Below are 72089 nucleotides of genomic sequence, written 5' to 3' on the forward strand. Positions count from 1 at the left end.
CTCCAGCCAGACCCTCCGGAAAAAGTTCTCTTTAGTAACATTTAATATCCCATCATTGACCATTGTTACTAATTACCAGCGATGGCACGTTATTGACCTATTGACTAAAATCACGTTATCCCATCAAACCATCCCCCCCATAAACTTATCAAGCTTTCGCCCCCACTGTTTCCCTCGGAAGGCTGTTCCAGAACTTCACCCCTCTGATGGTTAGAAACCTTCGTCTAATTTCAAGCCTAAACTTCCCGACGGCCAGTTTATATCCATTTGTTCTCGTGTCCACATTAGTACTGAGCTGAAATAATTCCTCTCCCTCTCTGGTATTTATCCCTCTGATATATTTAAAGAGAGCAATCATATCCCCTCTCGGCCTTCTTTTGGTTAAGGTAAACAAACCGAGCTCCTCAAGTCTCCTTTCATACGACAGGTTTTCCATTCCTCGGATCATCCTAGTGGCCCTCCTCTGTACCCGTTCCAGTTTGAATTCATCCTTTTTAAACATGGGAGACCAGAACTGCACACAGTACTCCACATGAGGTCTCACCAGTGCCTTGTATAACGGAACCAGCACCTCCTTATCCCTACTAGAAATACCTCGCCTAATGCATCTCAAGACCGCATTAGCTTTTTTCACGGCCACGTCACATTGCCGACTCATAGTCATCCTGCGATCAACCAGGACTCCGAGGTCCTTCTCCTCTTCTGTTACTTCCAACTGATGCGTCCCCAGCTTATAACTAGGGGCTGGTCCACACTTAGTCCGGACTTCGGACTAAGGTACGCAAATTCAGCTACGTTAATAACGTAGCTGAATTCGAAGTACCTTACTCCGGACTTACCGCGGTCCAGACGCGGCCGGAAGTCTCCCCCCGTCGACGCCGCGTACTCCTCTCGGCGAGCTGGAGTACCGGCGCCGACTGTGAGCACTTCCGGGATCGATCCCAGAACATCGATGGCGTGCCGCCGGACCAGCCGGTAAGTGAAGACTAGGCCTAACATTCTTGTTAGTCATCCCTAAATGCATAACCTTACACTTCTCACTATTAAATTTCATCCTATTACTATTACTCCAGTTTACCAGGTCATCCAAATCTCCCTGCAGGATATCCCGATCCTTCTCCGAATTGGCAATACCTCCCAACTTTATGTCATCCGCAAACTTTATCAGCACACTCCTACATTCGGTTTCGAGGTCAGTAATAAATAGATTAAATTAAATCGGACCCAAAACCGAACCTTGAGGAACTCCACTGGTAACCTCCCTCCAACCTGACAGTTCACCTTTCAGTACAACCCGCTGCAGTCTCCCCTTTAACCAGTTCTTTATCCACCTCTGGATTTTCATAACGATCCCCATCTTTTCCAATTTAACCAAGAATTCCTCATGCAGTACCGTATCAAACGCTTTGCTGAAATCGAGGTATATTAGATCCACCGCATTTCCTTTATCTAAAAAATCTGTTAATTTCTCAAAGAAGGAGATCAGGTTGGTTTGGCACAATCTACCTTTCGTAAAACCATGTTGTAATTTGTCCGAATTGCCATTGACCTCAAGGTCCTTAACTACTTTCTCCTTCAAAATTTTTTCCAAGACCTTGCATATTACAGATGTTAAACTAACAGGCCTGTAGTTACCCGGGTCACTTTTTTTCCCCTTCTTGAAAATAGGAACCTCATTAGCTATTCTCCAGTCAAACGGTACCACCCCATAGTTTACTGATTCATTAAAAATTATTGCTAACAGGCTTGCAATTTCTTGCGCCAGTTCCTTTAATATTCTCGGATGAAGATCATCCAGTCCACCAGATTTAGTCCCATTAAGCTGTTCGAGTTTGGCTTCTACCTCGGCTACGGTAATGTCAACCCCCCCTCCTTTATTCCCATCCGTCACGCTGCCACTATTCCTAAGCCCTTCATTAGCCTCATTAATGACCGATGCAAAATATTAGTTTAGACATTGTGCCATGCCTAGATTATCCTTAATCTCCACTCCATCTACAGTCTTAAGCGGTTCCACTTCTTCTTTCTTTGTTTTCTTCCTATTTATATGGCTATAAAACCTCTTACTATTGGTTTTAATTCCCCTCGCAAGGTCTAACTCTACACGGCTTTTGGCCTTTCTCACTCCATCTCTACATGCTCTGACCCCAATAAGGTAGGTTTCTTTGCTGATCCCTCCCATTTTCCACTCCTAGTACACTTTCTGTTTTTTCTTAATCACCCCTCTGAGATGCTCGCTCATCCAGCTCGGTCTAAATCTCCTGCCCACAAACCGTTTTCCCTTTCTCAGGATACAGGCCTCCGACAGCTCCTGCAACTTCAATTTGAAATAATCCCAGGCGCCTTCCACCTTTAGATCCATAAATATGTTAGTCCAATCCACTTCCCTAACTAGTCGCCTTAATTTATTAAAGTTAGCCCTTTTGAAATCGTAAACCTTAGTCTCCGATTTAATTCTGTTAATCCTTCCATTTAGTTTAAACCAAATAAGCTCATGATCACTCGAGCCAAGGTTGTCCCCTAAAACCATTTCCTCAGCGAGGTCCTCACTACTCACCAAAACCAAATCTAAAATGGCATCCCCCCTCATCGGTTCAGCAATTACTTGATGAAGGAATTCATCAGCTATCACGTCTAGGAAAATCTGAGCCCTATTATTGTTACTAGCATTTGTTCCCCAATCTATATCCGGGAAGTTAAAGTCTCCCATGATTACACAGTTCCTATTAGTATTTACTTCCCTAAAAACATTAAAGAGTTCTCTGTCCATATCCAGGCTAGATCCCGGTGGTCTATAGCACACCCCAAGCACTATCCCAGGGGAGGCTCTAGTAGTTCTTTTACCCAGTGTGAGTATTGCCCAGACAGATTCCGTCTTATCCATTCCATCACTTATTATTTCTTTACAGTTTACCTCATTATTCACATACAGTGCTACTCCCCCACCTTCGCCTTTGTTCCGGTCTTTCCTAAACAGCACATACCCTTCCATACCTGTACTCCAGTCATGACTACTGTTCCACCACGTTTTGGTTATTCCTACGATATCCGGTTTCATTTCTCGGACCAGGAGCTCCAATTTCTCCATTTTGTTACCTAGGCTTCTCGCATTGGTGTATTAACATCTTAATTTATGCCGTTTGGCCTCTCTCACATTCATTGTCCAATTTGGTATAGACACCATACCGCCAATATGATCTATTCATCTAGTATCCATCCTCCCCCTCCTCCTTATGTCCAATCTCTTCCCCCTGGCTATATCCGTTCTTATCTCATTGTCCTCCCTCTCAATGTTATAATCTGGTGTGGAGACTAACTGGACATCTCCCAACCATCTCCCCCAAATTCCTAGTTTAAAGCTCTTTTGATGAGATGAGCCAGCCTCCCTCCCAGAAGTCTATTTCCTTCCCTACTTAGGTGAAGTCCGTCCCGTGAGAACAGTTTTCTGTCCCCAAAAGCCTCCCAGTGGCCATACATCCCAAAGCCCTCTTTATAGCACCACTCCCTTAGTCAACTATTTATCGTCACTGTCAAGGCTGGATCCCCACTTTGAACTTTAGGGTACAAATGTAGGGGCCTGCATGAAAACTTCTAAGCTTAACTACCAGCTAAGCTCTGGTTCCGCTGCCACCATCAATTTTCCCTCCCTGGGAAGCCTTGAAAAACTTTCACCAATTCCCTGGTGAATACAGATCCAAACCCCTTGGATTTTAAAACAAGGAGAAATTAACCGTTCCCCCTCCTTCCTCCCACCAACTCCTGGTGAATACAGTTCCAACCCCCCTGGGATCTACAACAGGGAGAAATTAACCATCCCCCCTCCTTCCTCCCACCAACTCCTGGTGAATCAAGATCCAAACCCCTTGGATCTTAAAACAAGGAAAAATCAATCAGGTTCTAAAAAGAAAGCTTTTAATAAAAGAAAAAGGTAAAAATCATCTCTGTAAAATCAGTATGGAAATTAACCTTACAGGGTAATCAAACTTAAAGAGCTCAGAGGACTCCCCTCTAGTCTCAGGTTCAAAGTACAGCAAACAAAGATAAACACTCTAGTAAAAGGTACATTTACAAGTTGAGAAAACAAAGGAAAACTAACATGCCTTGCCTGGCTATTTACTTACAAGTTTGAAATAGGAGAGACTTGTTTAGAAAGATGTGGAGAACCTGGATTGATGTCTGGTCCCTCTCAGTCCCAAGAACGAACACACTCCCAAACAAAGAACACAAACAACAACCTTCCCCCCCCCAAGATTTGAAAGTATTTTGTCCCCTTATTGGTCCTTTAGGTCAGATGCCAGCCAGGTTACCTGAGCTTCTTAACCCTTTACAGGGAAAAGGATTTTGGAGTCTCTGGCCAGGAGGGATTTATAGTACTGTACACAGGACAGCTGTTACCCTTCCCTTTATAGTTATGACAGTCACAATCCTGTCACCCCTTTGCTGCCCTTCTCTAGGAACAGGCAGAATCTCACTGAAGATGATCTGAGCCTCAATTTCCTTAAGCGTCTTCCCCAGCCTGGCATAATCTCCCTTGATTCTCTCCAGCGAGAACCTAGCCGTGTCATTTGTTCCTACGTGAAGGATGATCAAGGGGTTCTTACCTGTTCCTTTTAGGATCCTTTTCAACCGCAGGTCAACATCCCGTATCTTAGCGCCCTGTAGACAGCACACCCTTCTGTTCTCTGGGTCCATCCTGGTCACAGGCCTGTCTAACCTCCTCAGTAAGGACTCCCCAATCACGTAAACCTGCCTTTGCCTGGTGACAGTGTGATCTACTAATCTATCCCCTGTTCCCTCTAGTTGCAACCCCTGTCCATTCCTATTTTCCCTTATAATCCCCCTTATGTCATCCTGTATCCTCCCGGGGCCCAGATTTGGTGCTGTCTCCATCAACCCCTCCCCTCTTTCTATGGGACTAGCTGCTCTTCTCTTCTTCCTCACCCTCCCATCTTCAGTTACCACCTGCTGCACCCCTTCCTCGTTTTCCAAACACCCAAACCTGTTCCTGAGCTCTATTTCTCCTTCACTGGCCCTCCTTTTCCTTGGCCTGCTTCTCACAGTCACATGCTTCCACTGCCCTTGTTCTCCCCCCGGCATTGCATACACCTCAAATATATTTCTTTGGCTGTTATTGTAGCTCTTTGTGATCCTTCTGTGAAGTTTCCTTTTCAATCCATGCTGAGCATAAGAATCACATAGGCTTGTGTTGAGAATCCATTTATCTCTCTGGAGAATCCAGGTATCTCTCTGCAGCAGTGACAAAGCAGGTGGCTCTCCCGAGGGAGACTAGAATAGGAAACTGTATCTGAGTTGCATTCAAGCTGCTGGCTCAACAGCTGGCATTACCCAGTAGTGACTGTTGTGGGAGTTAAAATATAAATGCAGGATCAAATACCAGAATACTATAATAATATGCAAATTAAAAACTATGGGAGAATAATTTCACAGTGTAAGAAAATGGCAGTTAACTTTAAAATTGTGATAACTTTAAAGCCATATGCTCTACTCAAATCTATACACTACACAGCTTTAATTAGAACTGGACTTTCAGACCCCAAATCCCCGGAAATCCTCTTCTTTACAAAGGTAAGGTATTTCCCTTATGTGATTAGTTTGATTCTTCACAATTGGGGCAAGTCAGTGAGATTCATTTTTGTCTGTAGTACCACATGCATTTTTTTATGCCCTGCATACGACTCATGTAGAGTCCAACAGTGTAACTGAAATGCCTCTCATACTGCCTGCTACCAGAAAGAGTGAGGAGGGCATTGATCACAGGCATGCTCCCCATGTTACCTGACACATGAGGCTATATGGGGAGAGCCATGAACAAATGGATCCAAGTCACTGGATACCCTCCCTGACTCATGACACTGGAGAAAAAGGGTTATAGGGGGAGGGATACAGATGAGAAATGAAATGCCTGTGTGTGCAATTCCTTTAAGTAGCCAGATGAAAAAGGAAGTAGAGGAGAGATTAGAGATACAGTGTCATATGGTTATGGAGAGCCACATCATAAAGCTTGATGCCTTGATGTTGCTTTGCAGTGTTTTCACTGTGATATTGCATCAACACATGAATACATTAGGTCATGTCGGGATGACATGCTGCAATTATTTTGTAGCTCTGTGTAACTTCGTTCATTGACTTCATCTTCTCTTCAACTCTTCAAGTTTGAATACCGCTGGGTCAGATGTTTAAAGCACTGAATGCCTATTACTATGCCCTAAAACCCAGCACTTAGGTGTGCAAGTTGATTTTTAGACGCCCTAGAAAGAGCTTGATGTGAAATGAATCTCCATTAAGCTTGAGAATGAATGCATGTTGCATTGGTGCGGATAGCCAGACACATCACAAAATAGGTGGGGATCAGGCAAAACTAAAAATATATTTTGAATGGAATTTTAAAAACACTATGTATACACGGGCCAGTCTAGATGAACACAATTCTTTAATAAGAAAAACTGAACCTGGCAATGTTTAGTATAATACAGCTGGAATGACTGAATTCCCCCGTATTAGCTTTAAATGTATCCCATGGTGATTTAACTTGCAGAAAGAAAACTATTACAATGCACATGAAGCAAGATCCCATTGAATCAAATTGACCCACAGGAACATTACAGAGGTAGCACAGTTAGAAACTGAGAGACATCTACAGAACTACAAAAAAGAGTAGTGAAGGATACTGGAGCCATACTTTAAATATGATGAAAATAACTCATGCATAATTTTTCAGGCCGCAGATTCAGGATTCAGTTTTATCTCTTGTGATGTTGAGCCATGCTAGGGAAGGAGCAACTGAGTAGCATGTCTGAACCAACAGAAGTGCTCCCAGAAGTGCCCCTTGCTACTCGTAGTTCACACAGCACAGGCATCTCACCCACAAAGCATGCAAAAATTTGATACCCCCTTTGCCATCTCCCACACACACCCCATTATGCCCAGACACATTCCCTCTGGAGCTACTGTCACTGCAGGTAGCACTAACTAGCCTCAGCAACCTTCCCCCCAATGTACCCACCACCATCACCCTTACTCAAAATAGATATAGGAGGAAGATTACACCTCTCCTCGTTGAGCTAGGCTGGGCAAAAAAGGTTCTTTGCTTGCACTCTTCCTTTAGCACAGATATAATTGGGAGGCACAAATTAGCCAGCAAAGAACATAAAATTGTCCTAGAAATCCTAAGAAATTAAGGTCAAGATTTTTGAACAATGGAGCCTATGTTTAGGATCCTTTGTTATTCCTAGGGAAATTTTGTGCCAAAAAATTAAAAATTCTGTGCACACAGTTTTAAAATTCTACAAAATTCTACATATTTTATTTGTCAAAATAACACAATATAATCATGCCAGTTAAAATTATTTTGGTAATTTATTTTAAAATACATGTCAGCAAATATGTCTATAGCAATACAGACAAAAAAAATCCAGTAATTTCTTTTGACTAATGGATTCCTTACAAGGCATATTCATATGAAACTTTGAGTAATTCATTTAAATTACAATACAGAACTGCATTTCCTGCACCTGTCAGAAGCATTGCAAAGGCTAGGGGGAGTCAGGGGTAACATAGGAGCTGAGGGAGAGGGAAGGAGCCTGGAGGATTGTGGGGTGTGGGTGGGAGAAGTATAGAACAGGTATTTTTGGGGGAGTGGGATTTTTAGGGAGTTGGGGAGCCTTCCCCATGCAGATCCTGGCTGACCTCAAGCCTCTCCCATTCAGTCAGGCATATCTGCCCCATCCCTGCACCCCCCATCCCCGTGGGTCTCTGCAGCCCTCCACTCCCATCCCCATGTGGTTGTGCACCCCCACTCCCATTCAGTCCCTGGCTCAACGCTGTCACCCCACTAGCTCCTGAGCCACTCTAGTCTGTCCCCCAGCTCATCTGTGACCCACTGAGCAGCCCTATGTGCCCCACTCTGTCCTAACCTGGCTCTGCAGACAGGATGCTGTGGTGAACTTCTACTCCTGGGGGAATTCTAGACCACTGTGCACACAGAATTTTTTTCCGCTTGCAGAAAATACATTCTGCCCCAGAAGTGCTGCAATTCTGCCTTTTGCACACCAGAGGCCGCTGTGGCACCAGAACAGCCAGCTGCCAGCTGTTCTGGCACCATGGTGGCCTCTGTTGGGTGAAAGGTGGAACTGCAGCACTTCTGGGGCAGAATGTATTTTCTGTGACAGGAAAAAAAATCTGTGGAACACATGAATTCTGCACATGTGCAGTGGTGCAGAATTCCCCCAGGAGTACTTTGCTGATATTTAGGCACCTAAATAAGAAGCCTGACTTTCCAAGATGCTAAGCACCCAGCAGCAGCTTTTGAAGTCATTGGGAACCTTCATGGGCAATGGGGAACCCCTTGGATCGGATTGCAGGATGTACATATAAATTTTGGTGAAAGCAGATATTGGGGTTTGCTGCTGAGATTCTTATAACAGAGAAGAAAATGTCTTTAATGAAGAAGTGCAATTTTTTTTTAGTGACAAAACACATTACAATTCAGGTAGAAGTGGAAGTATTTTATAAAGGTTAGGGCATTCGTTTAGGATATGGAAACTGTGACGGTGCCACCCATAAGACTTTATGGAAATATGCTTATGAATGTATATATATATTCATAACTTCAAATACAAAAATGATACATGCATACAAATAGGATTAATAGATTCAGTAGATCATAACCTTTACAGAGATGTTACCTCGTATATGTAGCATAAAACACATAACATAAACATAAAACATATAACATAACTAGAGTGTGTTTTATGCTACATATACGAGGTAACATATCTCTATAAAGCTTATATATATATATATAGGTATAACATAACTAGAATGTGTTTTATTATACATATACGACGTAACATATCTCTGTAAAGCTTATGATCTACTGAATCTATTAATCCTATTTGTATGCATGTATCATTTTTGTATTCTAAGTTATGAATATTGGCTGCATACTTGTTTGATTCTAAGTAGGCTGTAGTGAAGCAGTTGGTCAGATTCCCGAGAAAATACTATTTTCAGTAAGTGCCCCATCAAGAAACACTTAAGCCAACAATGAACTTGGAGACACCAATCCACATCTGGATTTTCCCAGGAATGCGACTTGGCTGGTAAGGAATTCAGTCATGCATGGACTTGCCCAGGTGACTCCAAAACTCCATTCTGGAGCTGGACTTTGCATAGGAGAGAGGAGGGGGTCTCCACCCACAAGAGAAAGTCTATTTAAGCCCAGGGGAGACCCCTCCATTTTGTCTTCAGCTGGCTAAAGAGAGAGCCTTTCCACCCCCAAAGATACCAGAAAGAAACTGAAACAAAGAACAGTGACTGCAAGGGGTGTGAGTGATTGCTGGACCCAGACTAAAAGGAGATCAGGCTGTAAAAGGAAGTATTCTGGAACTGGTGAGATTATCTATATTCAGTTTGATTAGACATAGATTTGCATGTTTTATTTTATTTCACTTGGTAATTCACTTTGTTCTGTCCTACTTTCTGTATTTAATAAAATCACTTTTTACTTATTAATTAACCCGGGGTATGTGTTAATACCAGCTGTGCATATCTCTCTATCAGTGTTATAGAGGGCGAACAATTTATGAGTTTACCCTGTATAAACTTTATACACGGTAAAATGGATTTATTTGGGTTTATACCCTATTGGGAGTTGGGTATCTGAGTGTTAAAGATGAGAACACTTCTGTAAGCTGCTTTCAGGTAAGCCTACAGCTGTTAGGGGACGTGATTCAGACCTGGGTCTGGGTTTGCAGCAGGCTAGCAAGTCTGGCTCAAACCAGGCAGGGCACTGAAGTCCTAAGCTAACGGGGCTGGAAAGCAGGGACAGAAGTAGTCTTGGCACATCAGTTGGCAGCTCCCAAGGGGGGTTCTGTGATCTAACCCTTCACAGAAACAATCTTTGGTGATCGTCCCACATCTAGAATTCTGAATTCTGCATATGGAATACATGAATGAATCAACTTTATATAATAATTCCCATAAACTGTGTAGCTGAAATTTGTTCACATAACTTATTCTTTGAACAATTTCCAATTATAAACAAATTAATAATAATTGTGATATGTTCACAGACAATTTAGGGACAGAAAAAGGGCTACATTCTTAGAATAAATGGTTCACAATGAGAAATTCAACCAACTCTAGTCTCCATTCAATGAATGCTCATAATTCCTATTAGTGTTAATGAAAATAGTGCACATACATAGCAGGGAGAATATGCAAGGACTATAATTGCCTAAAGAATTTTTTCTTTTATTTTTTTTTCTTCAAAGCTTTTAGAAATTTTAATGGGGATCAGGGCCAGCTCCAGGCACCAGCCCTTCAAGCATGTGCTTGGGGCGGCACCTGGAGGGGGGCAGCGCTCATCCGGGGAGAGCGGGCCCGCGGCCGGGCTCGCCGCCCTCCCCTGCCGCGCTCCCCGCTGGGGGGGGGGGGGGGCGGTGGGAGGCTTTTTTGCCTGGGGCGGCAAAAAAGCCAGAGCCGGCCCTGATGGGGATGCATAATTATAAAGGTAATTTTCCCTTTCATAGTAAACACCCTTCTATTATGTTGTATTAATATTAGAACAGAAACACAGCAAATCCAGGTCCATAACCTGCTATAGTAGGCTTTAAATACCTTTCAAACTGCCAAGATATATTTTGTCAAACAACATGGAGTTATTGTATTACTTTTCCTCCATTATTAGATTTTTATTTACTTATCTGAGAAATAGGATTTCTTCTTGTTTTATAAACCACAAGCTGGGAGAAATCATTATCAAATTTCCTCTACAGTGGTTCTGATTATATTTACCCATGATACACTATCAAACCTGTTTTTTTGCCATCTTCTATATTTTGTGTGTAACATCAACCATCACTTTATTTCATGTGGTAATTAATTGGAGCCCCTGTTAGACACAGAACAGATTCTGAGCGTACAAAGAGCAGAACTGTAAATTAGCTTGTCAAGGCTCATAAATCATCTGCTGTCCAAAGAGTACAAATCCTGCATGCTATTTTCTGTTTCAGATTTGTGCTATTGAATTTATTTGATGCTTCCTCAAGTGGGGAATGGTTTTGCCATGGAGTCCATTGCTACAGAAGATAAAGATGATTTTAAGAGGCCTGAAAAAGGAGATTCCAAATTCACTCCCCTACAGATAGCCAGGCATAATCACTCACTAAAGTGAAGAGTCATGGTCTAATGGCTAAAGCACATGAGTGAGATTCCCTGGAACTGGGTTTTTTTTCTAGCCCTCCTACTGGGTTGGGCAGCAAACCCACAGCAGAGGCTCTTAGAGAGGCTGCTGCTCTCTCTGCAGTTTCAGCCCAGCATGGCTCAACCCTGCTCCCACCACAGCTGCTCCATTCTGTCCATCACCTCAAAGCTGCTGCTCTGCACCATCTGTTTCGTCAAAGCTGCCCTCAGTTCTGCACAATCTACTATTCTGCAGCAATCTCAGCTTAGGCGGTTAGACATAGACCAGTAGTGGTCCTGACTGCGGATGACCCAGAGAGCCTCCAAGGTATGCTAGATGCCACCAGGCGAGCTACTGACTGGATAGGGCTCCGCTTCAATGCGAAGAAGTGCGCAACTCTGCACATTGACGGCAGCAAAAGGGACTCGGTGCAGAAAACGGGGTTCCAGATCCAGGGTGAGCCCGTCATCCCCCTGGCAGAGGGACAGGCATACCAGCACCTGGGCATGCCAACAGGGTTCCGTGTCCGGCAGACACGGTGATCTTGCAGGACGCTGCCAAGATTGATGCCTCCCTGCTGGCACTGTGGCAGAAGATAAACGCCCTGAACACCTTCCTGATCCCACACATCTCGTTCACTCTAAGGGGATCTTCCGTGGTGAAGGTGCCCCTCAACAAGGCAGACAAGATCATCTGGAAGCTGGTGAAGAAGTGGCTGTTCCTTCCCCAGAGAGCCAGCAACGAGCTGGTCTACATCGCCCACAGGCACGGCGGCGCCAACGTGCCCCGCATGGGTGACCTGTGCGACGTTGCGGTGATCACCCATGCCTTCTGCCTGCTGACATGTCCCGACACCATGGTGAGGAACATTGCGGCGAACACCCTGCGTGATACGACAGAGAAGCGGATCGGCAGAGCCCCCTCAAACCAAGACATCGCCACCTTCCTGAGCGGCTTCCTGGATGGGAAATTCGGACGGGACAGGCGCGACATCGCTTCACTGTGGTCCCACACTCGCAACGCCACTCGTCACCTGGGGAAGCGCATCGGCTGCCGCTGGGAGTGGTGCAAGGAGCGTCAGGAGCTGGGAGTCCAGGTGACACAGATCAGGTCCGACGACAATACCATCGTCACCCCGACGGCCAGGGGCTTGCTGGAGAGGACTCTGAAGGCCGCCATCTGCTCGCTGTACGTGGAAACCCTGGAGCGTAAACCGGACCAGGGTAAAGCCTTTGAGTTGACCAGCAAGTGGGAGGCCAGCAACCACTTCCTCGCCGGGGGCGGCTTCACCCGTTTCACCGACTAGTGGTTCATCCGCCGTGCCTGGCTCAACTGTGTCCCGCTCAATGGAGCCGTCTGCCATGGGAACTGAGACAAGCATTGCAGGAAGTGAGGCTACACCAACGAGACCCTGCCCCACGTCCTGTGCAGCTGCAAACCCCACTCCAGAGCCTGGCAGTTGCGCCACAACGCCATCCAGAACTGCCTGGTGAAAGCCATCGTGCCATGCCTGGGGGAGATCTCCGTGAACTGCACCATCCCCGGTACCGACAGCCAGCTACGACCTGACGTGGTGGTCACCAATGAGGCCCAGAAACAGATCATCCTCATCGACGTCATGGTCTCCTTTGAGAACAGGACTCCGGCATTTTGCGAAGCCCGAGCTCGTAAGCTGGAAAAGTACGCCCCCCTGGCTGACACCCTGAGGGCGAAGGGCTATGAGGTGCAGATGGATGCCCTGATTGTCGGAGCCCTGGGCACCTGGGACCCCTGCAACGAGCGTGTGCTGCGGACCTGCGGGATCGGTCAACGCTACGCACGTCTCATGCGGCGCCTCATGGTCTCAGACGCCATCCGATGGTCCAGGGACATCTACATCGAGCACATCACCAGCCACCGACAGTACCAGGAGGCGTGAGCCAGAGTGACATTGTTCTCCCACTATGAGAAAGGGACCAAGTGACCTTCTCCATTGGATCATATGAACTGGAACCATAAACTCCCTAAACATTAAATCTCACCAAATGAGGGTCAATCCATCCTCATCATCAGATCCACTCATTATACTCCACACCCGAACACAACCACTGTATGAACTTCATACCCTCATATCTCAGTGTCTGTACTTTGACCCATCAACATTTTACCCCCAATCGGGGATATTGCAGATTACGTATTCCTCACGCCACCTGATCTTAAGCCAAACTTTGCACCCTCGATAATCTGTATGTTATTACCTGATAACCAGAAACTTCTATGTTCAAACTCTGTTCACTATTATTTTTTTTAACATCATCTTAATAACATTTTTAAATCTATGACCCTTTACAGAGTCCAAATCACCAGAGATCTACTCCCAGCAAATGGCAGAAATCTTTTTTTCTCCAAACTCTGTCCAGGATCTATGCCTGACAGTCTCAGGGAGGGGCCTCAGTCACTGTCATTGTATTTCCCAACAAGATCAATAAGCATGTTATTATTCCCAGACTCAAAATTTATCTGTTGTTTAACCAAAATGCCTCAAACTGTCACATAACTAAAATGTAAATGAGAACTGGCCTATTCAGTCAATTCCCTTTGCTCTCAGGTAGCTCCCTCCCCAACATAACCCCTGCATATCTGCATGAGCTGCTCTGGGCCATTCTTCTCCCTTTTCATCAACAGATGACAGTAGAAAGCTTTTTACTCTCTTACTTCATGCCACGGGGATGGATGGATGGATGGATGGATGGATGGATGGATGGATGGATAGACAGATTCATTCTATGTCCTGATTCTTTTCTCACTCATGCCACTTTTATAGCAGTGGATAATCAGAATTATATAGTTATTGCATGGTGTTAACTATCATGCAAACATGACTTGCGACAACCATACAGTTAAGATTAATGCATTATAGTATGGTCCCAGAATTGATTAAACTATCTTTTAGTGAGTTAACCAGACACTTGGGGTTTTGTTTTATTATTTTTCCCCTTCAGAGGGTCACTACAAGGCGCGGCAGAGCTTGTTTGGGGGCCTAAAGCTCATGCTTCTGTATATTAATAAGCATGGATTTCTTTTAAGTGACAATTGCTAGTTAAAAAGTTTGGGGAATATAAGCAAACAATCACAAAAGAAATTAAGGCATATGTAGAAAAAATACTGTAAAAATAAGTATGGATGTGCAAGATATAGGTACTTCAAGGGTGACTAAAAGGACGTAATTACATGCAAATGGATAATAGAGAAAACCCAACAACAAACAGTAAGCAATGTATAATATTGTCTTGCATGAGCAAGATTGTGGTGGGTAGGCACAAAAACATCAATTACGTTTCCCCTTAAAGAGTTACTATATTTTTAGCATGTTTAGAAAACATTTTTTTCAAAGTGATTAAATATCTTATATTCCTTCTTTTCAACCTGGAAAATAACTTCAGATCAGTGCCATACACAATGCAAAGAAGATTACTTACTATTTTATTTAGGACAGACTCTGCCACCCTTCTTCATGTAGAGTAGTATTTTATTCCATAAATAATTGCATTTTTTGCAACTGGACTATTTATGGAGTAAAATATGAGTAAAATAGGTTGGTTCTGCCACTATGTTGTTTATATTTCAATACTAGTCAAAGGCCCCAATCATGAGTGTTACAGATGCTGTACAAACACATAAGAAGACATGGTCCATGCCTTGAACAACTTAAGACCCCAGTCCTGAAACTTGTGGTCATCAAAATAGAGAATCAAGGCCTAAAATGAAATGAGCAATCAAAACTACATTTTCCAACTGAAACTCTAAGCCTTAGAGTCTAAGGGATTGAGGCATAATGTAATTGTGCTTAATTGTCATTTCCCCAGGAGACTGGGATGAAGGCTCCTACTCTTCAGAACAGTGGTATGATCACTTTAAAAAAACATAAGAGGTCAAGGTGTCAGTTCTGTGCTCATGCAAAGAATGATACATTCAGCTACAAACCAGGCTGGAATGCTTCACTATTTACACATAAGAAAGAATACTGTCCAAGGAATACCAGTACTATTTCATGAAGCACCTGGATTTAATATAGAATTTCCCATCCATATACTGAACAGGTCCAGCACCTTTTTATCTGATGATACAAAATTAGATCAAAGCACAGTCTACACATGCAACTATGTACATTAGCAAAAAGAACGAGGAGTACTTGTGCACCTTAGAGACTAACAAATTTATTTGGGCATAAGCTTTTGTGGGCTAAAACCCACATCATCGGATGCATGCAGTGGAAAATACAGTAGGGAGATATATATACACAGAGAACATGAAAAAATGGTTGTTGCCATACCAACTTTAACAAGACTAATCAATTAAGGTGGGCTATTATCAGCAGGAGAAAAAAATGTTTGTAGTGATAATCAGGATGGCCCATTTCAAACAGTTGACAAGAAGGTATGAGTAACAGGAGGGGGGAAATTAACATGGGGAAATAGTTTTTACTTTGTGTAATGACCCATCCACTCCCAATCTTTATTCAAGCCTAATTTAATGGTGTCCAGTTTGCAAATTAATTCCAATTCTGCAGTTTCTCGTTGGAGTCTGCTTTCGATGTTTTTTTTGTTGGAGAATTGCAACTTTTAAGTCTGTTATTGAGTGTCCAGGGAGGTTGAAGTGTTCTCCGATTGGTTTTTGAATGTTATAATTCTTGACATCTGATTTGTGTCCATTTATTCTTTTGGGTAGAGACTGTCCGGTTTGGCCAATGTACATGGCAGAGGGGCATTGCTGGCACATGATGGCATATATCACATTGGCACATCTACCTAGGAAATCTATGAGCTGCCTGTATTTCTCCTTCAGATAGTAAATGTTTGTTATCCATTTTAGAGGGAAAGCTGAGAGAGGAATTGGGATGGAGGAGATGAGAACAAAAGAGTATGATATATAGAACTGCTTTGTTCTTCTCTTCCAATGTGCTCTATTTTGCTACATAATTGTGGTTTGAATGTACACAACCATAACTGTGAAATTCATATTTATAGATCTGTTTTTATTGACTACTTGCTAGATTATAGTTTACTCTCAGGCCTGTGTAGGGGGTAGCATATGGCTGCAAACTCCATAAGGCGCTCTGGAAAGGGACTGTGACAACCTTCTGAGTCACATCTTGTGTAGCGTCTGTTTTGCTTAGAGGGAGACAGGGAGAATATGCTGACTTTGCATCCAGGTAGATCTGGCTTGTGTATAATGAAGGCTCCATCCACTCCCCATAGTTTTACAGAGTTGAAAGCCAGAAGAGGAACTGCTAGACCATTTAACCTGATCCCCTGTGTAACATAGGCCCTTAAATTTGACCTAGCTATCTGAATATGGCACCCGATAACTTGTGTTTGACTAAAGCATATCTTCCAGCAAGGCTCCCAGTCCTGATATGAAGACATCAAGTGGTGGAGAATCTACTACTTCCCTTGATAGTTTGTTCCATTGGTTAACCACCCTCACTGTTAAAAATGTGTCTTATTTCCAGTTTGAGTTTGTCTGGCTTCAGCTTCCAGAGGAAGTTGTACTCACGATTTAACTAGCATGGTTCAATCCCCACTATGTGGACAATTTTATTCTAGTTTAAGAGATTCTTATATTGATTTAGCTGAAGTTGGTAATGAAATATCTTAATCTAAATTGATGTGAGCCAATCTTAAACCAAAGTAAGAGCGTCTACATCAGAGGATTGCAACCGATACAACTTTCTCATGGAGGCAAAGTCTAAGATTGACAATAGGGATCTAAATGTATTTTGTGGAGATTTCAGCATTCAGAAAAACAGAGACACCCAAAAGCACAAGTTATTGTGTCAATCAGCTGAACAGAACTTCAGTTCCGTCACCTTCCTATCAGGGTTGGAAAACTAGTACATGAATAGAGCACACACAACTAAAACAACAAAGTAATTAAAAATCCATGCACTATGTTCAAGGGTAAGTTGGTGCCCCACCTCAGGAATCATTTTACAGTCACTGAACAACATCTAACAAAGTATATAACAAAGCACAGATAAGCAACTATAGTCAAAGAAGCACATCAGTTCAGTGTTCCTTCCTCCGAAGGTTACTTTTCAAATTTCCATGTAGTTGATTTTTCTCTTCAATAATAATTTTCCAGCAATTTCTGGGTCAGAGGAAAAGATTATTGTTCTTTCTAGAACAAGAACATTTTATTTGCATGAATGACTAGTGTTTGACTGAAAACAAAATGAAAGCAGAAATATAATATTTTTGTATATTGCATTCAAGAGACATTTCTCCTTTGATGGGTCACTAGACTCAGATCCGGGAATATCAGTGGGTGCTAGTTTTCATTTCAATTTCTGATTTTCTTTGAGCTGCAGCAAAGTTTTCTCCCTTTCTTAGGTATCTGTGAAAGTAAAAATCATGGTGCCTCTACCCACAGATTACCCGTGTGTGGAATCCTTTAGCTCATTTGCTACGCATATAGGGTCATCTTTGTATTCATGTGGGGAAGGGATTTTATTTTTTATAGCTTCACTAACTGCAAAATGATTGTCTGGCAACCCAAGGATCCTTAAGATTTGTTTCTCTTTATTGCGTTTCCAGATATTCTATCTGCCTACTGGCTCTCAGAACTTGTGTATCCTGGGGTCTTTTAATTCCCGCAGCATCATTTAATTCTTTGTTTCCTCAATTTACTTTACATAAGTTATCAGGACTTTCAATTTAAAATCTACCATGATAAAGGAACAGTTTCTACCTTCTTGTCAAAAGTTTGACATTTATATTCCAGCATTCTGTGTATTATATTTTGTCTGACTTCTTTTAATTGGGAGCTCTCTGTTGGATATTACGCACTGCTGAAGATGGGGAGAAAAAGAAAACTCTGTATTGACCTTGCAAGAAAGTTAACAGAATTAGAACCATCATTTTCCTCACTTTTTTCTAATGTAAATTAACCTTTTTCTAATTTACTCTGGAGGCCACTAGTAAATTACTCCCATCCCATCCAGAGCAGGATTGTAACTCAGATGTGCATCTCTGTATGTCACAAAACCTCCCTGTTGCTATCCCTGGGTTGTTGCAACTTAGTCACTGTTCTTTGCCCAGCACTGTATCTAAAGTCAAAATCTATGCCTTACTTTTTGAAAAAAGTCATAAGTAGTCAGATATAATATAAATACTGAGGTCTTAATACACTGAGACTTTTCATGTTGGGTCTTAGCTATTTCCATGGTGGCAATGAATGACTGAAATTGCTAATACAGGGATATTACTGCTGTGTGTTTCTCTCTGTGTAGTCAGTAGTAGTGGAATGAGGACATGTATATAAACTCACCATTTGAAAATATTTTAGAGCAGAGATATTAACTGCAGGGAAGGGAAAATCCTAAAGGGTTCAGTGTAGTAAAGTAATTTACAGTAGGAGAGTTTTCTCATGGAAAATTACTGAGTATGCAATGAGGCACATTTTTCCAACTAAAAAAAATTATTTTACTTCTTGTGGATATGAATAATTGAAGTCTCATACTCACAGCTCTTGGCTGGTTGGATCTCCTCCTGGGACTGACTCCTTCAGCAGTGCTTTCAGCATTAGCTTTTTTCACAGCCCCTTTTCTCTGCTCTAAGATCCTCTGATTATCTTCACTTCAAGCCCCTTCTCCCAATCCTCTAAAAATCAAATCCTGAATTGCTCGCATGTCAGACATGAATGCTTGAACAATTTTCTAAATGAGATTTAAAAAGTGGTATTAGGATCACAACTTTCCTGCTCTATTCAACCACTCACAGAGAGATGTGGTGATATGACACTCCCAACCCTAGCCCTGAAATATAAGCACTGTGCACAAAACAAATGCACTTCAGATGTGGAAGAGTGGAAATTTGAGGATGGGGCTGGAGCTCCATGGATGGCTCAGAGGCTGGTAATGAGATGCACTCCCAGCAGCTATACTATAGGAATTCTGCAAAGGCAGTGTTTGTAAACATTCATTTGAATTCAGAGCAGCTGTTCAGTTTGACCACGCTTTTGCCCCTTATTATTTACTATTTGTGAACATTCATGCAAATTGTTTTTTGTTGGCAGAAATGTTTGGCGAATACCTGCTCTTGTATTCATATGTGAACAAGGGAATCCAGGCATGAAGAAAAGTAAAGTATTCATCACTGCTATCTTTAAAAGTTTCTGTCATCTGATGAGGGAGCTGAAACAATGCCACGTGATATAGGTGAATAACTACACACCACAAATACCAAACAACAAAGAATGGAGGTGAACAGTTGGTGACCAATCCATAGGCTGAAGATTATGTGCCATAAACACTGGCAAATACATGCACATAATTAATATATCCATAGACATCAGCATCAGTTCATGATTTGCTATCCAGCTCCTCAGTTGCTGTAAATCAGCATAGCTCCACTGCAGTCTCAGCAGGAACGCCAAGGATATAATGGGTCACGGAAACCAAGTTAACCTCTGATCTTTGAAAGGATCCTTGAGGTCATTGTTAAGACTTGTTCTTTCTGCAGATTGGAGTAGCTTCACTCCTACTGATTATAATACACTGCACTTTTCTAAATGTATTACTATTTTATTGTACCAGATATGCATCATAAAATAAAATAATCATGAATAATTAATAATGACACAATGGGTAGTCTACACTGCAATTAAATATCTGCGGCTGGCCCATGTCAGCTGACACGGGCTCGTGGAACCTGGGATGTGTGACTGAAAAACTGCAAGTGTCGATGTTTGGGTTCGGGCTGGAGAAGAGCTCTGGGATCCTATGAGCGGGGAGGGCCCCAGAGCTCAGGCTCCAGCCTGAGCCCAAATCTCTACACTACAGTTTTACAGCCACACAGACAGAGCCCAGTGAGCTTGAGTCAGTTCACATGGGCCAGCCGCGGGTGTTTAATTGCAGTGTGGAAATAGCTAATTATGTTACAAAGTGCCTGCACTGGAGCCTCTGTGGCAAGTATGGATTTAAACGAACCATGTGGTATTGAGCTCAATGAATTGAAAGTGCTCTAGAGCAGGGGTTCTTAAACATCACTGCACCGCAACCCCCTTCTGACAACAAAAATTACTACATGACCCCAGGAGGGGGAGGCCAAAGCCAAAGATCCACTGCCCCGGGCCAGGAGTGTGTGTGTCAAAGCCGAAGCCCAAGGGCTTCAGCCCCAGGCAGGGAGCCTGTAACCTGAGCCCCACCACCCAAGGCTGAAGTCCTCTGGCTTTGGCTTCAGCCCTGGGTGGTGAGGCTTGGCCCCCAGAAAGTCTAAGGCCAGCCCTGGTGACTCCATTAAAATGGGGTCGTGACCCACTTTAGGGTCTTGACCCAACAGTATGAGAACCACTGCTCTAGAGAATGAAGAGACTAAGATTTTGTATGATCTGGCAACTGTCACAGGCAAAACAGTGCAGGCAATCAGCCTGGCTGTGTTGTTCTAGAAAACAAAGACAAACAAGACCATGTTAATTGATATCACCATACCAGCAGATGGAAACAGAAAAAAAGAAACAAGAAGAAAAGACAGTGAAGTATGAAGAACTTTGCCACAAAGTGGAAAGATTATAGAAAACTAGAACAAAGACGATCTTAGTGGTTACTAGAGCAGTTGGAGCGATCCCTAAGGATATGAATGAATAGCTTAAGAAGATGTTAGGAGTGCAAGACATCACAATCAGTGATTTCCAGAAGACAGTGCTTTTAAGCACTGTAAGAAGATTAAGGAAAACAAATGCATTTGAGCACCTAAAATGAAGGAATTCTGCAGAGGGCTTAACAAAACTCCTCACTACTCAAACATATAGAATTGGTTTGTGGTCAGCACTTATTGGTTACTCCCGGGGCCTTTAGACAGTAGATTCCCCTTTTTATCCTTAAAGATCTTGTATGTTGTGACAGCTGTTTGTAAGTGTTTTCAGGATGAAGGCCTAAGATGACAGACAACTTATAAAGGTGGGAGAGAGGAATACAATCAAAATATGTGTAATTTCTAAACATGCTTCAGCTTACCCAACTGGCCATCAGCCTATCCTTAGCTGATTGATTACCTGTAGGCAACATGTAAGAACTGGGTCTTGAGGAGGAATTTAAAGGAAAAGAGAATAGTGGCCTTATGGACAATTTCAGGGAAGGTGATCGATATTGAGAGGCAGCATAGAAATCAGCTATTGGAAAAGGAGCGATGGACAAGTAGTAAACAAGTGTGGGAGTTATGCCACTAGAGATAAGAGACATTAAGTATGGAGAGCTGCAGAGCTGTGAAGGACCATGAAGATGAGAATAAGAAGCTTGAATTTGATACCATGAAGAAGAGGAGCGCAGTGGTGAGATTGAAATTGGAGGAAGGGAGTGGTTAGAATAATAGGCAATAATTATGACCTTATCAGAAACATTTTGAAGAGATTAGGGTGGAGCTGATGAGGGCATCAGAGGGGAAGAGGTATTGGTAATCAAAATGGGATGATAGGGTCTGTACAAAAGTATTGGTTACATGGGTAATAAAGGTTGGATTTTTGATATATTATAGAAGCAGCAATAATATTGAACACAGCCTTGCTGTGCAGGGGAAGGGAGAAGCAGGAGTCGGAGATGAACCCCAGATTATGGACCCGAGTGATAGGGTGGATGGTGCTATTATCAACCATGATAAAGAAAGGGGGAGCAGGGAGGGCTTCGAAGGAAAATAAAGAGTTCAAGTCCTGTCACATTAGGTTTAAATTTAGGGCAACACTTCCAAGAGGAGAAGTCAGAAAGATGAGCAGAAATATGGGATTGGGTCAAGGGAGAGATCCATAAGAGTGATAGCTGGAGCCATTGATCAGATGAGATCACTCAGAGAGATTTTAAAAGATGGAGAGGACCACAAACAGAGTCCTTTAGAATTTTTTTAAAGAATGGGAGTGAGAAGGAGGAGAACCTACTAAAAAAGTTGTTGATGAAGTAACCAGAGGGGAAGCAGGAGAACCAGGAGTGAATGACTGGCAAATGTCCAGAGAGATCAAGATGTCAAGAAGGAGGGCATGGCTGACAGGATCAAAAGCCTTGGAGAGATTATGGAGAGTGAGGATGGAGTTGAATCTTTGAGATGTGTCCAGAGAAAGGTCATTAAACACCTTCGTGACAGGAGTTTCAAGGAGATGGAGAAGGCAGAAGGCAGGTTAGAAGAGATCCAAGATGAAGCTAGAGCAGAGGAACTAGGCAACTGTTAGATGAGTTTGAAGGTGAAGGGAAGAAAGGGAAATGGTAGTTAAGAACTTTGGGCTTGTCCACACATTGCCAGCAAAGCACATTAGAGCGGTGTGATTTGTACAGCATTCTAAAATGCTATGCTCTAACTGCCCTGTGTAGATCCTGGTGGCATTAACTAAATGTTAATGCAAACTAGGTACCTTTTAGGTTGCATGAGGAGGGTCTATATGGGACAGTTAGTGTGTAGCACATTAGAGCACTTTACAAATTAACACCCCTCTAACATGCTTTACTGCACCATGTAGGCTAGCCATCAGGAGTAGATACAGTCCTTTTGTTCTGTGTTACTACAGTGCCTAGCACAACATAATCTTGACTGGTGATTGGAGAACCTATGTACTGCCTCAGTACAAATAATAAATATAAATAAAAAATCTTGCACCAATTTTAAAAGATTTTCCATGAGCTAACACAAAATTTTTATAGCCTGGGGTAAAGTCATTAAAGAAAGCCCTTGAGATTACAGCCTAATTGGTAACGTGTGCCTTTGCTTTTCCTCATCTCATATTTGTTGTAAGGATAAAGTGTATTGTGGTGCCATTTTCAGTGTTTGTTACAATCTTTATCAAGATAATGAAGTACTATACCAAAATGCCAATAAAGCATTGTATGTCTACACAGTCTACACATATGTAATTTAATTTGTCACTAAAATCAACAGATTTGATTTGGAATACCCAAAGGGTTGCAGCTGCAATAGAGACCATGCGGTGCTCTGGTGTATTATCTCCCATTTGAATGGTTGCATGCTCTGGCATATAATCAAATCTTTGAAAAAGTTTGATGCTGATTTAATTCTAAGGTTTAGGCAATTTTCTTGTGGGCATCCCTAAAAGTTATCCTTTAATTGTCCTTTTAACAAAGATGTTTCTCTCATGAAAGCAGTTCTGGTTCAAAGTCCTCCATTGTGAAAATTTGGAATTATGTGTGGAGTTGTGCATGAGTTTACTCTGATCACTCAAATTCAGGCTTGATTCAAGTTCAATCTACCTACATGAACCAGTGTGCTGCTGAGAACATTTTCAATCTACAAATTGTCCTTAGAAGCTTTTTGAGAACTTTTTTCTTCATTTGGATCCAATGACTAGGCAGCTGGTATGTGAGGCTACTGGGTATTGCAGTAACAACAATTGTCTGGCTGTTGCTTTTTTGTTCCTTTGTCTATTGCATCCATCTGTTGTCGCTCATCTTATAATTAATTTGTAAGCTCTTTGGAGTGGGGACTGCCTTTTCATATGTGTATACTGTACAATGGCACTCTAATCCTGGTAGGTCTTTTAGGCACGGGGCCTCAGTACAAATCAATACTAAATCATAGAGTCATGGAATCATACAATGACAGAGTTAGAAGGGACCACAAGGGTCATCTAGTCTAACCCCCTGTCACGATGCAGAATTTGTTATCTCTAAACCATCCAAGACAGCTGGCTATCCAGCCTCCTTTTGAAAATGTCCAGTGAAGGAGATTCCATGACTTCCATAGGCAGTTTGTTCCATTATCCTACTATTCTTACAGTTAGGAAGTTTTTCCTGAGCTTTAATCTAAATCTGCTATACTGTAGTTTGAACCCATTGCCTCTTGTCCTGCCCTCTATGGCAAGAGAACAATTTTCCTCCATCTTTCTTATGGCAGCCTTTCAAGTATTTGAAGATTGCTCTCATGTCCCCCCTTAATCTCCTCTTTTCCAAACTAAACATTTCCAATTCCTTCAGCCTTTCCTCACATGGCTTGCCTTCCATTCCTTTGATTAACTATGTTGCTAACCTCTGGATCATTTCCAGTTTCTCTACATCTTTTCTATGCACCAGTGACAAAAATTGCACACAGTACTCCAGCTGAGGCCTAACCAGCGCTGAGTAGAGTGGTACTATCCCCTGCATTGCACCAGTGACTCAGGTTGAGGTTGTGATCCAGCAGAACAACCAGATCCTTCTCAGCAGTTATCCCCCATTCTATATTTGTGCATTTGTTTTTTTCTTCCCTAAGTGTAGGACCTTATATTTATCTTGGTGATTTTCATTTTCTTGTCTATAGCCCAGTTCTCCAATATTTCAAGATCCCTTTGAATTTCAGTTCTATCCTCCAAAGTGTTTGCAAACCACCCCCACCTCCCAGCTTTGTGTCATCTGCAAACTTGATCAGCATGTTCTCTATTCCTACACCCAGTAATAAAGACATTAAATATCACTGGACCCAGAACAGATCCTGTGGAACCCCACTTGCGACCTCCTTCCACTATGACATCATTCCATTAATAATTACTTCTTGTTTGCGGTTGTTTAACCAATTATGCATCCACTTAACCCATATGAATTTGTGTAAATGATATCTGTTAAATACAAGCTTATCTGTGATTCTGATATCAGATTTAGCCATGGGAAAACTAGATTTATTACAGACACAGGAGCTGATTCTTTTGTCTTACTTACACGATTAACACCTCTGAACTTGTTTTGTGGTTCAAAGAGATCTGATTTGTTTAAACCTGTACAATGTGTGCCACTAAATTTATATTCTGGAACACGCTATGGAAATACACTAGGGAGCCAGCATGCTAGCCTGCAATACAGCCTAGAGTGTCCAAAAGAACTGAACAAGACATTCTATTAGATCTGACAGTTCTGATGCTGGGATTACCCTTCAGTGACTTCAAACTTTGATGGTCCAATGTAAGTTTTTTTCTTTACTGCCACTGCCTTCTAAATGAATTCTGATAGTATGGACAATGGAGGCAACTTCCTTCCAAGCCACTGGGCCAAAGTCATTGAAAAATTTGTTCCCCTAGAATAACTGTTTTGTTGCCAATGGAAAATTGGAGATTCCTATGCCACATATGACAGTATTTTAAATAATTTGGAACAGAAAGGGAAGAGTATTTGGTTAGTATAGGATTATATGATGATAAAATTCAGGACTACCTACAGTTATTCATTTTCAGTGAATGTCATGGTTTTCCATTTTGCATACCATTCAGTATTTGCTTTCAGTTATTGCTCCCTACAAGAGGACAATTTATCCATACAATGGTTGAACCAATTAAATAATCAGTTTATGAGGGGAAAATAATTTGACCCAACAATTTTTGAACCAGTTTGAATAGTATGACCCAATCTTTTAGGGCCTACAAACTTGAACCGAAACCTAAAATAAAGTAGATTCCAAGTACAGATCAGAACACATCTAGATTAACAGATATATGCTTGTGCTGAATGTTGGAATTTTGGTAATATTTTTATACTTCCTGTGTTTGCCTTAGTTTCCTTCTGGGCTTTGCATTGCTATGCACGGTGTGTAAAGGATTAAAAAGCTACTCTTCAGGCAGAGCAGGTATTGGGTCACATAACTTTGTGGGGTGTATGAATGGGTCATTCAAGGACTGTCTGAAACTGACCCATATCAATGGAGGATCTGGAAAGACAATGGCAACCCCAAGGACTGAACAATTGGCACTTATCCATGGGAAATTCTGGCAGGCAGAACAGGCTCCATCTCAGAGGCTTTGGCTATGGCTACACTGGCGCTTTACAGCGCTGCAACTTTCTCACTCGGGATGTGAAAAAACACCCCCTGAGTGCAGCAAGTTACAGCCCAGTAAAACGCCAGTTTAAACAGTGCCCCGCAGCTCCCAGCATGGTAAACTAATCCCCTCAGGGAGGTGGAGTGCCTGCAGCGGTGGGAGAGCTCTCTCCCAACGCTGGCGTGCGACCACACTCACACTTCAAAGTGCTGCTGCGGGAGTGCTCCCACGGCAGCACTTTGAAGTTTTGAGTGTAGCCACGGCCTTTGAGGCTGCATGGCCTACACCTTAAGGAAGAACGGGGGTCTTTGAGGATCTGGAACAATGAAAGGTTCCTCCAAGCAACTGTTCAAATCCTGAGGCATAGCACAGATCTTGTGGATCTGTAACAATGCCCCCATCATAGTAGTATGATACTACCATGTATCTGACTAAGTGACAAACAACGAATTTATCTTCACAACACCCCTGCCATGTAAGGAAGCACTGCTATGCCAATTTACAGGTGGAGAAGTGAGCAGCAGACAAATTAAGTAACTTGGTCACGGAGGAAGTCTGTGGCAGAGCTTGGAATTGAACCTAGGTCTCCTGACTCCTGTTTCACAGCCTTATATAATGGTTTGGACAGACAGAGCTGTATGATGGTTCCATATATTCTTTCTTCATCAGTGTTATTATGGAAATATGTTCTCCCCTTGTCAGCAGAATTCCTTGCCCAGGATGCCCCCTACACTCACCTGGGCTGCTATTCTGCAATGTCTGGGAGGTTTTCTCACTCTGGTTCAAGTCCTAAGAGGCTCAGCCCTAGAGAGCCATTCCCTGCTGGAGCTGTAAATGAACATAACAAAAAGGGAATTAACACAAAGAAATCATCCCAAAGCTGAGTTAAGTCTCTCCTCCTTCAAAGGGCACTTGTGAGGCTGTGGACCTACATCAAGTTCACAAATAAATAGAAAAAAACAATCCCCTCAAGTAAGTCAGCATCAGGATTTTCCTTCCTTCAGGGAGGGCCACGGGGCAGCAGTCATTTGAAGAGCTCCTGCCTTAAGATGGCCCTCTCTCCAAAAGCTAAGACTGAAGTCTGCTTTCCTCCCTGGTCTTCCTCAGCTGAGCTAAGTTAATCCATTTTAAGCTTCTCCCTCCAATTCCAACATTTTTCACAGATGTGATATGGGAGGGGAGAGCACCTGAGCTTGTTAACTTGGGGTATATGAACATCATACTAAACAACCCAATCACATACTGCCTTCTTCCATTAACCATTCTTCAATAATTTTCTTATTTGGTATATCTTCTATCCACTTCTCTCCTAATTTTCTTCAAGAATATTTGTAGTCACCACCAAACAAAGCAAATAAATATAAATATTCCCCCCATGCTCTATGTTTAAGTTTTCATCAATGACACCTTGGTTCTGTCCATATATTATGCTTTCTTTCATAAAGCTACTATCTGCAATGCTTGAGGTTTATTGCACTGGGAAGAATTATTTTCTCATCATAGATATTTCGGCTCTCAACTTCTTTAAGGCAGGGTGCCAAACAGAAAATCATATTGTTGTACTACCTTTATGTAACTAGACTTGGGAATATGGGGTTTATTTAGGGTGTTGCATGCAGAATGCCATAAAATGAGCATGAATTCAAGCCACATATCACTGATTTGTTTCATTGTATTAAACTTGAAGTGTTACATCCCAGAAAGTGTATATATATATATATATGATTTTGGCTAAGAGAGGTTGGTTTCTTTGTCAACTTTAATCAAACGTTAGTCATATTCCTTTATAAAACAATAACCTCCCATTATATAGTCGGTATAGCATGTCTTTTTTCAGTGGTGATGTTTTACTTGTAAATAAGGTTATTTTACAACTGAGGTGCAGCAGAGTTCTTGGATACAGCCTGGTGAATTACAACTCGGTTATTTGATATAGCTTATTAAAAATTAAAATCAGAGTTGTTTTCTCTTCTTAAATCACAGTTCAGTGGTTAAATCAGGCCAACAAAAATGTGTTTTTAAGTAAAGGTAACATACCATTTTCCATATATTTCCATATATTTCCCATTCAGTGTGTGTTCTCGAACAAAGAGGGTATCAATTATTCATGTGACCCTGCTGTGGAACTGCTCCTTTCCTCTGTCATGCAGATGAACTGTTTCATATTTTGCTAGCCCTAGTTAATTTAGTGTGAGGTTTCGCTTCAGGACTGTTTATTTTTCAGTCCCCTTCCATGAGTTCAGCTCTCAAGGAGTGTTCTGATTCATGAACCTCCATGATGGCCTGGACCTTGACAACCCATATTTTGTCTGAGAATAGTATACTCAGAACAAATACTTGTTTTAAAATGCCACGTTCCAGTGCTTGTGGGTATTGATCAGAGTCTGGGTCACTGTTACAGTGTAGTAATGTAGAGGTAGCTGATTCAGCACAACCAGTTGATAACACTATGTTCAGCTAAAACTTTGATTCTTTCTAATAGAGTATCCATAACCAGCTGATGTAGCCTACCATTTAGGAGGGCAAATTAGATCTTAGCATGACTTCTGAAATGCAATATTCTTCTAGTTACACCTCTACCCCTAGGTAACGCTGTCCTCGGGAGCCAAAACATCTTACCGCATTATAGGTGAAACCTCGTTATATCAAACTTGCTTTGATCCGCCGGAGTGCGCAGCCCCGCTCCCCCATGCGCTGCTTTACCGTGTTATATCTGAATTCGTGTTATATCGGGTCACGTTATATCGGAGTAGAGGTGTATCTATTTCTCTGATTCTCACTGGTTTAGCAATTTGTATTTTTTCAGGTGTATAAACACTATGTTTTCTTGCATTTCTTGCAATCCCTTTCTGGCAGTTCTGTGTTTCACAGAGAACATTGCAGACAGATGTCACAGGTATGTCTGGCAAGATTTAAGTGTTTCAGAACATGGAGATGTCCTGCTAGGGATGACTATGATGAATATTTCCATTGCCACTCTTTTAGCACCTGTTTGGTTGCCACAATAGCAGGGGTCCTCAAACTTCATTGCACCTTCTGACCACAAAGTTATTACATGATCCTGGGGGTGGGGACTCAGCCCAAGCCCCGCTGCCCCGAGTGGGGGCAGAGCTCAGACTTCAGCTTTGCCCCTGGGTAGCAGCAAATCTGATGGTGGCCCTAGCAACCCCATTAAAATGAGGTTACAACCCACTTTGGAGTTCTGACCCATAGTTAGATCACTGCTGCACTACAGATTCATTCTCTTGGCATTAAATTCTTCTGGCAAAAAACGAACTCCAGGGATGAAATTACAATGACATGGTGTTTGGTTGGGATTTTGAGACAAACAATAGTAATAGGGATTTGATTATTAGAAATACAGATAGATGGGTTTGAGATGACCAGAAGAACCACATGGTAAATTGCCTGTCAGGTGTGAAGATTGTGGATCTCTCGAGACATCCTAGGCTTCAAGATAACAGATTGAAGTTCAGAACCTCCATGGTTGCATTCTCAGGTAAGCAGGCAGAATTGCAGAGTCTCAGTGCATAAATGAGATAATGGTGTAGGGAGGAGAGTTTTAGGAACTGTTTCTCTTCAGCTCCTACTTTAGCTTAGTTTATTAGGAACTGAGGAACCTTTTGTGAAAGGAGGAGCCTATACAGGAAGGACGGGTTCCACCTAAATCAAACTGGAACAAGATTTCAGGTGAGTAAAATTAAATAGGCTGTGGAGAAGTTTTTAAGCTAAGGGCAGGGGAGAGCAGAGGAGTACATGGTCTGGACAGAGACATGCCTTAGGGGAGGAAATATTAATGGGGATTCTTAATATCTTAGTAAAGAGAAGAGGATAGAAATCAATAAAGTAGAGTGGCTGAAGGCTAAAGTAGGAGCTGAAGAGAAACAGTAAAATGAAAAAGAATCCCATTCAATTACATCACATGAAGGCAGACAACTAACTATTGACACATTTTATAAGTGCTTGTATACGAAGAAGTCTAAATATTAAGATAGGCTGATTTTAAATGAGGATATTGATATAAAGTAATAGATATCACATATACTTGGTATAAAAATGAAAATCAACTGGACATGGTAATGCCAGGATACCAAATATATAGGAATGACAAAGTAGGTCATGTTGGTTTGGGGGGTGGCACCATACATGAAAGAAAAATATAGTAAAAATCTTAAATGAATCAAACTGTACCATAGAATCTTTATGGATAGAAATTCCATGCTTGAATAATAAGAGTGTAGCAGGAGGAATATACTACCGACCGCCTGACTAGGATGATGATGATGATGAAATGCTTAGGGAGATTAGAGAGGCTACAAAATACAAAACTCAGTAATAATGGGGGATTTCAACTTTCCCATATTGACTTGGTACATGTCTCCTCAGGATGGGATGCAGAGAAAAAATTTCTAGACATCATTAATGACTAAGGCTACGTTTTAGTAAAAGTCATGGACAGGTCACGGGCCATAAACAAAAATTCATGGGCCGTGACCTGTCCATGACTTTTACTAAAAATACCTACCGTGATTACAACTTGGGAGGGGGTGCTCTGGGAGGAGGGGCAGTCCGGGGGCACCACGGGTGCTGGGGGAGGTGACCCGGGACCCCTGCTGGTATTGGGGGTGGGGAGTTGGTGGGGCTCCCTACCCCACTCTGCGTCCCTGCAGCTCCTAGGCAGTGGAGACAGGGGCCAGGGCAGGAGCTGCTGCAGCTCCCATTGACTGGGAACCTAAAAAAAAAAATTGCTTAGCAGAAATTCTGTTTCTAGCCAGCTGTAATTAACAGATATGAAATGAGACTTAGAGTCAAATAAATCGATTTTCAATTGTCAGAATATTTAGGGAATTATAAGTAATGACAGAACAATGATGGTCATGTAATTAAGGCCCTGGAATGGGAGTCAGGTGAGGGTTAAATTCCTGTGTGACCTTGGGCAAGACACTTAGGTGCTTTTGAAAATGTCACCCTAAGTCACTTCTAAGTTCCATTGACTTTCAACCAAACTTAAGCTACTAAATTGCTTAGGCACTTTTGAAAATTTTACCCGTTTTCTCTTTGTGCTTCAGTTCCTCACCTATAAAATGGGGTTAACAATGCTACCTTTTGTCTATTTTATCTATTTAGATTGCAAACTTTCTGGGTCAGGGACTGTCTCTTACAGTGTGTTTGTACAGCACCTACCGCAAAGGAACCCCATTCTCAGTTGGGGCCTCTAGGGCTCCTTGGCCCTATGGTAATACAAATTATTATGATTTCTATTTCTTATTAATAATAATAATAATAATTGGTGCTATTTTCACGCAAATAATAAAAATAGCTGACAATTTTATTTAAAAAATACAAAACTAATAGAAAGACTCCATAAAGGCAGAGACAAGTAAAAAGTACCTGATAGAACCAACCACGGATTGGTACCACTAAAACAATTGTATCAACCTGGTAGCAGGAATTGTGTCTATCTAGTAATTTTTCTTGGATGATTCTCTGTTTCTTTTGTTGTTTTCTTAATCTGGCTCTTTTCAGGCTCCTCTGCAAAAGTTATGTATTCTATTGTTTCTGAAATATCAGCTTTCCCTTTTCTGACACAATGGATTAGCCATGTTTGCACATTATAGTCTGTATTCTCTGAACAGGAATGTCACATACAATTCCATAATCCAGGTTTACAATCATATGCTGTACATAAAAATATATTTATTGTAAGAATATAAAACTGAAGTACATGCTGCATGATGGGCAACTTGCATAGAGCTAGATTCTGGAACCCTTATGGTGTAATTATGTTCCATGAGATGTCGTTACTTGGAATCTTAGGCTCTGACTCTGCAAAGGGCATGAGATTTGTGTACTTACGCCAGAGGTGAATATCACTCTACAATCACAGAGCAGTAAACCTAAGAGAATGTTCTTTGAATACAAAATTATTCATATTTTTTCAATGGCCATGTGCTGGCAAAAACAATCCTATGAAATAGTAAAAATATATTGAACTATTTTTATTTTAGATTATTTCACTTTACCCCAGTGTCATTTGAAACTGCGTATGCACAAATTCCTGGAACATCTCCAGGGGCAAAAACACTAAGGAACAAATATACTGATATCACCATCAGTAAAAAATATTAGACACAATAGCATTGGATAGGTATATTTTAAAAATCCAAATATATATGTATATAAAGACATCAGTGTGCCTCTACTAATTCTGAGGATATAGATATATCGTGTCAGGTGCGATATGGATGTGATATGTATTGTGCTATGCATGTCTTGTGTCCTTTCTCATTATCTCACCCTGGGGCAAGACTCAGTATTGCCTGACAGTGGAAATATACTTCCTAATGAAAGGGAAGCAGGGACAACAACTTAATGCATAACTGCAAAATTGACTGTAGCAAAAAATTGCTGTTCTCTACAGGCCAGATTCTTCAGCGTACACTCACAATGGGAAGCCCTGGATCAGATGAGCAGGCCCACTGATACCAATGTAGACCAAGTTGTGCAGGGCTTTGAAGGCAACAGTAAGAAGCTTAAACTTGATACAGTGGGTAAGAGGTAGCCAGTGGGGGGATTTGAAAAGAGGAAAAGGATGGTCAGAACTGACAGGCAAGGAAGATAATTTTAGCTGCTGCATTACAGATATATTGTCCCTTTGGCCTGAGTGATAAATCAATAGTCGAGGTTTGCTGTGTTGGTTCTGTTTGGAGGAGAAATTGGTGATATGAGTCAGGTATATTCTCAGTGTATACGCTGTGTAATCTTGTTAATTACAAGAAATGTACACAAAGTCCAGTTTCCCTATACACAGTAAAAGCTAACAACAGCAGGGAGTTTCCTTGCTTAGAAATCCCAAGTCTGCCATTCCTGTGAACTCTATGTCCAGGAAATTCCATCTCTCTGCTTCTTCCCAGCATCCCACTCACAAATGCTTCACCAGGTTTTCTTCTGGCTTTCTATCTCTCTCATCCACATCTTACAAATCCGTAAATTCCTAGGCCCTGTGTTTGTAACCAGGCAAATACTTCAACCCGCACAGATTAATTCTGACCTGCCGTGTACCTTGGATAGTCCCCTCCATTGTTTATATGTGCTTTCCTGCATAAAGGGTGCTTAATTGCTCCATCCCCTGACTCTGAAAGAGTCCATGAATGTGTCAAACACTTTAACAAGGTCTGAGATTGTCTTTGGATCAAAGACTCACTTGATGGCAGTCATTACCACCTTCTAGTATAACAGATGTCATGAGGAAGAGTGATGTGGGAAACACCATAATACATGCTCAAATTAAATGTATACCCCAAATTAAAAAAAAAAAAAAAAAAACATAGCAAGAGGACCAAAAAATGCCACCATAACTAAACAACAGACTAAAAGAAGTGGTTAGAAGCAAAAAGGCATCCTTTAAAAAACGGAAGTCAAATCCTACTGAGGAAATAGAAAGGTGCATAAATCTTGTCAAGTATAATTAGGCATGCCAAAAAAAAGAATTTGAAGAGCAACTTGCAAATGATGCAAAAACTAACAGCAGATTTTTAGGGACATCCAAAGCAGGAAGCCTGCCAAACAATCTGTGCAGCCTCTGGATGATCAAGGTGCTAAAGGGGCACTCAAGGAAGATGAGATCTAAATTAGCTGTTACAACTCAAGAAAGAGATCTTGGAGTCATTTTGAATAGTTCTCTGAAAATATCTGCTCAGTGTGCAGCAGCAATCAAAAGAATTATAGGGGCCATTAGGAAAGAGATAAATAAGAAGACTGAAAATATCATAATTTCACTATATAAAGCTATGGTATGCCCACACCTTGAATGCAGTCCTGGTTAACCCATCAAAATATATTAGTATTGGAACAGGTACAGAGAAAGTCAAGAAAAATAATTAGGCGTGTGGAATAGCTTCTATATGACAAGAGATTAAAAAGACTGGGACAGTTCATTTTGGGAAACAGATGACTAAGGGAGGATATGATAGAGATCTATAAAATCATGAATGGTGTGGAGAAAGTGAATAGGGAAGTGTTATTATCCATTCACATTACACAAGAACCAGGTGCACCCAATGAAATTAATAGGCTGCAGGGTTAAAACAAACAAAAGGAAGTACTTCTTCACACAACACACAGTGAACATGTGGAACTTGTTGCCAGGGGATGTTGTGAAATATAACTGGGTTCAAAAAAGAATTAGGCAAGTTCATGGAGGACAGGCCCATCAATGGCTATTAGCCAAAATGATCACGGATGCAATCCCATACTCTGGGTGTCCTAAGCTTCTAACTGCCAGAAGCTGGGAGTGGACAACAGGGGACAGATCACTCAGTAATTTCCCTGTTCTATTAATTTCCTCTGAAGCACCTGGCATTGGCCACTGTTGGAAGACAGGATACTGAGCTAGATGGACTGTTGGTCTGACCCAGCATGGCTGTTGTTAGGAAAGCGAGAACGAGGAGGATGCCGTAATCAAGACAGGACATGACTAGCGTGTGGACAATTATTTTAGCCGGCAATACTGAAAGGAAGGGCCGGATTTTTTTTTTATCAAAGAATAAAGTAGACCTGATAATAGCTTGGATGTGTGGGGGGAAAGAGAGGTAAGAATCCAAGGTGCAATCACCATCACAGCAATCGCAAAAGGCACAACAGGTAAGATGATGTGATAGAATAGGAAGCTTGGTTTTGGCCATGTTGATCTTGAACTTGTGGCACAGCATCCTGGATGATATGTCAGAGAGGGAATAAGATGTTCAAGAATACAGATGGAGAGAGGTACATTGGGGACAAAGGAAATTGAAAAATGTAGGACATAGATGCCGATTACAGAACCCTGTACTGCCAGCACACAGAGTGCCATTGTGCAGGCTCCTGGAGAGGAGTTAAAATAAATCCTTGCACTCTCTCTTCCTTCTCCCCCAGCAAATCTGCACAGAGCCAAGCACAATCAATCTCTTAATTTATGGTACAATACTGGCGAGAGAACACTCAACTTCCTTTTAAACAATGTTATTTTAATAGGTGTGAAAATACATACTTAACTTCAACACATCCTATATCAAATCAAGTAATTTTATGGCATTTTACAGGTGTTACCTAACAAATTATTAGTAACCTCGTGTATGGGGCTCACAAAACATCATAACAATGCAACATCCATTTTTCAGTGGAGAGTGGCTTAATTGTTTAATATTTAAAGCCTCAATCATAGCATAGAAAATAGAGGCAGCTTTCCAAATCCATCAAAGGAAGGGCCATTACAACATTCCTAATGAACTTGCTAACACAACCTGAAATATGTTGGCAAATACCTGTAAATGAAATTAACAAAGCATACAATATGTTCAAAAAGTGTTAACATTCATATAAAGCAAACAGGACATATTGTTCAGAAACTGAAAGAATTTCACAGAATGAATAATGATATCCCTACACAGCGACTGCTGTTCATCTGCATTCTATTGTATATTAAACAACTACAGTATTAACAGGTCGAGAATACTGTAGTATCGAATAGCTTGAAAGAACAGTAATTTTTAGATGCTTTATTTTACAGTGAAAAGTGCATGATGGAAGGTAAACCTGGTACTACTGAGAGGGTGCATGCAACCCAAATGGCAAACCATTATCTTTTTCAACCACTAAGTCAAAAAACACTAGTGGCAGAATCTCATATTACGTGCTTCAGTTGAAAACCTTTTGCAAATATTAAAAAAGGCACAATTCTGATTTCCATGCAGAATCCTAGGATTGACATGCTTTTGCCATCAGCATAATAACCCCCTCTTTAAAATAATATTTCAGACTTTGTTAAAGACAGTCAGCCAGGAAATACAGGCCACTGTTGTATGAACAAGGTAATTTGATGGTTCTGGGGTGAGAAGCATGTTAGAAATAGAGCTGGATGAGAAACTGTTTTCTCTGCCCATGAAAATTTTTGATTTCCAATTCTTATCCCATTCTGCACTGGGACAAACTGGAGACCTCTAAAAAAAATTACGAAGAGGAAAAAAAAAAGAGCACAGGAGAGAAACACTTTATCCCCCACACATGCCAGAATAACCCATAGCTAGAGCATTCACCTCAGATGTGGGAGACCTAAATTCAGAGGAGGGATATGAACCTGTATTTCCCACATCGCAAGTGAGTGCCTTGGGATAATGGCTATTCTGGTGTAGAGGTTTTTTTGAACAAAAAATTCTCTGTATGTGAGAAACCTTCCCAATGAAAGTCTTTACTGAAACTGATGCAGTTTTGGAAAAAGTTTCAGTTTTGATGAATTGGCATTTTGGGATGAAAAATGTTTTGTTGGAAAATTCTCAGCTGGCTCTAGTAAAAAGTCACATTAACATATGAGTTTTTCTGTTGTTCATTTGGCCATTAAGGAGGGCAAACAAAAGCAGTAGAATCAGTGGAAATATTTTGTGCACATACATAAAATAAGCAGTGAACAGAAGTGAATATATAGCTTTCCTCCTCTGCTTTACAGACAGGGCTTGTTTTTGCTTCCATCAGAGCAGTAGACATGTTTAATTGATCTGGCCAAGAAGAGCGATAGACACAAATGAGTTCCAGAACTTTCTAAGGGAAAACACTCTGCACTCTGTAAATGCCCAAGTAGGATATAGAACTGTAGCTGTCTTTTGTTCTCTCCCAGTACAGTGACTCCTAAGTACAAATGGTTGAATGTTGCAAAAGATTTATGTGACTGTTCGCCCATTTTAAAGTGAATTCACTTTTGCCACATTCACATTCCCTTTTTATTCAATTTCTGTGAATATCTGAATAATTGAAGTTTACGACAGACTCCAGTGAGAAACTGCTGAACTTGAATTAATATGCAAACTAGATACCATCAATTTAGGTTTGAATAGAGACTGGGAATGTCTGAGCCATTACACACACTGAATCTATTTCCCCATGTTAAGTATCCTCACACTTTCTTGTCAAACTGTCTGTAATGGGCCATCTTGATTATCACTACAAAAGTTGTTTCTCTTAATTAATTAGCCTCTTAGAGTTAGGGTTAGTAGGGCAACTCCCACCTATTCATGTTCTCTATATGTGTATATATATCTCCTCACTATATGTTCCATTCTATGCATCCGATGAAGTGGACTGTAGCCCACAAAAGTTTATGCTCAAATAAATTTGTTAGTCTTTACGGTGCCACAAGTACTCCTGTTCTTTTTACTAGCATAAATGTTTCCAGAAAGGATGTGATAAAAGTCACATATGTGACCAATTTTGGAAATGTTATATTAAAACCATACACAAAAGTAGTCATGACAAAAGTGCTCACCCTTACTTCCAGGAGACAGATGATATCACAACTAACCAATGGAGCTTGAAGATAAAATATCTTCAAATATCTAAAATAAGATAACAATCTCACAATTGTTTCAGACTTTTTCTATAAAGATAAAAAATTGTCAAACAATTCACAAAAATGGTTAAATTTCAAAAAATAAAACATCCAAAGATAATTCAATGGATTTGAAGCTATTCTGTGAACAGAAAAGTAGAATGCATTTGTCTGATATATTTGCAAATTATTCACTAAATTCTACTTATCAGTGACCTCTCTCTGTACATTGCCCTCACACTTCACCTTAGTATATGGATGAGCTGTGACAGATTAAATAGATGGATCTAGTGGCAGTTACACTCCCAGTATCTGATATGTTATAGAAAGGAGATTTTTCACAAAGACCATGTCATGGTCTGGTGGAGATTGGAGAGGATTTTTTGTTTATCTTCCACTATTCCATCCACAAAATCATGAGAAGTGAAATTGCTCCAAATGGTTGACATTCACAGTGAGTTAAATGTCTGTTGTCTTGGCCCAATAACGAAATAAGGGCTTTCACTTTCACTTTTTGCCTTTGATAAGAGGCAAGTTTTAAATTTAATTTAAATACAATTGTAATTCATTTAAATTAAATTTAAAACTTTCCTCCTTTCAAAGGCAAAAAAACACAAACCAAAAGAAAAGACCAATCTTAAAGAAGCCAATCAGGCACTCCTGCAAAAATTCATGTATTATACATCTCTATACACATCCAAAGTCAATGGGCTAAACAGTCTCCTGTGCTGAACATTTCCTAACTCTAAAAAAAACACAACAATCAAATAAAATACCGGGAAAGTCATTCATTTTCATAGCACTGAGTCAAAAACTAAAACCCTGCACACTTATATAGTGTATGCATTCCTCCAGGATTCAAACAAGTAGAAAATAAAATACTACATTTATTAATATCCCTACTTACAATTAGTAGTATTCGTACTTCATAAACATCAGTGGGACTATTTGTGGAGTGAAGTGCTCCTCAGTATGATTGAAATTGTTATGATTGAGTCAGTAAGCATCCGGATATTTTCTTCTTTTTCTATCAAAAAATATTTAGGCAGACAATATAGTTCCTTTAAAATGGAAACTTTCCATAGGAAAATTTCAATGATGTCAAAATTTTTCTATTTTCCTTTTGAAAATTTTGATATATTGAATTGAATCAAAATACTTTGTTTTTGAGTGACTTTGACATTAAACTGCACTTGCCTAGTGTGCTGTAATGTCTCATGGGAGTTGTAGTTCAGGTACTTCATGCCCCCATTCTCACCATTGTCCCATGATGCATTATACTCTCCTGTATGAACGAGCTGTATTGTGAATCATGGCAGAGGAGTGGTGCCCGGTACCCTGGCATGTAGGGAAGAATGACAGCATGAGGTATCTGAATTACAACTTCTATGAGGCACGAGGGCACCATAGACAGATGCAGGAAAATATTGATCTGATTTGAAATGAACTGTTTCAATATTTCTAGATCCAGGTTTTTTTGTTTTGTTTTGTTTTGTTTTTTTAATTTTCTCTTCCATGGTAAATGTAGATATTTCAGCTTTTCATCCAGCTCGGAGTGAATACAGATATTGAAATATCAGAATTTCCCAGATGGTATTTCTGATTTTCACTCAGCTGTGTCCATAAGCATCTTACACAAATAAAGATGCATAGATTGAAATGTTTTTAAAGATATCTGTTTGGAGGGAAAACACAATAGCTAAAGAATTACTCACATGATCAATAAATAATGAATCCTCAAAAATTCCTCCTTTGTAAAGTTAACAATCTAAGGTCTCCATGTTGTAAGCACATTAACTGAACATATCCGTGTTCATTTGCCAATTTGGGCTTATAATTTTCCTGTTACCCAATCAATGAGTGGCACCATCTTGGATTTTCCTAATGCACTTTACAAACAAAGTAATGAATGACCTGCAGGAAAGATATCACAGCATTTTTATTGGTCAAAACATGGATTCCTAATACATGGTCACATTGGAGACTCATAGAGGGAAGACTATTATTTACCCTCTTTAAGACTCAGGTCAGCAGAGCATTTAAGAATGTGCTTATGTCCCAAATGAAATAGATAGGATTTATGAAAATGCTTAAAGTTAAGCATGGAGTGTTGTTGTAACTGTGTTGGTCCCACAATATTAGCGAGACAAGCTAGATCTCTGTGAAAGCTTGTCTCTCTTACCAACAGAAGTTGATCCATTGAAAGATATTACCTCTCCCACCTTGTCTTTCTAAAGTTAAGGATGTGTCTTTAAGATGTTGCTTAAATCGGCCTATTTATTTAACTAAGTGAAGCCCTTTACTAGTTTGGAGTACCATAGCCTATAGCTACTTTAGGCATTTTGGAGACACCTGCCATGTACATCAGGTATTTTTGCTCTAATTCTTTCTTTCTTTTCTAATTCGAAATTTGGTTATGGAAAATTGGTGTTACATGATGTACAGGTTCTATGAATAGACATAGCAGCTGGCATATATAAGTAGAACACTGCTTGAATGATTTGACAAGGGTAATTCATTTAGATTTACTGTATTTATCTGTCAGTTTTTCAATGACCAGAAAAAATGTACATCAGATATCTTGAATTATGCTCAATTTTACCTGTCCAAAATCTCTCTTAGGCAAACATGAGCTGTTTCATCAGACTGCCCATGTCCTGTCTTTATCTCTTCCATTTCATAAAATTGGCTAAACATTAACTGATTTTCTCCTCTTTCATTTAACCAACTAAACATTCTGCACAGCCAGCCTGAATAAGTATTTCTGGTCTTACATAAAATAATCATTCCTTCTAATTCTCCAGTAATTTAAAAATGAGTGTTCTGACCCCCATATGACATGATACTGGGGTAGTTTAAACATAACAATGACTTAAGCTGTTATGTTTAGACACTTTTCAGCCCCCACAAAAATACAATTAAAATTTTGTATTAGTTGATAAACAAGTTGAAATATATGCAGTGTAGTTGTAGCTGTGTTAGTCCCAGGACATTAGCGAGACAAGGTGAGTGAGATAATATCTAGTATTGGACCAACTTCTGTTGTTGAGAGAGACAATGTATGTAAAATAGACACTAATTTAAAATTGATCTAAAATAAAATTCTAGATAAAAACAGTTCTGTTTATTGTTAATAAATAACTACATAATTTTTATTTTAACAACCTAGGCCTGGTCTACAATGGGGGGGGGGGAGGGGCGTCGATCTAAGTTACGCAACTTCAGCTACGTGAATAACATAGCAGAAGTCGACGTACTTAGATCTACTTACCGCAGTGTCTTCACTACAGTGAGTCGACTGTTGCCGCTCCCCCATTGACTCTGCATGCGCCTCTCGCCGAGCTGGAGTACAGGAGTCGACGGGAGAGCGCTTGGGCACTGATTTATTGCGTCTAGACTAGATGCGATAAATCGATTCCTGCTGGATCAATCTCTGCCCGCCGATCCGGCTGGTAGTGAAGACATACCCCTAGAGTTTCTTATGGTTTAAGGTATGAAATGACCATTAGGTTATCTAGTCAGACCTCCTGTATATCACAGAAAAATACCACATTACACTCAAATGCCCCTCTAAATATATGGAGATATACCTATCTCATAGAACTGGAAGGGATGCTGAAAGGTCATCGAGTCCAGCCCCCTGTCTCCATTAGCAAGACCAGGTACTGATTTTTGCCCCAGATCCCTAAGTGGCCCCCTCAAGGATTGAACTCACAACCCTGGGTTTAGCAGGCCAATGCTCAAACCACTGAGCTATCCCTCCCACCCTATGTTAAGCCCATTTTAGTCCTCAGAAGACTAAAAATATATGGAACTGTTATGTATCTGAATTCTTTTGTCTGCTCTTGGTCTCTCCCAGTGTTAATTAATTTTGAATGGCATAAGGGTGGTAAAATAACATTATTTATTACTATTGTTATAAACAAAATTCCTATGAAAAATGCAATGTCCATTATGTTTTGGTTCTCCTGAATGTGCTTTGAGTAGTGGAATTCAACCTCCATCATTCTGGTCATCTTTCCTCCCTTAGAGTTCATGGTGAGTGCATAGGACTCGAATGCCTGAACCTGTGACAGGTTGAACACCTCCTAGTCCCACTGAAGTCAAACACCAGAAGGCAGGACATAGAACACAAAAATAATTCCTATTGTATCAGTAAATGCATGGTACATTGAATGCTGTTTAGCTGGCATCTGTTTTCTCTGATGATCTGAAAGACAAAAGAACAGAGGTCTACCCCTTCTGGGTAGTCAGTCATTGCTTAAAATATTTCCTTTATATACAAATACTCTTGTTGATTTTAGGCAAAACAGAGGAATTATCCCATATTTCCTTGTATTTGTTTCATAGGCAGTCCAGGTTTCAGTGGCTTCTACCTTATTAATTAGAAAATTGCATTAATACAGATGCTTTCTGGCTTGCTTCTAGATCCAAAGCTATCCACAGCTTAAAAATTCTTACGTAAAAAGGGATACAATTAACATTCACAGACTTTTGATTGCCTTTTACTTCTAACTCCTGCTTTCAAACACCCAGTGATCTGAAAGAGACAACACAACCTATATTGGTAGGTTTGCATTTCTTTTACCTCTGCTACAATATACACTGCACATGTTTTTGGGAAAATGCACATCCTTTCCACAATTCAATTTCCACAACACTAGCCACATCAATTTCTACACAAGGTGTAACTATTTCTTTTTTGAACACCGGGTAAAGGCCATTTACTTAACATATAATCCAAAGGGCTATCCTTAGAGGGTTTTACCAGAGACCCACCCATCTGCCTGCTGACACTCTAACAGAGAATTACACAGAGAACAGAAGGAATTATGGCCTAATAGGATCCTATTACAGGAATTTCTACTAATACTGACCGCTACAGGGGACGGGACAGAAGGATCCCAATTCGACCTCAGAGCTTCATCGCACGCGATGGCTTCCACTCTGAGGAATTACGAATGAGAGGCTCAGTTCCGTCCACACACCTAACGCCCAAATGTATAAGACAGAAATTCATTAACCAGAGTCGCCAGTAACTGTCACCGAAATATTGGGTCCACCTAGCTGAGAGCCAATAACAGCCAGACAGGGATAAGGAGGAGAAGAAAGGACAGCCTTGCACCTTGGTACAAAGACTCTGTCTTACACACATTTTACCATTCCAATTATTATCCTGGGGATTTGAAATCCCCATGCTTATAATTACTTACTCCTTTCCTTCCACTATGACCTCAAAGTTTCCAACCTGTTTTCCAATCTCTCTATCTGTTGCCTGCCCACTTAGGCCCGATCCTGCTTTTCTCGCTGAACCGTCCCTTCCATGGGCACCGGCTTTTTCACTACCAATTTAGCTAGGAGGATGAGCTTCTCAACTAGCCCCCACCCTTCCTGGTCTCTTCTCTTAAACATTCTTACTCACAAAGCTACCTAAGTCCTCCCTCATGAGGCTTGCCACTTGGGCAAAACGCATGGCCCATTGGCATTTAACTATTCAATTTTCTCTTGTGGCAAACACACTGCTGTTACAGCATATGCAAACACAAATGGTTAAATTCTGACAAGTCCCTGAAGGACCAGTACTTGCTTAGCCAGTGCTTCCTTTTCTGCCTGGAAGTCCTGTCTCAAGGCTTGCAACTTGCCCTGGGCGTAGGTTTGAGTTGCTGCCTGGTTCATGATCTATGCTCTTAATTGCTCAATTCTAGTTATCAAGTACACAACTCTTCCCTTTTCTCCAACTTCTCTATTGCCCAGTCTTGCTACGACTGGGGTAGATCCACCTGACACCCTTCCTGGTCGACCGGGGTGGAGAGAGGAATGCTAAATCCCTCTCCGGTTCTCAGACTTACTGCGGCTGAGAGTAGACACACTTTCATACTCACACACGTACGTCCAGACTGGCCACGTCTGTGTATAACGTTCAGAGAAGGCGCTATTTAATCTCCAACCTGCTTCCTCTCTTGGGAGGGCAATTCTTTTATGCCCTGGGGTCTCCTGGGGCGTCTTTTCAGAGATTCCAGTCCAGGCTGGTTGCCTGTGGCTTCCTCAGCGTCCTCAAACCACGCCAGCTCCAGGGTCGCAAAGACAGACTGTTGGATCTCACTGGACAGTTAAGCTTTGCAAATGTAATCTCAGCACTGTAACTTGTATTGCCTTTGGTTTGACTATGTCTATATTTTTTCACAGCCAGCTGGGGCCGAAAGCAGTTTTTCTTTGTACTTAGCCTGGTCTGCATTGATTCTTGACCTTGAATGCAGATTAACTTTCTCTTTATCTCTGGACCAAGCTGAATTTCAAATTAACCTGTTCCTTTCCTTAATAGATAAATTGCTCCCATTGTGTGTCAGAGGCTTTTTGGTGATTAAAAGCTCCTTTGAGATATATGATCTTATCTAGATTGAAGGCACCTTTTAGTGGGCATTGTTTAGATGAATTTTCACGCGTGTAATGATTCTAATTCTCTAAATACCTGCAGGTTTTAGGACCATAATGTACGTACATGAAATAAGCTAGGGTATCCTTAAGGAGTGAGAGGGACTCCTTAGACTGTCCCCCACCCATTTTCCAATCACACACACACAGGGAGGATGCCCTGTCCGCTCTAGCGACACATAAACTAAGGATCTCTCCCTACAGGGTACTCACACAGGAGAGGCTAACGAGGATGGCCACAACCCTCCTACACCTCCCTTCAGCAAAGAGCGTCAGCTAGCCTCAGAGAGACCGCACCACTTACTTTCGTTGCATCCAGCAAGATGATTAGACTGTCAGTGGCTCACACAGAGAGGAAAAGGGGGAGGGAAGATGAGTTCACACACTCCTAGACCCAGATAGCCTCCTCGCCGGACGATGCCAGGCAGAGTTAGCCTACCGTGGGTCGGATCTCCTAAAAGATCCTCTAGTTACCGGGCTTGCGTTAGAATAGTTCTGGTCACCAGCCAAAAGACTTCACAGAGTACTCTGGGCATCTTCCGGTAACTCTCAATTCACACTGGTGTACATACACACACACACACCAAGGTCTCTATTTCCAGGTGCTATTCCCAAGTACCACGATGCATCTACACTATGAGGCGGTAACAACCCCTCTGTCTGGACTCAACACACTATGAGGCGGTAACAACCCCTCTCGAGGTGGTAAAAACCCCTCAGCACTGGTGCATACCCATGCATCTCTCATATGCATATATGGGGGTGGCCAAACTAACAGGTCCCCAGAACCACATACAACTACCTTATTGGGGGCGGCAAAACAATTCCCCAGAACCGCTCTGCATTTGACCTTGCTGCACAGTCAGTAAGTTCGGATGGCGTGAGCCCAACAGGGACAGACAGCCCCACAGACAGTCCTCCTCCGACACCCCAATAGAGATTTCAAAAGGCCTCCTACCTCTATTGTGGCGCCATGGGGTTTGAAGGGGAACGATCCGTAGCAGCTGCCGGTACCTCTGCGGGCGTTGCCATCCCGGACGAGCCCCCAAATTGTCGGAGAATAACAGAGTTCTCACTTTTTGTTTGGGTACAGCAAGTCAGATACTTTATTTTTTCTCTATCAATTGCATAGCGGGAGAGAGCTAAACAGGTCTCTCAACAGGTAAACAATTACAGCAAGCATTTATACCTTTTGTTACAGACAATAATGAGCAACAGCTGCATTTTGTTTATACATAGGTCATTCTGATATCTTGTTTTGCTCACTAATGTAGACTCTTAGTCTACATTCCATATTATCTACACAAGGTCGCAACAACTTCTCACACAGTTCTTTCCCACTCGCCTCACACATTCCTCGCTTCTACAAATCTCGCGTTATTAGGGTTACAGTTAGCCTGACTCTTGCTAACAAACTGTCATGCATTGCAATCCCCTTCCTGTCAGTTCTTTCTCTGCTTCCACAGTACTATATAAGAACCCAACCCATTGAAACAATTAAGCATGTGCTTCACGTTACTCAGATGCTAAGGTCCTATTACTGTCAATGTAATTTATGCACATGCCTAATTGTTTTGGTGAATGACTAAATGAAGTGCATCCATTATTTTCCTGTGTCCACCTAATTTGATAGCTAAGGTCCCTTAGAATGAGCCACTGAATCCATGAGTACAGTACATCTGAACATTCCAGAAAAACTATTAAGCAATAACAAAAGTAGTAGGTTTTGCTAATGAAAATTACTCTTAAGTACAATGGAATGATTTTCTAATGTGTAATTTGATCTCCTGCTTGTTACACCACTATGTATCTATCTTTACACTCATTATTTTGGTATTGAAGGTAAAAATAAAAAACAAATTAAGAGGCTACAAAGCAAAAGGAATCTTGGGCAACAACAAATGCATTGTGCTACAAAAACTGCCAGATAATGAAGGGTAAAATACATTACCAGGCAAATGAAGGATTTCCTGTTTTAATGGTCAAGATATGCAAAATTCACCAGCTTCTACCGGATTAGAGTAATTTACATGGTATTATGGAAGGCTTAATACAGTATAATAAACTGTCATTTATAAAATGATAGCTGCTGGACATTATGCTGTCACTTTTATGTTTGTCAGCGAACTCTAATTTTGACACGCTTATTTCTTAATGGATACCTAGCTGTCAAAAACTCAGAGTGCTGACAGTCCTAGAGCCTTTTTACAAGATGAATCTGTGCCGCTGGAAATCAATGCAAAACAAAATAATAATAAACTAAAATACTTCTAGAAGTCTTATGCCAGAACCTGTAGTCAGCACAGGCAGGAATGTACTGCACACACATGCTCAGCAGATGCATAGACAACAACTGCATAGTTTAGTGAAAACTGTATCCTGATTAACATGATGAAACATCACCTGGGGCTGCATCCTATTTTGCACGTGGGCATTTATCACCCAAAGTAAGTCATTCTTTGGTTCAATGCTGGTGAGCTTTCATCCATTGTCTGCAAATGAGGTACGCAGCAGCCACTGTAGGCTGGACTACACTCAAAATACTACAGGGGCACAGCAGAGTTCTCCCACTGGCACAGGTAATTCACCTCCCCAAGAGGTGGTAGCTAGGCTGACAGAAGAATTATTCTGTTGACCTAGCACTGTCTACATGGGTACTTAGGTTGTCTTAACTATGCCGCTCGGGGGTGTGGATTTTTCACAGCCCTGAGCAATGTAATTATGATGACCACATTTTCTAGTTTAGGTCAGGCCTGACTAGTGTTTCTGATAGGATCAGGAGTCTAGCTGGTACTCTTCTGCTCCCTCCCTGACCTCCAGTCTGGATGGTGTGCTACATCATCCTTTTCTTATACTCCAACTCAATGATGGTCTCAACACATTTCCTTCTGGCCCATGCAAGATCGAAGTGAAGAATTATGTGGAGAAGCTTTATTTATTACATTAAGTGAAGAAACTGAAAAATTGTTCATTATGAAATCTTAATCTCAAATTTGTGTGTATTCTGTTCCAAACTCAAAACCCTGGTGCTAAGGCATTAATATAAATGACTTTTACAAGTACAAGCTTTGGATTATTTTTTATGCAACTTGCCTGTACTGATTTATGGTTTCACTTTAGAACATGGAAGATGTGTAGTTTGTCCTAGTTTCAATGCAAAACCAAGTGAACTTGCAGGTTTGACAGAGTTTTACTGAGTTATTGGATCCTGATGATCAAAGTGAAACAATGGGGTAAAAATAATGCAAGAATAGAAAACAAATAAAATGTTTTCATGGACCAAAACCAAGGAATATTGAACATCTGTGCATGAGACTTTGCTGTCCATAACTCCTTTACTAGATCATCTGGTTTGAAAGGTACTCACACCTACAGCTGGGTGAAATTTTTCACATTAATAGTTTATTTATCCAAAATGTTGTTTCGAGTCAACCAAAACTATTTGCAACTGACGTTAATTTGCTGAATAGTTTTCTGCCCTTCTCCCAATTTATTTTTGGGGGACATAGATCATAAAAGGATTTAGGAGCTATTCTCAAAACCAAGGAGGCCCCCTCTCCCACTTATATCCCATCATTACAGCTAATACTCTGGATGTGAGAAACCCAAGTTCAAGTTCCCTAACCACTGATCGCTTTGTATAAATAATTAAATATACATTGGGGCATGAATATAGAGCTGTTTTCACTTTGCCTCAACATGAGAGATCCAGGTGCAAATCCCTGCTCCGAATCAGGAGAGTAGGGACTTGAGCCTAAGTCTCCCATATCCTAAATGAACACTCTAGCCACAGAGCTGTCCCTTGGGTAGGGTGAATTGGGGCGACCGCTACGGGACCCACACTTTGTGGGGCCCCACAGATCGGTGCGATTGGCTGATGCCGTCAGTCCTGGAAGATGAGTTTGTCACTTCCGCGGGGCCCGCCATCTTGTTGGCAGTTAGCAGAGACAGCGCCTGGCTCAGCTGTCCCGTTTTGGTGCAGCGAGTCCCCCACCCCGACTGGAGCCCAAAGCCACTGTGGCACTATGGTCAACAATAGCCCCATGGTAGGCGCTGGCAACTGTCAGAAGCAGCAGGCGGCTCAGCACCAGGCCAGATCCATCCCACTGGCCCAGTCGCTGATGCAGAGTGGTGACCACAAGCCGGCAGAGGCTGATTTGTCCCAGGCCCCACATCCCACTAGGGACGGCTTTGTCTAACCACATGTGTATAAGGTATAAAGGGGACAGCACTACAACCTCCTCCTCAAGTTTGTGAAGGGTGTTTCCAAATTTCCTTTGCTTAATAGAAAAGACCTTAAAAAAACTGAAATTGAAACAAAACATTGAGGGCATGGCTACACTTGCAAATATAGAGCGCTTTGAGTTAAACCCGCCTTCGTAGAGTACAGTAGGGAAAGCGTTGCAGTCTGTCCACAGTTTCAGCTTCAAGCGCACTGGGTGAGGCCACATTTGCAGCTCTTGCAACAGCCACAGAGAGCAGTGCATTGTGGTAGCTATCCCAGCATGCAAGTGACTGCAACGTGCTTTTCAATTGGGGGATGGGGTGGGGTGGAGTGTGACAGAGAGTGTGATGTGTGTATGTGGGGGGAGAGAGCGTGGGTTTTTGAGGTGCTGAGAGTGTGTCAGCATGTTGTCTTGTAAGTTCAGACCCCCCTTCCCCTCCCTGCCTCTCTCTCACTCACTCAAAGCAAACAGTAAATGTTTGATTTTTCCTAGGAGCTGATAAGCAGCCGGCTTCTCTGAAACAGAGCTTTGAAAGGGCATTTCCGCATTCCTGCAGCCAATTTCACAACAATGACAAGAGTGGCCACTTGACTTAAGGGGATTATGGGACGTTTCCGGAGGCTGATCACAGTGCAGTAACACAACACCTCGTTCACACTGGCACCACGGCACTCCAGCGGGGGTGCAGCAAACGTTATTCCACTCGCCGAGGTGGAGTACCAGCAGTGCTGTAGCTGCAGAGTCGGAGCGCTCTACGTGCTTTGCCAGTGCAGATGGGGAGTGAGCTAGGGCGCCTGGGGCTCTTTTATTGCGCTGTAACTCGCAAGTGTAGCCAAGGCCTTAGTTTCAGTTCAGACAAAATGTTTTGTTCAATGTGAAACAATCCCTCCCCTCTCCCCAGTCTTTGTTTTGTGGAGAAAACAGACCAAAAATAATCATTTCAGATAAATACAAAATGATTTTTTAAATGATTTTTTTTGGCCCAGCCAGAAAAATCGAAAAACTTTGCAGTTTGCACAGTTCTATTCACACCATAGGATATGTAAAATGAAACCAACAAATCATCTAAGGTGTACTAGCTGATATATTATTTATCTCAACCTTTAGAACATTGTTTTGTATATTATCATGATTGTGCCTCAGATGATCCTCAAGAGAGTTTTTACGAGAGATCAATAATGCTTTTGAATTTCAGTGACCGAGAAAGGTGCTTGAGTTACTTTCAAGGGCAGGCAATAAATACCCAATTTATGGGAAGAGAGGGATTAATATAATAGATGTGAAATGAAACATAACATCTTTAAATAGACACCATCAAGGCTGGTAGGCCTAAAATTAGACCGACCAGCTGTGTTTTGCTTTATGGGGCACATATACACACCGTACCATCCCCTCCACTCTGCCTGTCTGCTCCATTCTTGTGATCAAGCAGGATACTGAAATATATAGAAAACGCTTTCAGCACTGTCCCTCTACATCACAAACAGTAGCAAGATAGTACCGTACACACACACACCTGCCATCCAAAGGACACCCAGGGCCAAGACTCTGGTGCTCAACAGAAACAGTAAGACTTTAGCAACATTGTTGCTCAAGGTTGGAAAAGGGATACAATTTTAGTGTGGATTTTTTAAAATAACTTTTTTTTTGTTTCACTTGCCATAGTTATTTCAGATTAAAGTTGGTCAACATATATTTTAAAATTTGTATTAGTGTGTTCATTTAAAGAGATAAAGTTTGGATACAAGTGAAATAAATCCAGTGGGTTGAAAAAGAAAACAACTTGGAAATTTGGCAAAGAAAGAAAGAACAATCAAATGGCCTCATTCACTTCTGGTGGTGGGTGCAGACATTTTAGTGATGAATGTGGTGGAGCGAAATTGAAGCAGCTCGGTCAGCGTGGGAGGATCATTGCCCCTGCTAGAATATCAGACAGATTCACCAGACTCCTCATACGTGGATGCCCTGATAGGAAGAATATATGGATATAATACTAGGCTAGCAGAGTGACTGTGCTAAATCTGTGGCGCAGGCTGCAGTGCTGTTCATGGGATGAACATCTATGGAGCTTGGAACCCCAAAGAGATTCCTGGCACTTTTGTAGCCTCATTTCACTGAGAGTGCCATCTGTTTTGGGGCCCATGCTCTATGCTCCAGCTTCATTTGCCTGATCCTAGATAGAAAGTGAGAGTTTAGGATAAGAGAACTTCCTCTGACTTGGTTAACTGTCTCCTGGTCCTCAGCAGTCACACCTTCAGTGCACAGGCTCACAACATTTTGACCTGACTTTTACAAAAAATGGGCACATACAATAAAATTTTATTTTTGAAAGGATTTTCAAAAAGAAAGAGGGGTTAAGCCCTGGCCATTTGTAAGACCAGACACTGAACTAAACAGTTCTCGAAATTGTGCCATGATCTTTTAAACCCAGATACTAAATATACTTCACCACTTGCCATTGTGGGTAGGCTGATGAAACATGCCCCAAAGAGAAACTACAGGCAAAGCTCTCCATTTCTTCTAGGAAGTATCTATATAACCCTGAGACCCCAACCTTTGCTTTCTAATCCCATTTAATTCACACTCTGCTTTATAACCAACAATCAGGATGAATCAAACACAACATTTATCTCCCCCATCCACATTCCCTACAATCATTTTTTCATATCCCTCTCTCATTCAGTATGTGGCCTTCAGGGGGAAAATTTGGAATGGGGGCAAAGTTCAAGGCTTCTTACCCACCATGGTATTATATTTGGAAGAATAGGGTTAGCAACTGGGTAACAAAATGAAGATTTACACAAGGTGGCTACTTTTTTTTCCCCATCGCCACCTGCTTTTAAAATGATTTATAGGCCTGTTGGACTTTTATAACAACAACATATTGAAACAGTCACAATATTTACTCTGATTTTACTTAGTTCTCCTGAGTCTGCACCTTGTCATAAAGAGGGAGCATCAAAGTCAAATTCCAGCACAGCAGCAAACTGTCTTGATACAGCGGTAAAACAGTTCACTCTCTGACATGTTGCTTCCTTTCACTAGAAAATTAAAATAAGAAAAAAGGAATTCTGCTCCATAAGCAGTTTCCAACTGCAGAGGACTGGAACAGGAGCTATAGCAGTGTCTGATAATGTTAGCCACACACATTTTGAGTGAGCACCATGCCCAATTAGGGGAAATTAGTATAACTGCTGAACTTTCATACTGATTTTTCTCTCCTCCTTTCTTATTGATTTTTCTACAGTTTGTTTTGCAACATATGCTTATTATGTGGCAAGGTATTTTATGTTCTTAGAGAATCAACTATGCCTGTGGAAAGTAAGCAAACAATCATACTAACAGCAGTACAAAATACCCCAACTCTTTGAGATATACAGACTACGATTTTTTTGTCTGTGCTGACACATTCATCGGCCATACGGTAACATCAGCAGCTGGTTGTGCACAGCAGCCATTAACTCTCCTGGGGACTGGAAGGTCAGGAAGGATGTGTTATTAAGTTACAGTAAAGGGAAAGTAAAATTAAATAAAAATTACTATTGATTATTACACTGCATATTAATTTGTAGGTCTAGATCATTGCTGGCAGGCTAATGTTGGGAAAAGCAAGAAAAATAAATACATGAGGAGTTTTTTAAAATTACATCACCTACTTGGCATTTTAAGCCATTTGAAAATTACCTGTTACACTTTGTGCACATGCATTCACATTTGAGACAGAGAATATGTCCGAATAAATGCTTTTAACATAAGGAAAACCACTAACTAAGAAAGAACGAATGTAAAGCCTGCATGAAGGGAAAATAGTGACTTTAGAGCTGGGCAAAAAATTTTGGACAAAACTTTTTCAGTAAAAAAAATCCAGATTCAGTGACACCACAAGTTTGCTGAATTCATGTTTGTTTCACCCAATTGTTTCAGTAAAAAACAAAAAAACCTATACATTTTTTAAAAATATTGATACGTATTTTGAAAATGAAATGATTGTTTTCCAGTTCAAAATGACTTTTTATTTCAACTTTCTTTAATTTTATTTAAAAAAAATAAACAGACATTAACACATTTTTGTTTGACCCTAAATGAATTATTTTTCAACTTTTGGATTAACAAAAAATATATAAATTTGGTTCAGTATGAAACTTTTTTTCCCCAGAATTTGCAGCTAACTAAAAAATCCATTATTTGCACATCTCTAGGTGACTTACCCTATAAATTTCAGATTCTGAAATGAAACACTTAATGACTGATAACAGGGAGTCTATATGCAAAGGTGTAGTATACAGTAGTAGTAGTGTATTTACAGGTGTAGTCAGGTCAGGCCATGCCTGCAACCATAATGAGAGTACAGACTACATAGGAAACAAAAAAGACTACATGTAAATTTTTCAAAAGTTCTAAGTTACTTAGGATTGGAGCTTGAGTTCCATTTTCAAAGGTGACTAAAAGATCTCTTCAAAGGTGAAGAGATTAAGTTCCATTGACTATTAATGAAATTTGGGCTCCTAGATCTTGTCTGAAAATGGGACTGTAACAAGGTTACCATTCACCATTAGTGCACCTCCTTGTGCCTACATCCAGGAAAGTGGCTCTGGTTGCATCAGAAGCCTTTTCTGCTCTCCCTTAAATAGTCTTTTTTCTGGTAACTTGGTCCTCCATCCAGATCCCTGTTTAGTCCATCCCTTCTGGGGTTATGAAGTCCAACAGAACTACTGTCTAAATGCCTTCTCTGGATAGTGTTCAGTCCAATGATGGAGCTCTGTGCCACTATACCTGTAGTAGGTAGGGGAATCAGCTGCACTGTGTTCCAGCCGAGGGATCCTAAAACCAGCAATCCAGGTCTGCTCAATCCCCATTCCAGTTTCTGTTCCCCTGGGCTCCTTCTTGCCCAGCCTCTCTCTCTCTTCCCTTGCCTGTTTCTAGGTTTACCATGGAAGCCTCCTCTACTCCCCATGGCTACTTCACCCCCTCCTAGCCTCTTGTTAGATTGCTTTCTTCAGGGCAAGATCACATGTATTTTTCTCTGGACTTCCTCCTTGTCCCTGATGACCTCCCTCATCCCAGGGAGTGACTGTAGCCTCCTTTCCCTGCAGCCCTTTTCTGCTTTCAGCCTCCTGGCTTTATAGTGCTGGTCCAGCCCTTCCCCAGCGGGGCTTCACTCTTAATTAGCCCTGGCCCTCCCTCTCAAAGGTGATGCTGGGTAACCTAATTGGCCTTTCAGGCCCTTGTTAATCCTAAAAGGGATGGTGTGGGATGCACACCTCATCACAGAGAATTAGGCTCATAATGACTAAAGTGCTTTTGCAAATTTTTCTTGATAACTCCTTGCTTCAGTTACATTGCTACAAACTCCACATCAGCAATCAACTGTTCACCAGAATTTCAAATTCTGTGAAATAAGAGTCTGAACTCTCATTAGAGTACTGTGGTATATGAAGACAGGAACCATAATCTGGTACCACGTACAAGTTAACTTCTCCTAATTATTCATATACTATTACATTTTTACTCCCGAGAGCTGTTCATATACCTCCAAAAATGACCAAGGCTGCAAAGGCCTTCTCTAATATCTTTTGATTATGCCAACGTGCTGCAACCTCACTTGCATGTATGTTGTTTTGCTCTTGTTTTATAACATCTTTCTGGGAAAAATCACTACAAAAGATAAATTGCATTAATTGTATTTTACTTTAACCATCCTTTTTCTGGTCAGTTTGAAACCCCAATTCTCACAAGTCATATAGATTTTCAAACAAATAAGGAAATGATTGGCAGTTTCTTAACTTTCAGGATAAAACTCATCTTAACTGGAAACACTTTTGCAATTTGCATATATTGACAATTGCTGATCTCTGGTATCTCCAATGCCAAATAGACACAGATACAGGCCAGGAAAAAATAAGTCTCCCAAAGTACTGTAAAATATGGGAACAGTTAATATTTTAAATGAATGGTAATCTCTTGATTTTTGCCCTTATTTTTAACTTTGTTTTATAACGTAAATACAATATAGGGTCATTGATGTTAAAAATTTTCAACATTTGTTCATTTCTACAGTGTTTCTTCTTAGAGGAGGGAGTAACTGCAAAATCTCTGATACCACTGCCTGATAACTGTAGATAAATGTTGATATTTTAATTACATCAAGTATGGGTAAAAATGTTGTATATCTCCAAGATATATATGCAGCCCAGTTTATGACTTATGACCTGTACCTATACCTACAGATACAATATTATTATCAGTTAGATCCTGAGTAGCATTTTATAGATCTGCATTGTGTATTATTCATGCCAAATGCTCAGTAAAATCGAAGGTACAAATCCCCCCAGAGAGATAATACTTTTAACGTTTTTTTTATTTTTAAAAGGAAACATCCATGAGACATTTTGTTGTCAGTTTAATTATATCATTCAGGAGAATCAAAATGATGGCATTTTACTTTTAATTTTTTCAAATTTTGTTTAAAAGCATCTTGCCAGTATTCTAGATGCTTGCCTAGGCAAATAACATATAAAACATTTAAAAGATGAAAATAAATAGAAAGACCATTCAAACCAACCTGAATACACAAAATATAAAGTGACCAACTGTATATGAAGATTAATCTTCACCATCAGACCATCTGCTGAATCAGGCACCAGAGGAACTCAAACCTGGGCAGCTCATATCCTAGGGGAAGGACACTAACCATCACGGTGGCTCTTTTAGGAGGGGTCTGTCTTTGGATGTGTTCTTTGGATGGAAGTTCTGAAAGGTCTCCATTTCGTTCTGATGTGGAACAAAAAAAATTCAAACTCGCCAAAATTTTTGTGAAGTGGATTCTTGTTTTCTGGCCAGCCTGACTTCTTGCTTCCTCACCCCAGGACCCTGTGGCACCTGAGAATTCTGCTGATTTACCTGCGTTCTGTCTTCCCTCGCTCTTAAGATGTGTCATAAACATTTTAAAATGAAAAAAATAAAATGAAATTAAAAAATACTAAGGACATTCCTGGACATTAAACTGTAGTTAAGATTGAGACCATACTCCAGACTGAAGAGTCAAAGCCCTTATCATTTCATAGCTGTTAGAGAAACCAACAATAGCTCTGCTAAAGATCTGCTTTTTGAAATTGAAAGAGTTCAAAAGTCCTCTGTCTTTTCATGTCATGCATTATCAGTTCAGAGAAGCAGGTATGAAAATACTACACAATACTAAGTTCATTATTTTTAAAAGGAAGTAAAAGTGGTCAGTTATAATATGCACTCAATATATTCTACACTTGACAGCTATTACATGTCTCATCTAACTTATCTTCCTGTTAGGTAATTTTGCATTTCTTTTGGTATCAATATTCATTTATGGAGGTTTAATGTAGAATACATTATTCAAAATAAGATCCTACAGGGAGCACTAGGTGAAAAATATGTCACAAAATCCAAAGCTACAGGAAATTTGCATGATATCAGGTATTGTTTCAAACTTCTGACTCATAATAGGTTTGCTGATAAGTTCATAAAAGTATTGAGCAGATGGTTTTGCATTTAAATTATTTATATTTTATATTTTTCAGGTTTTCAATGCCAAGAGAGTGGCAATTCAGAAGTTGTGAGTTACACCTTTAACTCATAGATTGCTCAAACCCAAAAGTCAAAGTGAACCATGAGGTGTCAACCTAAACACACCAAAACCAAGGAATATAGTTCACAAACCGCTAAATGGCACATAGATCTACCCCAGGTACTTATGTGACTCCATTACAGTAGTGTCAGAGCACCTCACAATCTTTAATGCAATAATCCTCATAGTGCCCTAGACATGGGACTATGGGACATTCTAGCGTAGGGACTCTCTCCTGTTGAAGTTGTTCCACAGTGTAGGAAATACAAAATTAGAAATTTGTTGTACCAGAGAGATAATGTCTCTGTACTCAAATGGGTAGGACACTTATCTGAGATGTAGGGGGAGAACTAAACTGGAGTCTCCAACATCCCAGGTGCAGACCCTAACCATGGGGCTAACAGTTATAAGGGAGGATGTCTCCTCCTTTCCTTCACCTGCCAGCCGTTTTGTATGGAATTAGATGAGCTCTGAAAACCAGATCAGGCCCCGCAATCAGGATTACATGGGGCAATGCCTATTTTCTGGATCTCACTGAGGCTCAGTTGGGAGCTAAGGCTGAGCGTCAGAAGTGAGGCAGCTGTGCGCATGCTCAGTGCTGAAATTTAGGTGCTTTGGATTTTAAGGGTGGAAACTGAGGCACATTGGGGATTTAGGTGCCTACGGGGTTAAGTAGCTGCTGAGCAGGGATTTTGCTAATGCCATTGGAACCTAAATATTGGGCTTAAGCACCTAATTCCCCATGTAAATATAGCCCTAACTGACTTGACCAAGGTCACACAGGAAGCCTTTGCCAGACCAGAAAATTGAGTTCTAGTCCCTTATGTTCCTGGTTAACACCCTAACACTTAGGCCTGGTCCACACTAACCCCCCACTTCGGACTAAGGTACGCAAATTCAGCTACATTAATAATGTAGCTGAATTCGAAGTACCTTAGTCCGAACTTACCGCGGGTCCAGACGCGGCAGGGAGGCTCCCCCGTCAATGCCGCATACTCCTCTCACCGAGCTGGAGTACCGGCGTTGACGGCGAGCACTTCCGGGATCGATCCCAGAACATCGATTGCCTGCCGCCGGACCCGGAGGTAAGTGTAGATGTACCCTTAGTTATCTTTCTCGTCTATGTTTCATGAAACCGCTTAGATCATTTTAGTAGACATTTGGATAATTAGTAGAATTTGCTGTCTCTCCTCCTAAATACTGATATCCATATTTTAATAGAACAGAGAGAATCATTAGAAAGTAGTCTTAGCACAAGTCTTATTAAGAAATATTACCTTCTAATAATTTTGATAGCAAGAGAAATGTTTCATTTTTTGAGTTAATATTTTATGAGTAAGTGTATTTAAATATTTAAAGAGTAATTGATTTAAACTCTAAGCATCTATGGATTAATATTTCTTAACAAATTTTATTAGATTTGTGTAACTTTAGCACGTTCGTGGCCAAGATGGAGTCTGCTCTGCAAGCAGCTCTGGCCAAGAAAAGGCATACACAGGAACTCAGCAGGGAAAGTCCCTTCTACTGGAGTGATCACAAATACACCAAAATAGTACAATGAATACAGGAAAGGGAAAATATTGATTTACAGAGGGATGAATGGAGAAAAACAACAGGGGGGAATATAGTGGAAGCAGTGAAACATGGTTACATCCAACACAAGGCCCCACAGGCCCAGTGGTATTACATGCTGAAAAGGCAGACACCAAGCAATGTGTCTGCACACAGAGTTCAGGAGTCCTGGGCACAGTTCCAGACCAGCAGTGAGTTTTGTGTGCTCCTGGTCATCTTCGGCACAGTAAACTTTCAACAACAAACCCCTCCAGTGCCCTCTCCTGCTGCTCTTTGCAAACCCACACAGAGTAACCGCCTCCCCACTTAGCTAGCTACAGCCTGCCTCCTTCTTCCCAATGCAAAGTCACAAGCCCCAGTTCTCACAGGCCCCATACAGCTCTGGGCAGCAGAGATACTGGGTCCAGCTTTGGTTTGTCCTTCTCAGGCACAGCGTTCTTGCTGGCTCCTGTCCTCGGCCATCCCCCGTCGGCCGCTCTGTCCCTTCTGGGCTTCGGGCTGATTCTTAGCTGCTTTACAATGTAAAGGTCGCCTCAATGTAGCCCTCTTGTCTGGAACTAAGACACACTCACCCTGTCCCTCTCCACTGCCCTGAACAATCATCACTTTCTCTCCATCAGGACAAGGTTTTAAAGGGGCCACGTTCTCTAAACCCCAAAGGGGTTACATTTTTAATAGAAGAAGGATTGCCAGTGCTCCATATTTCAGATCTCGGGGTCTGGTTTAAGCTGCATGATATAATTATTATTAGATATAATTATTATTAGAACTGGTCAGAAAAAGGTAAATATTTTCTGAAATAAATAATAAATAAATAACAATTTTTAAAAATCAAGTTTCAGTTTTTTATCCTAAAATCAGAAAATGTTGAAAGAAACAAAATAATCTGTTTAAAAAGGCCATTTGATATAAAATAAATATTTGTAATGGAAAATGTCAACCATCTGTAGATATTAACGCAAAGTAATGCACATTGGGAAACATAATTCCCATTTAACATGTAAAATGATGGGGCCTAAATTAGCTTTTACCACTCAAGAAAGAGATCTTGGAGTCATTGTGGCTAGTTCTCTGAAAACTTCCATTCAATGTGCAATGGCCTTCAAAAAAGCTAACAGAATGTTGGGAATCATTAGGAAAGGGATAGATAATAAGACAAAAAATATCATATCGCCTCTGTATAAATTCATGGTATTCATCAAATTCATTATTCATCTTGAATAATATGTGCAGATCTAGTCACCCCATCTCAAAAAAGATATATTGGAATTTGAAAAGGGACAGAAAAGTGCAACAAAAATGATTAGAGGTATGAAACAGCTTCCATATGAGGAGAGATTAATAAGATTCAGACTTTTCAGCTTGAAAAAGAGATGACTAAGAGCGGATATGATAGAGGTCTATAAAATCAGGACTGATGTGGAGAAAGTAAATAAGGAAGTGTCATTTACTTTTTCTCATAACACAAGAACGAAGGGTCACCAAATGAAATTAATAGGCAGCAGGTTTAAAACAAACAAAAGGAAGTATTTCTTCACACAACGCACAGTCAACCAGTGGAACTCTTTGTCAGAGGATTTTGTGAATGCCAAGACAGGGTTCAAAAAAGAACTAGATAAGTTCATGGAAGATAGGTTTATCAATGGCTATTAGCCAGGATGGGCAGGGATGCAAAACCATGCTCTGAAGTGTCCCTAGCCTCTGTTTATCAGAAACTGGGAATGGGTGACAGGGGATGGCTCTCTTGATGATTACCTGTTCTATTCATTCCCTTTGAAGTACCTGGCATTGGCCACTGTTGGAAGACAGGATACTGGGCTAGTCTGACCCAGTATGGCTGTTCTTATGTTCTTATTATAGTTTAGTCAATTATTTCCTGTCTCCTGAGTAGTCACAAATCTTTCCATTGAACTCAGTATGACTCTTTGTTTGAGTACAAATAATTATATATTCCACTTACATAGCACCTTTGCTTCATTGATCTCAAAGTGTTCTAGAGCCCGACCTTAAGTCCACAGAAGTCAATGGACTTCAGATCAGACCTTTATAAACCTGAATGTGGGTTATCCGTTTTTTTCCACAAAGTGGGTAACTGAGGTATGCAACTTGCCTAAGGTAACCCAGGGATTCAGTGGAAGAATTGGGGGGAGAGGGGGGGAAACAGGTTTCCTGGCACCCAGGTACCTCATCCTGTGTTCAATCCATTAAAGTACAAGTTCCTCAGACATCAAAAGGCTACAGGACATCATCAGTAGAAGTAAAAAGAGTCTTCAAAGTCTCAGAAGAGCTTTCTTATCCATTAACCTTCACTAATGAGTGCTGGATAGGAAATAATGGGCAATCTACAGTGATCCATGATTTGTAGCATTAACATAACCCAGGGTTAGATTTTCCACCGTGCTGAATCTGGTCTCCCCGTTATGGTGCAATGTGTACCCACAGAATTTGTAACCACATTTTGCTCAGGCAAAATGAATGGTGAGTACAGAAATGTGGCTGAAATGATTGCATAAGCATAATATGGCTTAATTGGCTTCCTGAGAATTAGCCTTGTGTAAGGGAAATTCCTCAGGCAGTGTCAAGCTGGTATAGTAGCTATACACTCCTCCATTTCCGAGGCCCCTGAACTAGGAGTGATTTCCAGAAGAAAAGGGGCCTTGAAAGTTATTAGTACACCTTGACAATCCCAACCAGACAAGTCCTTAAGGCTGTGGGCAGGCATGCATAATATAGAGCAGACCTGAGGCTTCTCTAAATTATGCTGGAGACCAGCCTGCCTACAGCCCCCGGAATGGGGGAATGCAAAGGTGACTTAAAGCTCAGCTCCATATATTGAGCATATCTCAGTTGCAGCTAAGGATCTAATCCATTCCCATGTAATAACTTTCAATTGCAAATGGACCAGGAATGAGATTACTGATCCAACAAGTCTTTTTATTAACTTCATTGGCCATTAAGACCCCAATTTAGCAACATGCTTAAGCACAAGTGTAACTTGACTTCATTGGGACTACTCACATATCTGAAGTTATACAGACTCTAAAGTGCTTTGCTCATCCAGTCAGTTCTTCCATTGCCTCTAGTGGGCTGTGGATCAAGCTGCCAACAGGTCCCCTTCAAGGAACTGACTTGCCTTTGGGTATTCCAGCAGGAAACTAACTAATTTGTTGCTGGCAGCCCTGGATATTAATTCTCTAAATAGTGGTCCTTCTAGAAATAATAGCAATAGTCAATCAAACAGTAACGCTAGTTCTGTGAAGTCATTCTTGGATGTACTGTACTTTTGGGGTATACTATTTGTACTATCATTTACAATGTTCTGTTGCAATGTGGTTAGTTGTAATATTTTACCCTTACATGAAAAAAGTATCAAATAGTCATCAAGCTATGTTGAAAAAAGCATCTTGACAAGAAAGTAAAATCAGAATGGAATATAGAAAGAAATGTTAGTTCTTTAAAACAAATATTCCACACAAGGAGCAATTATTGCTACATACAGAGTTAAAAATGCCCTATAAAAATCTTTATGGCCAAATTACTGGCAGCTGTGTAGCAGAGTCACATGTTATAAATTTACTTCTCCACTGTATATCAATTTATAGTTAATAGAAACAGCTAATTCACTCTAGATTTTATAGACATTTTTACAGCATATCCTCATTACAGTGAAGAAGCAGTGTTATCCTTCTATAACATACTTGAAGAGGACAATAAAATAAGCAATAGGCCCCATACTAGCAACTATGAATAATTTATACTGTAGATATCCTATGTGGATATCTTTTTATTGTCTTATTTTTTTGTTGTGGTTGTATTCATCAGAGTCAGGGCCAGAAATGGCTTGATGGCAAAATGACAAAAATGATTAGGCACTAAATTAAAGCTACCTTAAAAGTATTATGTGGGATGTCCCTTCAATTCTAAATAGATTATGTATTTTTAAAATTGCCAAGAAATTACTTAAATTAAATATTTTTATGATATGATCCTATATTTTTTGGTTCTGCTTTTACATAAAAATATACGAAGATAGAGTTCCTAACCTGCTCTGAATAGAATTTGATGGGCATAATTCCACCCATTTCTCTCAGTTGGCTTTACTGATTACTCAAATAACAAACACCAGTTATAGATATCAGCCTGAACTTTCTCTTCAGTCTTGGCTGTTCCTCAGGTTTTCCCTGCAGGACCTCTGATACAGACAGGGCCGGCTCCAGGGTTTTGGCTGCCCCAAGCAGCCAAACAAAAAAACAACAACAAACAAACAAAAAAAGCCGCGATCGCGATCTGTGGCAGCAATTCGGAGGGAAGTCCTTCGCTCCGAGCAGGAGTGAGGGACCGTCCGCCGAATTGCCGCTGAACAGCTGGACGTGCCGCCCCTCTCCAAAGTGGCCGCCCCAAGCACTTGTTTGGTAAGCTGGTGCCTGGAGCGGGCCCTGGATACAGATCCAGTAGGGCTCCCCCTGCTAGCCACCCACCAGACTGCTTTGCGGTGTTTTAAACATCCCTGGGTCTCAGCAGGCTGCAGTACTCTTTCCTCTCTTGGCCTCTCTGGCATATTTTTTGGGCACCGACTCTTAATTAGTTACCCCTTCATGGAAATGGAGCCGTTCAGCCCACCTGCCTTAGGCCCCCAGGTCCAGCATTGACTTCCAAGATACTCCAGTTGCTTAAACACTTCCTCTCCCAGAATCTCATCAAAAGTATGAGCCTTCTGGGTTACAGTTTATCTCTCTCAGGGGGCACATGGAAGTTGTCAGGCATATAGCATACAGAGAGTTTGCACTGAGTCTAAGACATTATTTTCTCTTTACTTAATCACACAAGAAAGACATACATCTGTGCAAAAATAATAAACCCGCCATGCATTTCCCCTGCTTTGACATCACCCTTCCTTTGGGAGTGCTTGGGGGACCATCTGAGTTCAAGTAGGCAGGGTTTCCTCCTACCACAGTTCATCCAGCTCCTGCAGCAGCTTCCCTCATCTTAAGCTGGGGGGAAAAAGTCAAAGGAGAGCAAATAGATCAGCTTCTGCCCTTTAATAAACATCCAGTCCCTCAATCAGTCTCAACAAGTGACCAAAGCCTCCTACCAGGTGACTTTTGCTGCTAGGTGACCTATCTGCTTCTAAACCAGTTCCAGAAGCCAGCCTTTCATCTAGGATGCTTTCTTTTTGAATACAGGACAATCAAGATTTAACAACCCTCTATTGTTAGCTCTTTGCTGTTTCATTCACAAAGAATGAAGCTGAATGCAGGTTAAGTTGAGCAAGTGGAACTTTATTAAACCCTGTATTGCCTGCTCCGTCTATGTGGCTGAGTTGCCCCAGCCTAATTGGCTGGTGTTCCCTATTTCTCTGGTGTCCCATCAAATAATCCCTCGAGGGGACTGATCCTGATACATTTGCCACTATCCCATTTGGAATGTTACTACAAATTGGAAGAGAAAGGGCCACAGAGAAGACAAATGGCTTCACTTTCAGAATGGAGTTTGCAGCTTGGTAAAAATACCTACAGAGAGTTCATAATTTCACATTGAATACATAAATTTTACAAACAGATTCCCCAAATCATAAAACTCCTGTGTCCCAGTCCTTATTTTCATCTACCCCAGAATAACTCTTTGTAGTTACTTGGACTCTTGATCTAGCCTTAACTTGACTTAAAAAAATCACCTGCACCTTTCTATGTCAGTTCAAGGACTAAACATTAAGGCTGGCTTTGGGGGCAGTTAAATCAGGGTGGTCGCTGGAGGCATGAAATCAACATCTGATGTGTGTGTGCCAAATGGTTTTTGTTTTGTTTTTAAATTGGGCCAGAGGACACACAAAAATGTTCTGCCTTAGGCAGCAAAACAACAACGGACAGCCCTGAAGCCCTATGTCACAATTCATAGAATCATAGAACTGGAAGGCACTTCGAGAGGTCATCTAGTCCAGTCCCCTGCACTCAAGGCAGGACTAAGTCTTATCTAGACCATCTGTGACAGGTGTTTGTCCAACCTGCTCTTAAAATTTTTGTCCCTACATACTTTTGTTATTTGTTTATATTCATCCTTTGTAATTTGACTACTTTTTGTAGGACTCTTTTTTAAGTTTTAGATTATTGAAGATCTCCTGGTTATCTCCTAAGGCAGGGTGGTCTCTTGCCATACTTCCTATCTTTCCTATGAAGTGGGATAGTTTGCTCTTGTGCCCTTAACAATGTCTCTTTGAAAAACTGCCAACTGTTTTCAATTGTTTTTCCCCTTAGACTTGCTTTTACCTACCAACTCCTTGAGTTTGCTGAAGTCTGCCTTCTTAAAATCCATTGTCTTTATTGTGCTCTTCTCCCTCCTACCATTCCTTAGAATCATGAACTCTATCATTTCATGAGGACTTTCACCCAAGTTGCCTTCCACTTTCAAATTCTCAACCAGTTCCTCCCTATTTGCCAAAATCAAATCTAGAACAGCCTCCCCCCAGTAGCATTCTCCACCTTCTGAAATAAAAAATGGTCTCCAATACATTCCAAGAACTTGTTGGATAATCTGTGCCCTGCTGTGTTATTTTCCCAGAGTAGTTGAAGTCCCCCATCACCACCAAGTCCTGTGATTTGGATGATTTTGTTAGTTGTTTAAAAAAAGCCTCATCCACCTCTTCTTTGTGGTTTGGTGGTCTGTAGTAGACCTCTACCATGACATCACCCTTGTGTTTTACCCCTTTTATCCTTACCCAGCGACTTTCAACAAATATGTCTCTTATTTCTATCTCAACCTCAGTCCAAGTGTATACATTTTTAATATATAAAGCAATACCTCCTCCCTTTTTTCCCTGCCTGTCCTTCCTGAGTAAGCTATATCCTTCTATACCAATATTCCAGTCATGCATATTATCCCATCAAGTCTATGTCATAGTTGTGTTTATTTACTAGCATTTCGAGTTCTTCCTACTTATTCCCCATACTTCTCGCATTAGTATAAAGACATCTAAGATACTGATTTGATCTCCCCAGTTCTGTCTTGTCTTTCATTTATTTCTGCTATAACAGCCCATGCTCCTTCCAGATTCTGACCTTTCTCCCAGGTTTCCATGTTTTTGAATTACCTGTAGGCTTTGGTCACCTGCATCTGTTGAACCCAGTTTAAAGCCCTCCTCACTAGGTTAGCCAGTCTGTAGCCAAATATGCTCTTCCTCTTCCTCTATAGGTGGACCCCATCTCTGTTTCGCATTCTGGGTTCTAGAATCTGCAACTCTTTTACATCAAGGTAACCAAGAACTCCTATTCCCAGAACTGTGGTGACAGTGTTGATAGTTTTCAAAAGCAAAAGTAAAAGTAAATAGTCCATTCCAATGTAAGTGAAAAAAGAACAATAGTACACTAGAAGATGGTGGGACAGTACCTAAAATTGAAGAAAAAAGGCTGCGATATAGAACTATGGTAGATTCTAAGAACCTTCTTTGTACTCAAGACCTTGTCAGAAATACCTTAAAAAATGGATACTTGACACAAGCACTAGCATATAATTAACACACTAGCTGCCTTTAGCTTTTTTCCAATTTTGACTTAGATAATTAGTCAGTTTCTTTAGTTTTAATTTCATATTTTAATATAATGAATATCTAGACAATAGTGCAAATATTGAGGTAGAGTGCTTAATTTATCTAAGATAATAATTTTAGAGGGCCGCCATTGGAGATCATTTCTATTATTCCTAGAAAGGTCACCTTCAGAGTTATTTTAGAAGAATAGCTTTAGGTCATGATGAAAAACCTGATTTCTCTTTTGCTTTGTTTACCTCTTCCATTTTTGCAGAAGGGACAGCACCTGAGGCCACTCTGGAGCCCTAGCTGGCCAACACAGAGGCCATATGTCAAGCTGTGCAAACCCTTTCCAGCTTTAGCATTTGGTTCCTTGGCAACTCCCCAGCAAACTGTGTAGCAGCTTTCAAGTTGCCCATGGGCCTGTCATATGATTTGTCTTTTGTGAGCCTGAATACACTGTCTTGTTGTTTCCCTGAAAACTAATTTGCTTTCACTCACCTGGTTTTAGGGATTATGCAAACAAATTGTCAGCACTACATGCTTGCCATTTATTTATAGCTTTCTAGATGTTAGCCTTGTTTTTTTCCTAGTACACAGGGATTGTTTTTATCTTGTGTGATCTCATGAAGGGGGATATATGGACTAAAGACTCTTTTCTTAAGATTTTTTTCTATATATGTAGAGTTTTCCCATCCACATGAAGATGGCTGTTGTGATCATACCTTTCATTTTGGTCAGAAATACTACTTCTCATTGTGCTGTGCAATCTTAACCACTTTTCAGTTTTAATTGTCTGATAAGTCAGTTCAGGTATTCAAAGACATCTCACAGAAACTGAGAAAGAAGCTTTGTTTTATGGATGAATTCAGGTGTAGAACTGATCAAGTTTCTTAATTCAACAATAAACTCTAGGGAAAGGAGAAGCTAGAACAGCAGAAACTGGGACAAGTAAATGCCCAAACTATTACAATTTCAAGGAATTTTTCTGCACTAAAATAGGGATATTCTCACAGGTCTTGCCCATCCATGTCAATGGTGTCACTCCCAATATACTCCAGTGTGAGATCAGAATCAGGCCCTACTGAGCATGTATTTCACTTTATTTACCTGGAATGGCTAATCCTTTACAATGATTATGTTTCATTTATCACACTCAGTTCAACCTATTTTTATTAATATTACTTATGAAGCTATAAAACACAAAAGTGTATCAGAAGGTTTTTCTCATTTTCCAAAGGAAGAGGTAGCAGAACCTGCTACTATATTTTGCATGAATCACAAAAGTTTTGTTCACACTAAACCCTCCTGAACTTGTCTTTTCCAAAGAGAATTGCTTTGTTTGAGTAATCAATATTAGGTTTACAGTCAGCCTGAGCATATAAAACTAAAAGCATGTTCCTAACAACTGAGTTCTTCTAGCATGATTAAAACAAGACACAAAATATTACAACCCAGAATTGATACTGAACCTCCTTTGAAGTTCAGAAAAATGTTGATAACATTTTATTCCTATTATTTTTCATTTTCACATTCATTCACCCTTCCTGGTCCCCAGCTGAATGCGAAAATGTAGAAGTACAATGAGACGTATTGTTCCCTCTGCATTGTAGGAAGAACCAGAAATCTATGGCTTCTAGTTCAATGTTAGCAGACCTGAGGTTAATCCAAAGCAAACTGAGCTGGCAAACCTTTTTAGGTACGTCAATGAGTCTTGTGCAATTGTATGCTGAAGATTATATATAGTGGTGATATATTGCACATTTTGCATAGCTTACGTGCAATTACTTTGTTCCTGGCTCTGCACAGAGTATTTTTCTATATACTGTAAGTCATTTTATTCTCTCTAGGATTTTATATAGCACCCATCCTTCAGTATCCAGACATTTAGAAATGCATGTTGTATACTGAAAATAAATATTGATATTTTGTTTTGGTTTTTACTGTACCTATTATCTTCCTCTAAAAAGAGAGATAGAGTCCAAAATCTTCTACATGAAAAATGTAAATCAGACATAAACTAGATAATGCTTAGTGCTGCCATGAGTGCAGAGAGCTGGAATAGATGACCTCTTGAGATCCCTTCCAGTCCTATGATTCTGTGATTTACTGGGCTTATATAAGATATTCAAAGTAAAACTATTGATTGTTGAGCAAACCCAAATTGAAGCATCTCCATATTCTGGTGAACTCAGGGCAGTAGGGAGTGGTTAGGGCAAGTAGTGTAGAGGCTTGATTTATTTTAAACTTTAATTTCTGACATACTGACGGACAAAACCATGGATGAATTTTATTCATCGGCTCAGTGAATATTCAATGAAAATGTTAGTTTTCGCTGTGTTGGACAGCTATAGTCATCACACATAGAAACTTAAAACTGTCTGTAGGTAAATAACATACACCTCAACATCTGCAGTATATCCTGTTGTAAGTATAGGAAATTTTTTCCTCTGTATAACTGGCAAACTTTTAAGAGTGACCAGAGTAACATATCCCAAAATGGAATTACCACATCTTTGTGCGGGGGGAGAGGGGGGGGAAGAGGGTACTCTTAATCTGACATATGTAATGTGGTTATTGCATTGGAATGCTGTCTAGCTTTTCCCTTTCACCCAACTAATATTTATGGATGAGCTACTAGATTCCTCTTTTGTTTGCAAAGCATCTTGGAATGTTCTGTATGAATGATGCAGTGTAAAAGTAATTTATGTTTGGGACTATGACTGTATTTCTTAAACCAAGACTTTTCATAAACTTATGGCCTGATAAGTACTGTCTTTAAAATTACATTTCAATGTGTTGGGCAAAGTACTTGATACATGTTATTGACTATCCCAGTTTGGGAACTGAATTTCCAGAGAGGATGTGATAGAATAATTAGTTTATAAAAATATAGTAGAATTTACGTGCAAATACAAGTATAATTCTCTCTTTAATGAGCAACTGTAAGTGCAACTCTATTCCATGTTTTGTACAACCTTCTTTGAGTGAAATTCACCACTGTGCAGAAGACCATCATGAAGCCTGTGCTAACAATTAAGTCTCATTTATGACCCATTCTGAGGACTTAAGTGGTACATAGACCTTGTGCTGTCCCCCTGCACAGTGGTGAATTTTACCCATAGTCCTTACCAAAGCTGGTTTTACATTGTATCTGAAGAAGTTCAACACTTACTTAGTGAATGTCTGTGGAGCTATTAATAAATTATTTATGAGAAGTTTCAAGAGAGTGCCTTGTGCAATTCCAGTGTCATGGAGTAGATGTTTAGAGACCTTCAGAAGCCAGTAATTCTGTCTGTTGATGATGGTGGATGGTGCTGTATTTTCAGTTTCCAACATGGCAATCTAGAGCATGCCACTTGCCCCATCGCCAGAGATCACATGACGCCTAGATACTCTGATGACAGACATAATATAAATAGAACTGGTCTAAAATTTGCCAGTGCCATAAGGTACTGAGATGTCTACATTCTATAATTCTCAAAGGCCAAGACTGCAAAAGCCACAGTCAAGGTCCTAGTCTGACAAGTTTTCTTTAGATGGGGAATCCCTATGAGAATAGAATCAGACCTGGGATTACACTTCACCAGACAGTTCTTAAAGGAATGCCTTAAACTGATGGGAGTCCCACAGAGACTATATGACCCATACAGAGCACAGTCATCTGGGATAGTGGAATGAACCAATCACATCATAAAAGTGATGTTGAGGAAGTTGTTTGATCCCATTAACTGGCACACCCTAGTGCATTTGATTTTAATGGCATTAAGAGCCATTAAGATACTCATCGAGGTGATGACAGGCCAAAACATGAAGCTGCTAGAACACAGAATATGGTACACAGGTGGCACTCAACTTCATGGAATCAAAATGCACACCTACCTGCAAAATATGCAAGAATATTTAAATCAGGTCCATTTGCAGGCAGCTGCTATATTGGGAAAATCCAGATGTAAGGCAAAAGACTACTTGGAGAAAAGCCAATGAGAGAATGTTTAGGAGGTTGGAGACCAAGTAATACTGTTGTCCTATAAGGCACCAGAACATGGGCTCAGAAATCGATGAATCAGACCTTTCCAAATCATTGATAAATTAAGTTTAGCAGTGTACAAAATAAGAGTGACAGGAGGCAAGTGTCCCAGACATAAAATCTACCATGCTAATCAGCTAAAGCTATGTCAATCACCGAGGTCACAGGTGGATAAACTTGCTTTTCAGGGACTAGGTAAACAACACTCTGTGGGAACACCAAGCGTGAAGCCAGCAGTCAACAACCATGAAGTGGACACTGGTATTTCTGATTTATTACACGCTTGTCTTTGCTTCAAGGGTAGGACTCTGCCAAAATCAGAATATTGGTACTCGTATACTGCAAAATAATACAGCAGGGTGCCCAAGACCAAGAAGTACAATGACATACAAACATCAAACCATTGAAGCACCTGAGACAAAATTCACCCTTGGAGGAGATCTAACCATAAGGTTGTCTTAGAACTACACAGCAGTTCTTTAGCAAGCGTTCCTACTTTTCTAAGGTTGTAAATATTTTGAATCCAAATTCAGTGATAAATATTGTGTGGAATCGAAAAGACGAGACATGGAATCAGAAAGATATGCGGTAATTTGGGGATGGAAATATGCAGAGAGACTGGGGAGACCAATAACTACAATATGGGGTGAGACCAAATTTACTCTTTGGACCATTGAGACTGCACTAACAATACACATACTCTTAAACATGTCAGGCAGATAGTGGGTAGGAATTTGAGTAGGGGCCCACACTCCCAAATTCCCTGACAACTGTGTTTAGTGGAAACATAATCAGCTAATTGTTGAACCATTGAACTCAAGAAAACAATTCATAAGTGAAATTCTAGATGTTGTAAACTTGGGCTCTGACCCACAGTTCATCCATAGGCCTGTCCAAGAAGTTAAGGGAATAAGAGCTGAAAATGTTAGTTTTGAGTGTAAATTGGCAGAAGTAACTTCGCTACCATCTAGCAGTTGGAAAAAAGATATCATCAGAAGCTTCATCTGACTCCATTCCACTCAACTCCAACTCCTACTCCAAAAGAGCTCAATTAAATTTCCCTAGCTAGCTTAATTCTAAATTTGCACAAACTTAGCATTCAATGTGGCAGTGTCCCTCCCAAAATGGTAAACCCCTGACCTAATTAAACAGCTTAACAATTATTTCTCTCTGAATATTCCCAAAAGCTATACTGGATCCATCCTTACAGAGAGTACGTATTCCAAGAATTAACCTGAAGAGTGGGGGTTGGTTCCCTCTCTTCCCTTGTCAGCTAGTGTGCTTCCTAGCATATCAAGGGGTGTTTACTCTGTCAGGACCCACTGGTCACTGCGACAGCTATGGGCAAGCTTGCACAGTCTCTCCAAGATGGATGGCTCAGGATTGCAGTCCTCAGGAGCTGTGGGACTTAGATAAACTGTCGGTCTTAGGGTGACCAGATGTCCCGATTTTATAGGGACAGTCCCGATATTTGGGGCTTTTTCTTATGTAGGCTCCTATTACTCCCCACTCCTGTCCCGATTTTTCACACTTGCAGTATGGTCACCCTAGTCGGTCTATCCATAGATATGGACAGATTCTGAACTATTGCAGCCTGTTGGTGGCTAAGAATAGAATAGGAAATCAGTTCCACTGCCACTTCAAAGTGTGAGTCTCCGGGCCCCACTGCTACTGCTAATTTAACTTTAGGTACCTTTAATATCACAACACAATTCAACATACAAAGCACACTTAACATGTGTATCAACTTTAAACAGCATAATCTCTTCCTTCTTGCAAAATTCCAAACAACAAAGAAACCACACAATAAAATATGACTAATCGATAAATCAGTGTGAATCATGGTTGTGGAAATGGCCAAGAAGAAATAAAAGAAGAAATACCTCACTAGCCACACCAGGAATAAGAAGGAAAAACAGTGAAAGAGGAACTCTCATGCCTGAAGCTAATTCAGAGCACAGTACCTGCTGGCTGAGACACAGCTGCTTTGATATCTAACTCCGGTTTGCCCAAATGTGAGAGCAACCCATCTCAGGGGTCTAAGCCACAAGATGGGGGTCCCCACCATGCATCCATTCAGGTCCCATCTGGGTTGCCACCTGTTGCCTGATTCTTCAGTGGTTGTTCATTATTATTGATTTCCAGTTAGTGCCAATTTAAGAGTTGAGGATTGTAGGGTTCTAGTCCAAGAATCAGGCACAACAGAATCAATGTTATCAAGTTCAGAACCCCTGTGTGAACAATGATGACACCCACACTGAGGGCAAAGCAAAGCTTTAATCACTTTTATTAGTAGCACAATTAGTTAAGATACTAATACTCCAAAACTCATAAAAAGGTAGCAAACATGCAGTTAAGGTAATATCTGATACCATTCCTCACATATTTTCACACCCTCTCTTGGGGATCTGGTGGTAAGAGACAAAGATCTCGCTCTGTCCCTGGCATACCATATAAGTCTGATGGTCCAGATCTCCCTTTACACAGTAGTCTGGTTTATTATAGGGCCTTGAGATTGTCATGAATATTCATACATATGCTCAGCCTCCCTTGTCCATCTCTAACTTCCTCACCCTAATATTGTTGGGGTGCCCTTGTCCTATAGGTTAGTATATTAATGATTTTATCTTACTATCATACATGTCAACTCATTGCCAAGGCAAGTTTGTGGTTAAGCATGTGCCAACATTTCTATCCTACAATATCCAAGCCTAGTATTATTTCAATGTTCCTGTGGTTACCCGGTATCACTTTGTACAGACTCCCTGCCTAAGCACAATGTTCCCACTTCCCCAAAGCGCAGGGTGACTTATCCATGCTGAAGTTCATAGGTGTCAAAGTCTGATCGCTAACTGCTTAAGTTAATGCCTTACAGGATACAGGTCTGTAGGTTCCTTGCATTCCTGATAAATAAAGTAAAATGCTACAGCTAGCTCTGTGGGCTACAATATTAATAATTATTAGTGTTATGACAGTGTCCAGGGGCTCCAACCTAGGTCAGGTCCTGCTGTTCTACACACTGTACAAGCATATTATTTGCTGTCTCAAAGGATTTATGATATGAATAGACAAGACATATCGCAGAGGGGGGCGGGGAGAAGTACTATAATCCCCCTTTTATAGATGGGGAATTGAGGCATAGAGGTGCAGATCCTCAAAGGTTCCTAACTTCCATTGAAATCAGTCTGGAAACTGAACTATATCTGGGTTTCAGTCTGGTACCCTTAGCCACAAATGCATACTTCCTCTCCAATTTATTTAAAATTAATTAGCACTCCCAAAGCAATTATGAGTGCAAAAATAGAATAGAATACAATTCTGCCATTCGGGTCAAATTTGGGCCTTTGTCTTCATCCATGCAGCCTCACAGGACTACATAAATATAAGAGAAAAGTCT

At 40.8% G+C, this 72089-nt stretch overlaps 2 long non-coding RNA genes across 2 annotated transcripts; both read right to left on the minus strand.

Moving 5' to 3' along the window:
- Positions 1 to 15915: 15915 nt before the first annotated feature.
- Positions 15916 to 38420, minus strand: LOC117867824. The gene is made up of 4 exons (XR_004643525.1): positions 38221 to 38420; positions 26695 to 26785; positions 18711 to 18902; positions 15916 to 17365 (listed from the first exon to the last, which is right to left on the minus strand). It is a non-coding gene; the product is annotated as an uncharacterized LOC117867824 (long non-coding RNA).
- Positions 38421 to 39028: 608 nt separating this feature from the next.
- On the minus strand, positions 39029 to 40616 carry LOC117867863. Its single transcript, XR_004643532.1, has 2 exons — positions 40585 to 40616; positions 39029 to 39227 (listed from the first exon to the last, which is right to left on the minus strand). It is a non-coding gene; the product is annotated as an uncharacterized LOC117867863 (long non-coding RNA).
- Positions 40617 to 72089: the final 31473 nt, after the last annotated feature.

Source organism: Trachemys scripta, chromosome 1, assembly GCF_013100865.1.
Source record: "Trachemys scripta elegans isolate TJP31775 chromosome 1, CAS_Tse_1.0, whole genome shotgun sequence".
NCBI classification, from domain to species: Eukaryota; Metazoa; Chordata; order Testudines; family Emydidae; genus Trachemys; species Trachemys scripta.